This window comes from Castor canadensis, chromosome 7 (genome assembly GCF_047511655.1).
Source record: "Castor canadensis chromosome 7, mCasCan1.hap1v2, whole genome shotgun sequence".
NCBI lineage: Eukaryota > Metazoa > Chordata > Mammalia > Rodentia > Castoridae > Castor > Castor canadensis.
In genome coordinates this window covers 20600212-20672300 of record NC_133392.1, presented here as the reverse complement: position 1 = coordinate 20672300, position 72089 = coordinate 20600212, and the positions used below count along the sequence as shown (strand labels likewise).

The window sequence follows — 72089 nt, the reverse complement described above, 5'->3', positions numbered from 1 at the left end:
ACCAGAATATACAGGGAACTTAAAAAACTAAATTCTACCAAAACTAATGAACCAATAAAGAAATGGGCATGTGAACTAAACAGAATTTTCTCAAAAGAAGAAATTCAAATGGCCAGAAAACACATGAAAAAATGCTCACCATCTCTAGCAATAAAGGAAATGCAAATTAAAACCACACTAAGATTCCACCTCACCCCTGTTAGAATAGCCATCATCAGCAACACCACCAACAACAGGTGTTGGCGAGGATGCGGGGAAAAAGGAACCCTCTTACACTGTTGGTGGGAATGTAGACTAGTACAACCACTCTGGAAAAAAATTTGGAGGCTACTTAAAAAGCTGGACATCGATCTACCATTTGATCCAGCAATACCACTCTTGGGGATATACCCAAAAGACTGTTACTCCAGAGGCACCTGCACATCCATGTTTATTGCGGCACTATTCACAATAGCCAAGTTATGGAAACAGCCAAGATGCCCCACCACTGACGAATGGATTAAGAAAATGTGGTATCTATACACAATGGAATTCTATGCAGCCATGAAGAAGAACGAAATGTTATCATTCGCTGGTAAATGGATGGAACTGGAGAACATCATTCTGAGTGAGGTTAGCCTGGCCCAAAAGACCAAAAATCGTATGTTCTCCCTCATATGTGGACATTAGATCAAGGGCAAACACAACAAGGGGATTGGACTATGAGCACATGATAAAAGCGAGAGCACACAAGGGAGGGGTGAGGATAGGTAAGACACCTAAAAAACTAGCTAGCATTTGTTGCCCTTAATGCAGAGAAACTAAAGCAGATACCTTAAAGCAACTGAGGCCAATAGGAAAAGGGGAACAGGTACTAGAGAAAAGGTTAGATCAAAAAGAATTAACCTAGAAGGTAACACCCACGCACAGGAAATCAATGTGAGTCAATGCCCTGTATAGCTATCCTTATCTCAACCAGCAAAACCCCTTGTTCCTTCCTATTATTGCTTATACTCTCTCTACAACAAAATTAGAGATAAGGGCAAAATAGTTTCTGCTGGGTATTGGGGGGGGGAGCAGGAGGGGGTGGAGTGGGTGGTAAGGGAGGGGGTGGGGGCAGGGGGGAGAAATGAACCAATCCTTGTATGCACATATGAATAATAAAAGAAAAATGAAAAAAAAAAAAAAAAAAGAAAAGAACCCAAGACTCCTAAAACAGACGGGATGAATCAATTCAGTTTATAATACAAATATACATGGAAATGTCACAATGAAACATGCTGTAGCGCTCTCTTAAACAAGAATGTCATTTTTTTTTTAAAGACAGAGAACAGGAAGGCAAACAGGTCCTGTCTGGTGGTTTGGTACCAGTGGAAAGGGGAAAAACATAAGGAAAGAGTGTAGGATGGTAAATATAGTGGAAACATGTATATAAATGGAAAATAAGACCTGTTGAAACTATTCCAGGAAGGGGGGGAGAGGGGGATAATGGAGAATGATGGAGGGGGTGATTCAACTATGATATATTACAAGAACTTTTGTAGATGTCACAGTGTACTCCCAGTACAATAATAAAAAAGGAATAAATTTTTTAAATAATTTAAATAAATAAATAAAAGCTAAAGGCAAATACCCTTTAATAAGAATTAGGAGGCTTTGCTCAGCTGTAAAGAACTCAATGCCAACTTATGTCAGATCTTTTTCAACAGCTTAGAACAATGCTTGGGAGCTATGGGGCCAGGGTGGGGATGAAAGGTATTGAAATCATAATTTGAAGACTTGACACTTGCAGGCACCATAAAGGAAATATCTAGAGCACTGGGCATCAGTAGGCTGATTCAGAGCAGGCTTCTGAGCAGGCTCAGGATTTCTGAGATACCTCTGGTGTGGTAGCCACAAGGAGTGCTAACATGTTTCTATTCTTCCATTCTTTCCATTTTGCTAATATCTTTCCATTCTTCCTCCACTTTCTAAATATCTGTTGTGCACTGGCTAGAGAAAGGAAGGAAAGTGTCCAAGGTACTCTCACTGTGGCTTTTTTCATTTTCTCAGACTTAAAGTGATAAAGCAGGACAGAGACTTAACAATTTCTTATCCAACATTCTCACTTCACCAAATGAAGCTCAGAGGGTAAAGTGACTTGAGTAAGATGTCACAGCAGAAAGGAGTCAGTCTGCGGTCAAGACATCCACCTCCAGTTCTACAAAAGGGCATGCTTTTCCTGGCATCAGCACAGCATCACATTGGTTCACTGTCATTGTCATTGTCTTCAGGGGAAAAGAGCGGACCAAAAGTCAATCTCACATTGATCCACTGTGCAGCCAGATCAGTTAAGCCTATCAGCCTCAATGGCCACAACTGCAAAGGAGGTGGGGGACGTCTAACACAAAATGCTGCTGTGTACCCTGCATATAGGCCAGTGGTCAGGCAAAGGAGCTTTGAACCTGGAAGCACTCCACGCACACAAATCATTATTATTGGGAATGATAGAAGTACTAATGGCCATAGTGAATCATGAAAGACAAACTTCAGTAAGCTCATCAGAATTTCTGTCCCTTCAATGTGTGGCCGCCAAATCACCTTCATGGTGTCCACAAAAGTATGTTCAGTAAAAGAGTTCTGAAATACTCCAGAAATAATTGATGTAAAAACATGCGTACAAAACACAAATGAACATTGCAGATCAGCAGTTCACCATGGAAGGCATGCGCCACTACTTCCATCTCTAAAGTGACTACACTGTGGGCTCCCTCCCGTGCCGCAGTGGAGTTGTACTCTCCTGAGACTGTGCAATCTGTCTTTCCATGTTTAGATTTGTTGCTCTGGCACATTGGAGTTATTAGTAGTAAATAATAACTATTAGTATTGTTATTAGTATAGGGTTAGCATTAGCATTTTTGAGAGGGAGGATTGTGCTTCAAGTGCTTTTCTCCCCAGTATACTGCTGCCTCGTTCCATTTTGTGCTGCTACAACAAAATATCAAAGGTTGGTAATTGATAATGAACAGAAATGTACTGGCTCATTGTTCTGGAGGCTGAGAAGTCCAATGTCAAGGTAGCAGCACTTGGTGAGGGCCTCGTTGTTGTATCCTAATATGGTGAAAGGCCCCACATGGTGAAAAGAGTAAGTAAGAGTGGTGACCCCACTACAGCAATCATAGCAGTAGCCATCACTGACAAATACCTGACATAAACAACTTAAAAGGAGGAAGGGTTTAGTTTGACTCAGTTTCAGAGGACTCAGGCCATGGTTGACTCCGCTGCTTTTGGGCCTACAGTGAGGCAGAACATAATGGGTTCTGCCCATTATGAGTGAAATGGAACAAGTTACTCCCTTCATGACAGCTAAGAAGCTGAGAGAGAGAGAGAGGAGGGGCCAGGGTCTCACTATGCACTTCAAGGGAACGCCCCCAGTGACCACACTTTCTTCCATTAAATCCCACCTCCTAAACATTACACTGCCTCCCAATACTGCCAAAGGATGGTAGTCAAGACTTTAACACATGGCTTTGGGAGACATTTCATACCCAAACCTCAACAGCCCATTCTAGAAGGCAGAATCCTTATGACCTAAACTCCTCTTACAGGTCCCACCTCACAATATCATCACAACAGAAAATGGCAAAAGTACTCATTGGACCCTCCAGCCCCTGAGAAATGATGTACAGTGGAAGATGGTTTAGCCCCAGAATCAGAAAACTAGTTTCTGCTTTCTGTTTAGCATCTTCCAAACACTTGTCTGGCTTTCAGTTTTCTCCTTCAACACATGGAGCCAAGATCTTTTCTTTTCCTCCTCATAAAGGGTTTCTTTGAGAAGACAGTGACAAGTAAAATAAAAGCTATTATGAGCATGGAATTTCATAAGAAATATAACAGAGAAACTCAATATTTATGAAGTATTTTATGCTAGACACCCCTCTAAGGACTTTATATAAAACAAACTAACTAACTAATGTTAACAATAAAGAAAAGTAAATTGATTAGAAGTTTATCCACATGGATATTCACAATTTTCAAGCAAAATGACACCCCTTTTCACCTCTCCCTCAATCCCAAGATAAAATGGACAACTGTTGTTTCCTGGCAGCCTCATGTGATCTGTAGGAAAATCCCTGCAAACTGTTTTCCCCTTAAAGAGACTCAAATGAGTAGCTCCTGATTTTTGTTATCCTAAGCTCTTTCCAAGAGGAAAGGGGAATAAAATTGTATCCTCTCTTTCTGATATAATTCTTGATGTCATCAATAAGTTATCAATGGCAATTATAAATCCCATGTATGAAAACATAGATGTAAAATGCACATTTATTCCATTTGTGGACGGGATACAGGGAAAACTGTTGCTGGACTGATATATCATAAATAAAAGTTTAAAAATTGCCTGGAAATGTATCTCAGTGATTGAACATTTGCCTAGCTTGCACGGGGACCTGGGATCAATCCACAGTATGTCAAAACAAGCAAACAAAAAGAAGTTTTAAAATCTTGGCTCCCAACTGTGAGAAATAATGGACCCTGACTTTTTTGTTACTATTGTCTTTGTTTTCTTTTTACAGAATGATCTGAAATGTAATAGCTGGAAATTGCTCTAAGATAAACACCCATCAATATCTCCCACATGGGGATGCTATAGGGATGGAACTAAAGAATTGGCAGTCATGTTGATAATTGGTGGGAAATAAGAACTTCTGTAGGTGATGGACTGACTGATGTCACAATCATTCATTTTGTTAACTGAATGTAATTGAGTGTGTGTGCCAATTACTACATCAGGAACTAGGTGGGATTTTAAGAGGAATAATATACTTTCTTCCCTTGATAATACGAAGGTACTATTTTTAGAGTGCTGCTATGTGCTGTGTACCCTACAGGTAATAAATCCTCACAGCAGTTTAAGAGATAAATGCTATTATTATCATTACTATTTTAATATGAGGTAATTGACACCCAGAGAGGTTAAGTAACTTATTCAAGGTCACTGCCTAATGAGTAGAGTTGCTGAATTTGAACCTGAGAGCTTGCTGTGGGGCTTATGATATTCACCATGACACTTTACCCCCTCTCCTGTGGGATGGAGATGTGACAGGTATAGGCATGGTTACTTTGATTATTGCTATACAAATAGTTCACAAATAATACTTCAGAAGGTAAATAATCATTCACAGGACACTTCATTGAGGAGGAAGACCATAACAGAACTTTCTCTTTTTCTTTATTTCTTATTTCTTTATTTTATTTATCACATGCTACATAGCATGTGAAACGTCACAGACAGGGGCGGCTGGCAGCCACCTGCAGCTAATAGAAATGACATGAAAAAAGGTCTTCCTGGTACAAAGAATAGTAACAAAAAGCTGTTGACCCCAGTACTTCTGAAACATTACTATGAATACAAGTCACCTGTTTACCATTGAAGGAAGTCCAAGCCTTCTTAAGGCTGCACAAGGGTGTTAGTCAGAATCCAGCCAGATAAGGATTTTCCTCACAAATTCATTATCCACTCATTTTAAATAGACATGCAGGCCCATAAAACTAATTCTTATTAGGATCTCTTTATGCTTCTCCAACAAAACCTGGAACTTTCATTTGGTCTAGTAAAACTCTTAATAACTATTGCTTTACTTCCCTCTTTTAAAATCAATTTTATGTGTCCTAAGTAAAATTATTACCAACTAAACATATCACTAATTTCATAGTTTCTTTGATAAAATTGCTAACTGAAAAATGTTTAAAGTATGAGATTTGCCTAGGAAATAAATTATTCATTTAACACATATTATAACATTCCCTCACATTGTTTAGGAGTTAAAGAGAAAACAAATTGACCTGAAAAACTCTCATGTACAACTTTAAGCCCAGTCTCTCTCACAGAAGCTGGGAATTTGTCACTACAAAAACTATGAAATGAGGCAAGATTGATGAACCTCTGTGGGCATAGCCCTGGTTTCTTATGGAGGTTTTGTGTATGTGTGTGTGTTTGTGTTCATATACATGCATGTGTGTACACGTGCATATGTGTATACTTATGAATTATCATAAAAGGAAGTGTCTCTGAACAAGAAACCCATTTTCAGTCCCTGTGGGCAGAAGTTGGAATCAGTGCCTTGTGTAGCAAGCACCCTCCCCTCCCCCTAAAAGGTTCCCCTTCATATGTCTAGCGCAGCAACTGAAATGCATGTTTTGGAGCTAACTCCCTAGATAAGGATGGGATATTTAGTCAGCTACTAATGACTCAGCAGGAATGGAATGATCAAATTCTCTGTATCCTCCAAGAGAGAAGAGGACCCACAGGCAATGGGAACTTTGCTGGAAGGCAAGCACATAAGGAACAAATGTAGACACCTGAGCATCTTCTGTGCAGTCATAGCATTCTTCCTTGCATTATCAGAGTTCTTCTTTTATATTTTAATTTTATTTTCTTACTTGAGTCATAGAGAAGCCACTGGGGGCCATGATGATCCTTGAGATGGTGGAAAATAAAAGCTCTTATTACGCTGGGCAGCTAAGGAAGTTCAATTCCTCCACAAGACGGCTGCTAACACCTGAAGTGAGATGAAGAGGATATTTCTAGGGTGACAATACATATCGTTCTTGATATGAAAGCTGAACTGAGGCCTCTCCTTTGTACGAGAAACAGTCCTTATCGTATACTTTTGAAAAACTATTGTTATCAACCCAACGCCAAATAATGTCACAAATAAAACACATGCTAAATGGAGAATACTGGCCCCCAGCAATGCTTAGATTAAGAAGTCAGTTACAGTCTGCTGAGCGCTCTTTGAGTCCCAGACACTGTGAGTTTTGTGTAATTCCCACTAAGGCTGACACAAACCTTTCTCTCCCCAATGAGGAAAAAGGCTTAGAGAGCAAAGACAATGTGGTCAGTGCCACACTGCACAGTCCCAGGGAAGCTGGAAATGAAAACTCTGCCTCTGAGACTTCAAGTTCTTTCTACTGAACACCACTCTGCAACTTGACTAAACACGGTGTTTGGAGGAACTGTTGCCATGGAAATGGTTTTCAGGTGGATATAGAACTTTGATGTGTACTGACTGTAACCAGATTCCAGAGAACACAGGCCCAGAGAATTTTTAAGTCTTGGATTACATACCTGATATGAATGTGTCACTGTCATGACAGACAGCACAGATAGCTAATATGCTGCATAATGGGGTGTTTCTATCAGACTGGTGTTGTGTAGGAAATAATTCTTCTCTTGTTTTTCAAAGCTTTTCATCCATAGGGTCCTGAAATGTGCATCCAAGGGCCTGCTTCCCATGTGTTTAAGTCAAAAATGTTTAGAAGTAGAGAAATACTGTCAGAGAAACAAACCTGGTATGGGTAGAGGACCAAAATCCCACACAATGTGGGGAGAAAGTGTGCTATTCAAGAGGTCACTGCATTTCTTACCACACTTTAGTAAAAGAGACAATAAGAGCAGTTGGAGTACATCACAATAGAACAGACACTGGAACCGGCATCAAGGGGTTCAGGTCCTGATGGATTCTCTGCTGAATTCTATCAGACCTTTAAAGAAGAACTGATACCAATCCTCCTTAAATTGTTCCACAAAATAGAAAGGGAAGGAAAACTACCTAACACATTTTATGAAGCCAGTATTACACTTATCCCAAAACCAGGCAAAGACACCTCCAAAAAGGAGAACTATAGGCCAATCTCCTTAATGAACACTGAAGCAAAAATCCTCAACAAAATAATGGCAAACCAAATTCAACAACACATCAAAAAGATTATTCACCATGACCAAGTAGGCTTCATCCCAGGGATGCAGGGGTGGTTCAACATAAGAAAATCAAAAAACGTAATAAACCACATTAACAGAAGCAAAGACAAAAACCACTTGATCATCTCAACAGATGCAGAAAAAGCCTTTGATAAGATCCAACACCATTTCATGATAAAAGCTCTAAGAAAACTAGGAATAGAAGAAAAGTACCTCAACATTATAAAAGCTATATATGACAAACCCATAGCCAGCATTATACTTAACGAAGAAAAACTGAAACCATTCCCTCTAAAATCAGGAACTAGACAAGGATGCCCACTATTCAACATAGTACTGGAATTCCTAGCCAGAGCAATTAGGCAAGAAGAAGGAATAAAAAGAATACAAATAGGTAAAGAAACTGTCAAAATATCCCTATTTGCAGACAACATGATCCTATACCTTAAAGACCCAAAAAACTCTACTCAGAAGCTCCTAGACACCATCAATAGCTACAGCAAGGTAGCAGGATATAAAATCAACATAGAAAAATCATTAGCATTTCTATACACTAATAATGAACAAACTGAAAAAGAATATGTGAAAACAATTCCATTTACAATAGCCTCAAAAAACGTCAAATACCTAGGTGTAAACCTAACAAAGGATGTGAACGACCTTCACAAGGAAAACTATAAACTTCTGAAGAAAGAGATTGAGGAAGACTATAGAAAGTGGAGAGATCTCCCATGCTCATGGATTGGTAGAATCAACATAGTAAAAATGTGTATACTCCCAAAAGTAATCTACATGTTTAATGAAATTCCCATCAAAATTCCAATGAATTCCAATTCATTAAAGAGATTGAAAAATCTACTGTGAAATTTATATGGAAACACAAGAGGCCACGAATAGCCAAGGCAATACTCAGTCAAAAGAACAATGCTGGAGGTATCACGATACCTGACTTCGAACTATATTACAAAGCAATAACAATAAAAACAGCATGGTACCGGCACAAAAACAGACATGAAGACCAGTGGAACAGAATAGAGGACCCAGATATGAAGCCACACAACTATAACCAACTTATCTTTGACAAAGGAGCTAAAAATATACGATGGAGAAAGTACAGCCTTCAACAAAAACTGCTGGGAAAAACTGGTAAGCAGTCTGCAAAAAACTGAAACTAGATCCATGTAGATCACCCTATACCAATATTAACTCAAAATGGATCAAGGATCTTAATATCGGACCCCAAACTCTAAAGTTGATACAGGAAAGAGAAGGAAATACTCTGGCATTAGTAGATATAGGTAAGAACCTTCTCAATGGAACCCCAGCAGCACAGCAACTAAGAGATAGCATAGATAAATGGGACTTCATAAAACTAAAAAGCTTCTGCTCAACAAAAGAAATGGTTTCTAAACTGAAAAGAACACCCACAGAGTGGGAGAAAATATTTGCCAGCTACACATCAGACAAAGGACTGATAACCAGAATATACAGGGAACTTAAAAAACTAAATTCTCCCAAAACTAATGAACCAATAAAGAAATGGGCAAGTGAACTAAACAGAACTTTCTCAAAAGAAGAAATTCAAATGGCCAAAACACACATGAAAAAATGCTCACCATCTCTAACAATAAAGGAAATGCAAATTAAAACCACGCTAAGATTCCACCTCACCCCTGTTAGAATAGCCATCATTAGCAACACCACCAATAACAGGTGTTGGCGAGGATGCGGGGAAAAAGGAACCCTAATACACTGTTGGGGGGAATGTAAACTAGTACAACCACTCTGGAAAAAAATTTGGAGGCTACTTAGAAAGCTAGTCATTGATCTACCATTTGATGCAGCAATACCACTCTTGGGGATATACCCAAAAGACTGTGACACAGGTTACTCCAGAGGCACCTGCACACCCATGTTTATTGCGGCACTATTCACAATAGCCAAGTTATGGAAACAGCCAAGATGCCCCACTACTGATGAACGGATCAAGAAAATGTGGTATCTATACACAATGGAATTTTATGCAGCCATGAAGAAGAATGAAATGTTATCATTCGCTGGTAAATGGATGGAATTGGAGAACATCATTCTGAGTGAGGTTAGCCTGGCCCAAAAGACCAAAAATCGTATGTTCTCCCTCATATGTGGACATTAGATCAAGGGCAAACACAACAAGGGGATTGGACTTTGAGCACATGATAAAAGCGAGAGCACACAAGGGAGATATGAGGATAGGTAAGACACCTAAAAAATTAGTTAACATTTGTTGCCCTCAACACAGAGAAACTAAAGCAGATACCTTAAAATGAACTGAGGCCAATAGGAGAAGGGGACCAGGAACTAAGGCAAAGGTTAGATCAAGAAGAATTAACCTAGAAGGTAACACACACGCACAGGAAAGTAATGTGAGTCAACTCCCTGTATAGCTATCCTTATCTCAACCAGCAAAAACCCTTGTTCCTTCCTATTATTGCTTATACTCTCTCTTCAACAAAATTAGAGATAAGGGCAAAATAGTTTCTGCTGAGTATCGAGGGGATGGGGGGGAGGGGAGGGGGCGGAGTGGTTGGTAAGGGAGGGGGTGGAGGCAGCGGGGAGAAATGACCCAAGCATTGTATACACATATGAATAATAAAGAAATAAATAAAAAGGGGTCCAGGTCCGAGCCCTAGTTCTTTACTAGCTCTCTCTGTGACTTGGTGAGTCATTTCATCTCTCTGGTTCTTACTGAACTCATATGTAAAAGCAACAGTGTTGTTTAAGGAGAAAAATAGGTAGGGAGTGGTTACCCCAGGTATGGGAGATAGACTGCAATGTACATAACTGGGGTTGAAGTCCTGTTGATGTCCCGTTTGTTGCTCTGAACATTGTTACATGAGAGTTTTCACCTCATGAGACGTCATAGATCTAGATTCTGATTATTGGTGCACTTTTTGTATGAACTCTGTTCTTCCATTTACATTAGAAACAGGCAAAAAAGGAATTAACCACTTCAAGTCGTAACTGGTAAGAGGTCAAGTATATACATGTAGGCAAATGCTTTTAAATGTGTTTAATCCTTTTATAAATTCCATCCCATGTAAAGAGAAAGATAACTATTGAAAGGGGGAAATATGTCAGCTGCAAATCATGATGCACTGCTTTGCATAGCAAATGCGTATTGATAGGACTATCTAACACAGACTTCCCCTTTGAAATATGGTTTAAATATTGAATACCCTGTTTAATTTAATGCCCTCTGTTTTGGAGCATTACAGCATTTAATAATTGCAATTGAGAGGCATTAAGCTGAAATCTACTGTTACCAAACTCCAGGATCTTAGCAATAATACTGTCACCCTGTGGTGCTATGATCCCACAGCACAATGTAATGGGATTTAAGAATGTTAAAATACAGGAGAATCAGAGCACAGGAAAAGGATCACAATCAGTCCTGTAACACAGGTCACACTTTGCCATTAAAGGAAAGCTTCTACTTTGATAGACACTAGGTTTATGAATGGCCTATAGATAATTGAAGATCAGGAGGAAGAACTCCAATAGTCCAGATACTGCAGAAACACAGGGGATTCCATTCATGAAACACCAGTGGAGGAAGAGGAATCCACTCAGGCCACTGTGGGCCAGAACCTCAGCCTTTAAACAGACATCAGGATATCTCAGAGCCCTCAAGAAAGCTCAACAGCAAGGACTATCCTCTTGAAGAACTCAGCACTTAAGAGAGAAAATTAGTAATGTCAGAAAACTGAAGTTTTATAAATGCAGTCCATGGGAGTACAGCTGTACAACTGCATTAGATCACTACCTATCCGTCCTCATAAAGACGAGCATATAGATAGATAGATAGATAGATAGATAGATAGATAGATAGATAGATAGATATCCTACAAACCAGCAACTCAGCTCCTCAGGATGTGCCCTGTACATCCTTCCACAGGTGCCTTCCACAGGTGCTGGTGAAGATGTGAATAAGAATGCTCATAGCAGCATTGTCTATCATTTCATGAGTATCAGAATGGATAACTAAATTATGATACATTCATGCAACTAAGTCCCATCAACCAGAGATCCAGATGTGACTTAGTTCTAGAATGATGCATATCAACATGCATCTCACAAATATGCATTTGATTATAAATGAACGTTTCAGAAGAATAAGATATTTTGCCAATTTTAAAATAGGAATAACTACCAGTTTTGATAGGGATCCATACATATGTAGTAGAAATTTTAAGAGTAAAGACAGAAATGATAATCACCAAGTTCAGTATAGTGACTTTCCTGAGAAAAGCGAAGAGAGATATGAATAGAGAGGGGCGTAAGGCATTCCTAATGTGACCTAATGGTAAGGTCACAAGTTTTCATCATATTAGGCTTTATGTCTCTTTTTTTGTTTTGTTTTGTTTTGTTATTTGAGACAGGATCTTGCTATGTAGCCCTGGCTGGCTTCAAACTTGTGACTCCTGTCTCTACCTCCCAAGTGCTGGAATTATAGGCAGGCACCACTATACCCACCCTTTGTGCCTTTTCTATATCTGATATTTCATTGAATTTTGTAAACAAAGTTGAAATTTGCTCATTCATCCATTCACATGTTTGTTCACTCAATAAATATTGAATGAACATCTACTTTATATCAGGTGCCCTTCCCAGAGCTTAAGAGGGAAATGAGAGAAGTAAAAAAGGTAGTCAGTAACCTCAAAAGTTTACAGTCTATTTGGAATGAAGGGACAGGGAAATTTAGACAATAGAATATGTATGTAACAATGAAGGAATTTGTGTCTGATAGGAAGGCACCACTTGAGTGAATAGCACACATAGAATCTGTGTCCCAGGCTTATAGCTGAATCTGAGAGAGATCCTGGTGACGACACAAGCCCAACTCCACAAAACAGAGGACATAAATTGGATTCTTGGCTCTTCCCTCCAGAATGCAGTACAATCCATTAACTTGGCAAGTGCTTCTATTCTGGCCTGGGCTGTTTCAAACACTTTTCACAGTAGCTGGAATCCTGCACAAAGGACAATTTTATGCTGTGTTGTGCTTATTTTTCAATATACATGTCACAGTTCTCACGGAGGTGTAACAGTAGTAGGGCTATATTCATCCATCATTGTAATACCCTGGGTTTGAAGAGCACTTCGCAGAAGCTCTTGTTCCCCAAGAGTACTTAATATAAGAGCATATCACTTCAGAGCAAGAGACTGTGCTATCCCTCATAGAACAATCAAGAGGCATTGTAGGAGGTTTCGGTTCCTCTTGTTGGCAACCATTTGTGTAGGATTGGGTGAGGGTGTCATTGGATGATGATATCATTGGTCATTACATGATACCAAAACTTGTACAAGGGAAGAGGGTAGGGCAGGTTCCTTGAATTCTTTCATACTCAAGGGAAAGGAGTAATTTACAACATTTTTATAGTTTATATGAAGCTAGACAGCAACAACCAATAACATAGAGAGTTGCATGCATACTTATTATTTGAGTCATAATTCCAAACATGTCCACCATCAATAAGTGGCATGCAGAAAGCCCATATGTAGTTAGCTACACTCACAGTTTGAAATGCTTTACTAATAGGCACATATGCCTTAACTTACATGTTCTAGCTTCACAGCTTGTCTAAGAGAATTAAATCTAACCCTCACACTGTGCAGATGAGTAAACGCAGACACAGATGGGTTAAACAGAATATAACCATTTATGGAAGAGCAGGCATAAGGATGCAGATCTTTTTGTTCCCCAGCACTAAGTTTCCAGTCTTCTATGCATGTAGATAGCCATGCTGATTCTTGGCAATAACTCAGAGGCAGTGGCTCCCACTTAGACTCACATTTGGGTTTGAAATTTAGCACTGATTCTGAAATGAGCTGAGTTTTCATTCATGAGCTGCCAGGGCTCAGTGAAGCCTGAACACATGAGGACTGTTGCTTTTCTCCCTAGATAGGATGAAGTATATGGAGTAGTAGCCTACTGTAGGCAGGATTCACAACCATGCATCCCAAGCTTAGAAATATTTTATAGCCATCATGCCTATCCTTTGTCAGTGGTGGCATCTATGCTGCAAAGTCTCATGGCAGCAATTATAAGAAACATGAAGCTTATTAAGCTCAGAATAAAAGGGCAAGGGTTTCAACTTCTCTTGAAATGTACACTGGAATGAAGCACTTAGTGTTTGTTATTTGTTTGTCTATTTTTGTTTTGACTACAGAGAAAGAGAAATAAAAGCTTGCTCTTCAGCAGGTATAGATCATGCACCTATAGGCAGCCTTAATGCCACCATAAATGCTCCTGCATCCCATCACCCACCTTAAAAGCTGGTCTTTTATCCTTTCATTGTTTCCTTTAAGCCTAAGTGGTGCTGCTATGGTGGAATTGCTCTGGAGAGCACAACTCTCTGGAGTCCAAAAGACCTTCATTCAGTCACAGATATACTTGTCACATTCAGTCACAGATATACTTGTCACTTGCATATCTTCTCCATGTGAGGACCTTTTGGGGCCAGCCTTGTCCCAGTCAGGGATCAGGTCACCTACATGTTCTGACTGACTCTAAGGAACAGGCAGAATTTGTAGGCCTAATTCAACAGCCTCTCAGGATGCTCAGGGTTTCACCTGAGTGCTCTCTGTTGACAAGAAGTACTGGTTTTCCCAACACATTTATCCCCAGACTTTGGATCCTCCTGTTTGGATGTCTCAGAGCTGCATGTGTCATCTTCCTTTGTTGATCATGGTTCCATGGACCCAGTACCTTACTATCTATTATTTACCCTCTAAGAATTGGATCAGATTTGGTGTTTATTGTGTGCTTAATGGTTTTACCAGAGATCAGTCCTATCACAAGCCATCCAATTTGCAGTAAACTGGCTGGAAAGACTATCCCTTCCATGATCTGACATGCCATCAAACATCAAGAGAAGGGCCACTTGCTGTTAAAAAACAGATGGTTTCATAAGGAGATATCTCATGACCCCATAGGACATAAGGCTACCAGAATAGGAAGACAACCAGGTTGTAACACAGGTACTGATTGAAGGTTCATGCCTTCATGGCATTTGTCCTTTCTGCTCCTCCTTAACTGGGTGAATTTAGAATAGTTACTCAACTTATTTGAGCTTTAATTCCATCAATTGTAAATATGAGAATATAATTTCACCCCATCTGTTGATGATCATGCCCAATATATTGTTTGATGTAATACATAATGGGTTTTCAACAAATGGTGGTTCTTACCCTTATCATCATTAATATAATATAAAAGTTTCTGAAAGATAGTAGTTGTCAAACAATGTTTGTGGAAGAGTGCTACCTATTTCAAGTCTTTTTCTTCTTGCAAATTTATGGAAAAACAAATGCCATCAATATTTTCACCTACTACTACCTTTACTGTATATATTTTCTTACCTTACTGTATATATTTTCTTTCCTGTTTCATGGAATTATCCCTATGGTTATTCCAGAGTCACAGAGAGCCCCATAGCTTAATGTCATAGTGACACTTAGGTATTTGGAGGCACCAAACAGTGTTTGCACTCCTCATCTCTTATGCCCTTCCAATAGCCAAGTGAGGCATCTGAACAGGTGTTATTCCATTTTTTTAGAAGAGGTCATTGACGATCATCTGACCAATTAAGTGTCAGAGGAGGGACCAGAGTGTCCATTGTATTGTTTTTCACCCTATTCTCTGGTTCCATATTCTAGGCTAAATCCTTTATATGCTGTAGAACTCATCAAAGCCTGTGAATCAGATAATCAAGAGCAACTATGTCACTTACAACACCGCTCATCTGTTAGGATTCTGTATTGAACAATGCCATTCTGCAGGGCATCAAACATCAGTTATCAGTATACTCAACCCTATATAGGGGACCCTGATGCACCTTCCTATCAATGAAGTACCTATGGTCTCTTTGGGGACACAAGTATAACTCTAATGATTTAAAAAAAACAGAGTAAGAGCAGATATATTTGTATTCACAATGTAGACTAAAAAGCATTAGAAGATATATTAGAATTAAAGTCCATGTGGACTGAGTGCTTGATTTTGTTTAATTTGTTTGTCACCCTTGAGTTTCAAGTTACTCATAAAAGGTTGTTTTGGGTATTTCACTCACAGAAAAGACCTAGAAATAGGTGAAGCAATGGAACAGTTGGACAAACAAGAATAATAGAATTACCTACTTAAGACCAGCTACATAAAAGGTATCTTTTTTTTAAATGAAGATGATTGAGCTATATTGTCTAGTGATACCCAATTGTGTAAAAAAACAATTTTAAATAAACAGGAAATTGTTTTTTAAAAAAAATACCAGTTACAGGTTGGAAGAAAAGGTTCTCCATTACACACACACACCACAGGTATCAACCTGATAGAGCTACAAACAAATGGCAAAAGGCATTACATTGTTTTTAAAATCAGTCTAATCCTGGAATGCAACTTTTTACTTTCTATTACTGCCATTTGGTTTGTTAAGATCCTTGATTTCCTGATGAACATTTATATGTCTGTGATATTGTGTAAATCAAAAAGAAATAAACCTCTGGGGAAAATGGTTAAGACATGGAAGATGTCAGTCCATTAGAGAAAGCCAATCCAAATAAAGGGGAATGAACCTCAGGAAGAACAGTTGAAAGACACCATGTCACTGTATTTCTTCATAAAATATATGTCTGCATAGAACAGAGACATTTGGATACAAGAGCTTCTGGAAAGTGGGAAGTTCTAAATATATTCACAGCTGTCTCCCCTCAGGGTATAGGTCTTACACAAAAGCAGTTTCAGAGTCTTATTTCAGTTGAAAGCTTTTTCCCAATTTGAAATGCGCTGAGATTCCATCAGGTAGAATCCATTGAGGATATTACTTCCTGCAATGATATATGATTCATTCATTCACATCTCTGAGCTATTTAGAGGAAATTATCCATGGGATTTTATCATTAGTTTAAAAATGACTGCAGTTGTTTTTCTGTCAGTATAATTTGAAACCACATAGGATCATTAGTTGGGAAAACATCTTTGAAAAAAGGTATATAACTAGTTCCCTCACTGAAACAGTATGATTTATGTTGGAGAAACACAGTACTGGAATTTATATTTTTAAGCACATGTCATCCTGATATCTGAGCCCTTCCTCTTCCTTGATGTACCCTACTACCACTAAATGGGAATTTGTTGGTTGAGAGATGCACAAAAATGCAAAATTATTTCTAGGGTGCAAAAACAGTTAATAGCTGCAAGATTATGTTGATGATAAACAATGTTTCCCTTTGCCCATGCAAGGAAAAAAAAAAACAGGAACACATTGCTAAGCTTCATTATTTGTTTCCATTATTCAACTGGCCATAAGCAGAGTTAGCTTGCTTTCTTGGTTTAGTGGCCTCTTTGAGGATAGTCAGTGTCTGACCGCTGACTGCTAGACCATGAATTAGATGGTAGATATAACAGTTACATCTGTGCCCAAATTATTGATGCTACTATCTTATTTTAAATCCTGTTCTTGACTTTTAGGTCACCTCTTCCTCTCTCCTCTACATGATAGTGAAATTCAATAGGAGATAAAATTCAGTGTGAGAGCTATAAATGTCATACTGTGATTTTTAGCATCTAGAAAATCAGGGCTAATGTGTGTTCAGAATCTCATCTTTTGTTCTCAGAGTATTTCTTACCACCTACCACCAGCTGAGTCATTCAAATCTTTCTCAAGAATGGAATAGCATCTTAAATAATTCCATAAACAAAGCAGAGATGGAAAATCAAGGGTAAGTGGAGCCAAACAAATTTAATAGAAGGAAAAGATGAGGGTTGGCTTGTCCATTCTTCGTGCCACTGTCAGACTTTGATTTTATGACTTGCACATATTAAGAGTTACACAGAGGTATTCAATTGCATTGATTCTTGGGGAACTGTGGCATCTATTCCACAGCTTTCCCTGATCCACCTGTGACAAGAGGGCTGGGAGCTCAGTCTCAGCTTTGTCAAGTTGTGAGTAAATCATTCACCCACTCTAAGCTTTAAAATCTTCACACATAAGTTTAAAGATATAAAAACTAATAGAATATTAAGAGCTAAATAAGACAAGATGTGCCTGTATACTAATCAAGCAGAGTCACCTTATATTATTAGGATTTTTTTCCTGTGAGCTTAATGGCTCACTTTTTAAATCAGTTTCTCTCCCTGATGTATAAATAAAGGAAAACACGTATCCCTGAACCCTTATTTGTATAATTACATAATAACCAAAGTGACATTTTAAACAGCCTATGTGTCCCAAAACTATGTGTTTATCAGAGTTAAACCAATAAATACCAGTGTAACACTGGGGAGATCTGGGAACTTGTATTTTCTCTCTACTATCAGAAAGTAAGTATGTGTACTTGTCCCCAGATTAATAACTAATATCTTTTAGAGATCGGTACACAAACTAAGGTCATGTGTGGAATTTAGATGTCATGTCCCTGTGGTCTCTTGGTGTTTAATAGGTCATTAGTTGTTCCTTTTTCATGAGTCTGACTTTTTTTTTTTTTAGTATAAGTTAGTTACTTCATAGAAGTTCTTTTGTTTTGGGTGCTTCTAGTGTTTTGTCATGATTTTGCCTTTTTTGTCAAGAATTCCACTGAACCTACTCTGTGTTCTTCTCAGGGCTTTACATCAAGAAGGCATTTATATCAATGATACCCATGCAAAAATTAATAAACTTGTGTCACTTCACATGGTGCCACTTAATTCTACACTGTAGAATTAATTGATAAAAACTATTCTATTTATTAGTGGACATGTCTCATAAATTTTTGGTTCATAGCAAGAAACGTCTTCCTGCTCAGAAGAGGAAAAAACAAAAAAAAAAGATTTCTATACTGTCAGGAGATAGGTGACTATAATCATATTGAACAAAGATTGAAGATTATTTAAATAATTTTAAAAGAATATAGAATATGACACCTCTTCATCTTGTTGTCAAAACCAGCAGGTAGATCTTTATCCTCATCTTGACAGTTTAGTGGCATTGGCCATTTTGGTCTTCCTCATGTGAAACACTCCCCTCATTTTTGTGGTACCATTCTCTAATGCTTCTCTTCCTAAATAGCTGTCCAGACTCCTCCTTCATCTTTTCTTGGACTTTTCTATATGTAAAGATATGTAATAATAAATGTGATGGTTAATTGTATATGTCATTTTGACTGAACAAAAGAACGCCTAGATAGCTGGTACAGCATTCTTTCTGGGAGGGGGTGAAGGGGTTTTCAGAAAAGATTGGAATTTGAATCAGTGGATTGAGTAAAGGTCACTTTCACCTATGTGGGTGATATCAACCAATCATCAGTTGAGGGCTCAAACAGAACAAAAAGGCAGAGGAAAGATAAATTCTCTCTCTCTCTTCTCTCTCTCTCTCTCTCTCTCTCTCTCTCTCTCTCTCTGTCTCTCTCTCTCTCTCTTTCTGTCTCTCTCTCTCTCTCTCTCCTCCCCCTCTTCGGTCATCTCCTGCCCCTTCCATATCAGCGTTCCCAGTTCTCAGGACTTTGGACTCCAGGACTTAAGGAGAACAGCTCCCTGTGTTCTCAGGCCTTCAAACCAGGACTGACTTACACCACCAGCTTTCACAGTGTTCCAGCTTTCAGATAGAATATCCTGGGACTTCTTAGCCTCCAAAATCATGTGAGCCAATTCCCATCATTTGTGCGTGTGCACAAGTGTGTTTGTGTGTGTGTGTGCATGTGTGTATGTCCCCTATGGGTTCCATTTGTCTTGAAAATCCTGACCTGTACAAATTAATACCTTTTCAACAAAAATAACAAGCTTATTCTGACTTCATGATTTCATGTAAACTTTTCGCTAAGTAAAATGTTCGGGAAATGTCCTGTACCTTTAAATGTGCACATAAATAATTTTATTGGTAGCTTGGCATTCCATGGTAGAAATGTACCATTATTTACCTAGGCTGTTTACTTTTAAAAGAAATGTAGTAAGGGGGACTATGGAGAAGGGCAAAAAAACAGCAGGAAGAGGAAGGGGACAAGAGAGAGTGATGGCATAAATATGTTCAAAGCACAGTGTGTACATGTATGAAAATGTCATAATGAAGCCCAGGATCTTGTAAAATAAATTACTCATAAAGCAATAATAAAAATAAAAGTAGTGATTCTATAACATATGCCTAGAAATTATTTCTCCTTCTAACGAAATTAGCATATACACACACATGTATATGTCTGATATAGTTTAGAAGAATATACACCAAAATATCTATGACTGTCTCTGGGTTTAGAGTGGATCTTATTTGTAAAGTTTAAAAATACTAAGAGGCATTTTATGTTACTGGCCTTTGAGGAACTAAGATTGGGAAATGTGGATAGGAAAATGGCCTGAAAAAAACTATTCTTATTTTTAATAACTTTTATTACCAGATTATAATTAGTAAGATAATATATTAGAAACTCAGAATACTCAGAAACTACATGGGAAGAAAAGCACTTGGGTGAAAATAAAAATGTACCATAATCTTGCCATGAAAGGATAAATAAATTTTCTTATAAATCCTTTTGGTTCCTTATGTATGTGTATGTTTCAATAGATAATATATTATGACACACACATACAGTAATATTTTTCCAACTAACTGGTCAGTTGCTTTTTTGGGGGGTGGGGCAGGACTAGAGTTTGAACTCAGGGCCTCATGCTTGCTAGGCAGGCACTCTACCACTTGAGCCACTCCACCAGCCCTTTTTTGTGTTGGGTATTTTTGAGACAGGGTCTCTAAAACTATTTGCCTTTGCTGACCTCACGCCATGATCCTCCTAATCGCTGCCTCCTCAGTATCTAGAATTGCAAGCATGAGCCACCAGTGCCCAGCTAGTCAGATGCTTTTTAATAAAATATTTAGAGTTTATTATACTTCCATAATATATTTAGACTTTTTACTAATTTATGTTTTGGCAAGTTTTTCCTATAATAGCTTTAAATAGTTACATAAATAATATTAATAATTTCTTAGTATCCTGTAATAGGAATGCTTCATTATTTACTGAACCAGTTCTGGAAATGTTAAATTGTTTGTTTTATAAATGCAAACATTGCTTCAATTAAAGTTACATATCTACTGTATATGTATTTATTTGTGGAGTAGAAAGAAAGGGATGGAGTCATTTTTCATATAATAAATATTCCTAATGAGAAAATTTTAGGTTTACATTCTGATGTGAAGCACAGAATCGCAGAAAGGTTTCCAGGGAATAGCACATTTTGCATTTGATTATTCGTCTTAAGCAGGTTCACCTGTCTCACCACTTACGTTCCCTCTGCCCAGCATTTAAGGAGGTAGGTGTTCTTTCAGATTATGCAATAAATCTACAGCAGAGAGCCTATAAAGTCTCATTCAAGATGCTTAATGTGAGAGACTTTGGTGGAAATGGAAAATTTCATCTATATTGTCACTAAGCTGTTGAGAAATAGGCAATCGAGTCTTGATTAACGAGCATTTCCCACATCATTTATGTCCACTCTCTCTGCTGCTTACTTCTGGAAACACTACTATATGGTCCCAGAAGAAATACCACTTGCCCTGGTTGTGAGATCTCATTACCACTTATGGCCAATGCTATTTTCTAGGCCACCCAGATGGCAGCCAGGTAGATCAAAAGAAAAAAAAAGAGTTGTCACACTTAAACAAAGAAGACAAAGAAAAACAGCTCCAAAATATAAAGCATCTACTTTCTTTTGGCGGGGGGGGGGTGGGAGGTAGGCATGGGGGTGGCACTGGGGTTTGAACTCAGAGTCTCACTCTAGCTAGGCAAGTGCTCTACCACTTGAGCCACTCCACCAGCCCTTTTTAATGTTGAGTATTTTCATGACAGGGTCTCGTGAACTATTTGCCCCGGCGGACCTCAAACCGTGATCCTCCTGATCTCTGCCTCCTGAGTAGATAGGATTATAGGTGTGAGCCACCAGCACTGGCTGAAACATCTACTTTAAATCATAGCCTATGGCTATCCTGAAACCAGAGTTAGTGAAGCAAAAAGGTAGACAGAAAATGTGTGTCTTTAAGGTTAAGATCAAATATATTCTTTTACAATAGTATTTATCAACCTGTTTTTTATTGTCCTTCTGTGCATGGCCCCACTAGATATCTTTTCCTGATAACCACCCTCATGAAATTGTAATATTTCAGTACTCTGTTTATTGGCTTATGTATTAATGTATTTAATGTATATGTATACATTGATAGTTGGTTTTTTTTTTGCCACACCCCAAAAGATCCAATTTCTGCCCTATGGAGGTAATATCATGTTTATTGAGAATGGATGGCCTGCAATATTTCATAACTCATCTTTAGAATCACAAAAAAGGAACTTGTAATTCTACTAATTGAATTAACCTTACCACTGGTTTGCAGTAGCCTTATTTGAGAAATTTCTTTTTTCCAAAATACTGTGCCCAAGATACTCTATTTGGGGCATACGTAATTTATTTTAGTGCCAAATACTTTAAGTATACACACTATGCTTTCAACCACTTGTCAGCTCCAATCTTTACATACTAATAGCTTTTTAAAAGCTTATATTTATTGAATGCTAACGATGTGCGAGGCTCTGTCTACTTCTTTATTTAATGGATTTCTCATCGTACCAGTTAGGTTCTGGGATTATTCCTTTTTTGCAGATGGAGAAACAGGCATAGAGTAATTAAGAAACTTTCCCATTAATACACTAGTTTAAGTAGTCTCAAGCCAAAATTATCACTCTTAGCCATTAGTCCACAAAGACACACAATGATCTTTTTGCATCAGTCACCTTTTTAGCCTAAATTTCTCATAAAAGAAACACACACACACACACCCCTATGTAATCTCTTTCACTTCTGAATGAAAGCATGTTTTAAAAAAATCAGGTAAATTCAGGCTGAATTTTAAATTCTCCATTTTCTCAATCTTTTGCCTAGAGTTTCTTTTTTTTTTTTTTATTCATATGTGCATACAATGCTTGGGTGCCTAGAGTTTCTTAACCAACCCAAACTTTGTAAAATGAGACTAATGGTACTTTGTAAATAATGTTGTTTGGGGGATAAAATGTAGTAACAAATGAAAGTCCCACCTTCGTGAGCATATGCAAAATGTCCAGTAAGTGTTAAGTTCTCTTTTCCCTTCCTTCTTTTTCTTTCTCTGCTTTCACATGCCCAATGACAAGACCAACGTGTAGTCCACAACACATCGTAATGGTATGTTCTTAACATGGTATGTAGTTCCTAGTGGAGCATAGTAAGTCATTTGCATTCTTCACAGATACACAACCAAAGTTATACCGATATGTGTACTTTATTTTTGCAACAATTTTGAGTTGATGAGATGGAATGTGCAATCATAAAAAACTTAGCAGCAAACAACATACCATGCATAAGAAGTAAAAGGTGAGCTTAAAAGCAAGCTGAAGAAAAAAATAGTTGGGCTTTGAAGGAACATTTCCCTTTGAGAATATGAGAAAATGATATCAGGGCAGTCAACAGTTCTTACCAAAAAGTAGCAGAGTACCTAAGGGTGATCATGCAATTTTGTGGATCTCTGGGATGCTGTAATAGGAATAATGTATCACAGGTTGATTTTTTTCCCCCATGAAATAGTCCCTAAGATGGATATTGGCGTGTAGGAAATTTATTGGAAAATGTTATCTTTATCAACACCCACAAAAGAAAAAACAGAGCTGTGAAGAATAAGGAATTGAACTGTAACCATGTCATTTCAAAGTTCTCAGATGATTCCCACAGGGAGAGACTATGAGCTAGGATGAAGCAGCTCTCTTTACCTGAGGGAAATTTTCAGAGAGTGATTTGACTGAGAGCTGTCAGTGCTGACAATCTGAGAAACTGAGAAAATGGATGTCTCAGACCCAAAGGGGAGAGGGATACACCACAGCATTCCCCACAGTCTACCCCTTGGAGCTGATGGAATTCACTTGCTTTTTATAATAAATTCTAGGAACATTTCCCTCAAGATTCTGGTTGATCTCTTTCTTAATAAAAGAGTCATACTCATCTAGAGCCTGTGGTAAATTAAATCTTTATCCTTAGGACCATTTCCTTATCAGCATCCTAGTTTTGGTTGCAGTGTTGTATACATAACTGCTGTGTAAAAAAAATTCATTTACCTGTAGAATAAGACTAATAAAATATATGTCAATGGAAAGAGAGAATAATACAGCCCACATAGAATATGACCACTTTCGTGGTTTGTGCAGTTGAATAAAGTTGATGAGGCTTGAGTCATGGAAAAAAAAACACAGAAACCAATAGTAAAAGAATAGAGAAAGTGGCTTCTGTGGAGGATGCAAATTGGAATAATGAGAGAAGAACTGATGGGCTCCAAGGAGTTGAGCTGGAAAAATGTAGAAGTATGCACAAATGTGATGCCTGGTTATTCATTTCTGGGAGATTTGAAGTCAAACTACTAAGTTTGAGTATCTATACATCCTTTGTCTGAAATCTAAACTGGTCCAGCAGGGAAAACATAGGCCAGAGATGGTATAAGGACCTTCTTAGTCTTTCTCTTCCATGGTCCCTTCTCTTTCCAGGCAATGGTAGAATGTTTCCTGTTCTGTGCTTTTGATCAACCTATATACTGAGTACCAATACTATGCTTACTCTATGTCTAAAATGAACTACTTCTGAAAGAATAGGAAAATGTAAAGTGTAGCCTGTCCTGATGAAGCTTGTCATATGTGTTTGAGGACTAGAAATAGTGACAGAATGTGACTCATGTGAAGTGCAGTTACAGAAGCTCTTCTACATCAGCATTGTGCAGAACTGGAGAAGGTTTCAGTCAAGAAGTAGGCAATGAAAGATGGGGAAGATTTGGCTGGATGAAGAGGAATGAAGAGAAAATTTTTAAGGTGAAGAGAGAGAGCATAAATGAAAGTGTAATCTGTGGGGGGAAAAGTCAAGCACACAGAGCCTCGCCTGACAGGGCAAAATATTCACACAGGTGCCTGCTCTAATTTTCTGAGCCCTTTAGCCCCCTCTCTTTTCTCTACACTCTGACCCCTCTCAAATTCTATCATTTATACTTTTGTTGTTCATATCCTATTTCACTAAGTAGACTGCAAACATTGTATGTTGTGGAATTGTGTTTTGTATTCTAGAGTCTAAACCAATGCCCTTGAGACGGTGGACTCCCAAAATTTGAGTCTTTAAAATCCTTCTTGACCATTGGTAGTTTTCCTCCTGATTTAAAAGAAAAATAACTAATTGCCCTAATGAAAAACTGGATGCATCCAAAATATACCAGATTCATTTGAAATAAATAATACATGTTGCAACTTATTGCCAAAGTCCTTTCTCTAAGACCCACATAGAACAGGGAGAGGAGGCAAGAGTGATAGGAACTTTACTTAGGTAGTAGAGCCCTCTAGCCATAGCCTAAACAGTTGTTGGATTCAGTGGTCTTCTTCTTTGTCTGTAAACAGGAGAACTTCCTCAGGAAAAAGCATGCATCCCGTGAGGGACAAGTCTGGGGGCCTTCTCTGTCATCCCTAAATGGTTGAGTAGGAAGAAGTGGAGAATAGTCATCTCAGGTACTATTTTTATAAAATTATTTTACAACCAATATAATCTGAATGTTTCACACCTTAATACTACTCCCATCTGACATATACTTCAAATGCCAGTTAAGTACACTTATCACTGGACATTCTTATATCATCTATCCCAGGGGTAAGTACCTTTGGGGGCCATATGGTCTCTGTCACAACTATGCAACTACTCAGATACTCATCTCTGCTGTGTGGTGTTCAAAGCAGCCATAGATAGTTGACACATAAGTGAATGATGAATCTCTGCCATTAAATTTTATTTATGCGACAGGTGGCAGACTGGATTTGACCTAAGGACAATAGTTTGACAATCTCTTCCTTAGACAACTCTAAAATAGAGCTTTTCAACCTATAAAATTAGGGCATTGAGACCTCCTAGATCCTTCCTTGAAAATCTGACTCTCTGCAGTACTGTCTCCCAATATGCAGATGAGGCTTTGTCAGAGTTCACAGATGAACCAGAGACACAGAGCTCACTCAGCCCTTACACCAGCACCACTGGGGAGACCAGGCCTGGACAAAGGGGCAAAGGCCTTGAGTTGAGAATGAACTTGGCATACAAAAGGATGTGGAGTATGGTGACCTCCTGGGCAGATAATTGGAGGGGAGGTCAGAGGCTGGACAAGGCAAGATTGTGAGGACTTACAGAGCTTAAAGGTGCTGCATTTACCTGTGTACAGTGAGGAAGGAGGATAGATGTTTTAAGCAAGGAGTTGGCCTAAACTGAAATCATGATCTTAGTATTGTAAATAATCCCAGTAGCTAATAACAATGACATTAAATACTAGATTTGGAAGGTGCCTAAAAGATCTCATCCTCCAAATAAGGCATGAGAAATTAGAAACATAGAAAGGAGGACTATGCCCAAAGTCACCCATGAGATTAAAAGAAGCACCAGATCCAGGAAACAATCACTGATCACTTGGCCTCTAGGATCCCAGCGGCTGCCTATTGCACCAAGCCCTTCATATTGCATTGGTTATCACAGTATAACAGCAAATGTGTCCTGGGCTGCTGAGTCTCTTTTCCTCTCCTATGCTCATGAAAACTCCAGGGTCTCTACCTGAGAAATTACTACCTAAGATGCCACTACTAGAAGTGCTGGAGGGGTTCCCTGCAGAAATAGGGAAAATGATCTATTTTCAATTCCACTGCATTTGTTCTCTCAGATCCCAAAGGGAAACTGCTAAATCTCATAGCCTCACAGCAGCTAGCCCTTTTTCCTAGGGACCAAAACCAGTCTGGGAAGGGAAGGGAGGAAAGGAGGAATGAAGGGAGGGGTCCTTCCTTCTGCTTCTCTCTCTCTCTCTTTCTCTCTGCCATCCTTCTGCATCAGCCCATAAATAATACTCTTTTGACAAAAATACTAACAACAAACCCAAGCTTCAGTGCATGCAGGTCATTCAAATTCAAGTTTGCTCTGCTCACAGCCAGGCCTCCATGCTAACTGATAGCTGAGGGAAGCAAGACTGCCCAGACTAAAATTGCAGATCCTTCCCCAAAGCCTTCCCTGCTGAGGCTTTAACAAGTGAAATTTAGAAAGTGTCAAAATTACCATAAGAAGGGGACAAAGTTAGAAAGGAAAAAACTAGAGGGGATGAACCAATTTGGGTTATAATACATATCTACATGAAATTCCCTGTATAGTTATCTTATATAAACGAAATGTCTTTTTTTTTTCAAGAACAGTGAACAGAAAGATAAAACATATCCTGTCTGAGAGAAAGAGCTCTATACTGTATCAGGTCTGTCTGAAAGTTATTCCTGCAGGAGGTGGCACCAGTGGAAGTGGGGAAGATGTAGGGAAAGGGGATAAGGGGGTGAATATGGTGGAGATATTATGTACTCATGTATGAAAATGGAAAAATGAGACCTGCTGAAACTATTCCAGGAATGGGGGCAGGAGGATAAAGGAGAATGATGGAGGGGTGATTTTTAACTATGATATATTGTAAGAACTTTGGTAAATGTCACAATGTACTCCCAGTACAATAATAATAACTAAAAAAAATTTAAACTAAAAATTAAAATAATAACTAAAAAATAAAATAATAAAATTAAAATTAAAATAATAATAACTAAAAAATTAAAATTAAACTAAAATTAAAACAAAGGACAGGATTTCTCTGGATCTTGAGTAATGTCAGTATTGCCCAGAGAATGTGAGAGAGAGGGGATTTTCTGCTTAAATGGCTTCTCAATAACTCATTGGCCTCAGCAGAGATGCATATCCATAATTTATAGAGGAAGTGATCAATCACTAGAAAATAAATCCTACCTACTAAAGTGAGTCATTGTCATCCTGTCAGCCCATCCTACTGAATGGAGGTTCTAGATCAACTGTACCTAGGACAGCTTCTTTCTGCCATCATATACTTTCACTGTGACAAATCATTTCAGGGCACAGACAGGAATTTTGTTATTAGAACAGAGGCTCTAAGACCTATAAAGGAGCTGGGTTGGGGAAATAGGTTCATATAGAGGAAAATAAGAAATAGAAAGAGCTCTATATTGTATCAGGTCTATCTGAAAGTTATTCCTGCAGGAGGTGGGGAAGCATGCATGAATCAAAAAGACTGATGTGTCTCTGGCCAAAAATAAGATTTGGAGATGGAATGCTGGTGGTCAAACTAGGAATAAAAGGGATATACAAAAAGCAATTGCTTAGCTAACCCACCTACAAAATAAGAGGAAAGGGCAGGAGCCAGACTGAAGGGAAAACAGAACAAGTGGGGGACAGAAGCAAACAAAAAGAAAAAAAAGTGTTTACTAATCAAAGAAACAAAAGGAAACAGCAGAAGTTGAAACCTAAAATACAATGTATCTGCAATTGTTCAGCAGCCAACTACTTGGCCAAAATTTAATGCCATTTTCATTTTCAAAAGCTCAAGCGCTGTTAAGAGTTATCTGTCTCCTGACTTCTGTAAATTATGGAAATAGAAAAACTCACAGGTTCTATGTTGCACTGGCCTGAGTGCCTACTGGCTCTTCTGACCACAGAGAGGCAGCTCTACGGCCACTGCGTTCTGACTCATGGGCGCCATCCTTGCCTCCAGAGAGGAGGAAGGCTTTGGCCTGTAGGAGCAGCTAGAAGATATTTGGCTCTCCAGCTACCAAGGAGGCATTGCCATAAAGGCCTCTATGAACCCAAGTGAGAAGTGGGCCCCTATATTTTGTTTCTTTCATCCAGGGTTCTCCTAAAAAAAAAAAAAAAAAATCTATCCACCCCTCCCCCAATTCAACCTGCTTACAGAGACATCATTTAACCAAGATATTAGTAGAATGTCCTCCCTTGATTATATTGTAATTGTGATCAAAGTCAAGTATAAAAGAATGAATTGTGAAGAATGGAATTTTAGTTAATAGCCAGTCACATGAGTAGGCCCAGTGAAATCAATGGTACGGCCTTTAATACCCTAAAAGAACTGGACTCTGCCCAAATCTCCAACCTAGGTCCTCCTACTTGTGGCACTCATCTCATCCCTCCACCCTACCAGACACAGGGTCTTTTCTTTCTATTTAGAACTCGCTTTGGAGGCTCTTCACAGTTAGTCCAGCTTAACCATCACATCTCAGCTTCCCTCCCTCCCAGACAAGATCACACCTCCCTATGAGAGGCTCCTCAGCATTAAGCACCACTCCTCCATGGCTTGCAAGATTCACCCTACTTTGTCCTAAAGGTCCTTTACAGTTTCCAGCTACCTAAGGAGGATGACTATGGTGGGGATATAGTAGGAAATAGGGATAAGGAGGACAGAATGGCAAAGAGGCCAGATATGTTATGTTCATGAAAACTTAATTTAGGATTTTATTCTAAGCACAATCAGAAAACACTGGAAACTTTTAAGCAGTGAGATAACATGATCTATATTGATCTATGTTGGAAATGATTATTGGAGTTACTGTGTAGAAATATATGGAGGTAGGGAACAACTTTAGAAGCTTTTGGAAGGTGTTTGTTGTACAGGGATATTTAGTGGGATGTGGAGGTGCCGAGAAGTTAATGGGCTCAGTGTTCAGAAAGAAAACACCAGACAATACACTGATTAAATGTACTGTTTGAGGGAGAGAAGAACTCACTTTTGGCTTGCCTCACTAGTAAATGCAGCATAGTTTAGTGACACAAGAAAGACTGAAAGAGTAAGGAAGGAGAAGAAGTCAATATTGTTTTGTAAGTAAAATTTGAGGCATCTTTTAGATTCAACTAGAAATGTCAAGACAGCAGATGGAAATGTTAGGGATGGAATTGTCAGAGTTGTAAAAGTATATTGGACAATTAATTGACCTATAAATAGGTTTACCAGAGTCTGGGCTGTTCCTTGAATACAAAGAAGGAAGTGGTTGACATTAGTGATGTTTGCAAGTGAACACAACCATGGAGCCTAACCAGATGAAAGAAGAAGAAGAACCTGAGAACAGTAAGAATAGGAAAAAAGTAAGAGGGGAGAAGATTGAAAGTCGCTATGAGGGTGTACAGTTTCTGAAGTGTAAGATCTGGAGTAGGTGAAATGGAAGGATGGGAGATGGGGTCAGGGGGGACTTAAGAAGGGAGAGACCTCCACTGCAGACCCACCTAGTCAGGCTAGCTTACACATTTCAGATCCCTCACCTTTGCCACAATGCTATTATGGGTCTGCTCCAAAATATCTCCTGTTCCTTTAGGCACCAATCCATCCGTGGATGTTGTTTAATGCTCTGCAACTTTAAACCAGCTTAATGTGCCTGTGGGTTGCCCACTACAGGGCGACAGAAACAGCTACTGTGAACACCTTTCCAAGGCACTTCCTGTTGTTTCAGCCTGATTTCTGACCTGTTTCCACTCTTCTTGGCTCTTGTACTCTGCTCCAGTCTAGATTCCTGACTCCATTGATCATGCCTCCTGCTCTGGACAGCAATCACTGCTGCAGGCAGCTTCTTAGAACTAAACCTCTGTCTGATGTAGAGCTCATCTGGCTCTGCCTACATTTCATGAAGGAGAGTATTAAGAAATAGCCATGACTGCCTTTGAGATCCCCTCCACAGACACCTCTCTAGCAGATGCATCTCCACACATCTGAATTCCTCTCTTTCTTCTCTTGAGAATATGTTCCCATCAGCTTTGTAAGCATGTTCTTTCTGGCATGCTTTAATTGTTTGTAGAAATGTTATGCACCTTATTTTTTCTTTATTTCTGACATCTTTTGGCAGAATCTGATCTTAATCTTTTCATTGTTCATTTTTTATATGAAATTTGGTTATTTTCCATGGTTCTAGAGCTCCCTCTTCTGCTGTTTCTGTGGAGTGTTGTCTTCCTTTCTGAAAGTCTAGCTCTGGTCACCTCCCCTACTTTCATCAGGGCTTTCTTTTTTCTTTGTCTCTGTTGACCTCGTGCTGCTCACTTTGGATCTTATTCCCTGCAGTTCCTACTCTGTGGGGCTTTGTCTTAGAAGACAGTTTTTTCTTGTGGGTTTTGAACATTTGTGGGGCCCAGACTTCCAAGCCCCTTCAGATCTAGACACTTGCACTCACCACTAGTAGAGTATGAGACACTCCTCCCCATTGAACAATTGCTTGCAGTTGGCTTCCAGCATTTGCAGTGAACACCTGCCTGCTTCTCTGGGGGCGGGGGGGTGGTGGGGGAGACACACATTGAAGCCCATTGTGTTCCTTTGCTTTCTCCAGCACAGCTGCTGATACAATTCAGGGCTTGAAGTGGTGGTAGTTGGTACCCATCTACTTACAGTTAGAGTTTGTGATGATACCTTGTCAATTAGTTTTATTGTGAATATTGACCACAGATTTGGAGTGGGGAGACTTTGGGCTTTTTTCTATCCAATGGCTCCATTTAACTTCCTGGGAGTGCTTCAAGAAATTTAAAACTTAGGCATTGTAGCCACTGTACCATTACCACCACCACCACCACCACTACCACCACTTCCTGCCTCCAGGGGATTATCTGTTAAGCCTTTTAACAACCGTTATCTTGATCATTTCAATTAAATAGATAAAGAAATATAAGCCTGGAAAGAGTAAGCCAATTTCCCAAGGTCAAACACTGAAAGTGGCACAAGTCAGATACAAATCCAGACCTTTTTGCCTATGAAGAGCATACTACCAACCTTTCTGCAAAGCTGCATCTCAGTGTTGTTAAGCCATTAGAAGGATGGGTAGATAAAGAACAAAAAAATAAGAAGAAGAAACTTGCTCCAGGTTGAGAGAATAATTTAGACAAAGGTCCTGGGGTTTCCATGCTTTAGAGGACTAGAAAGAACCCAGAGTAGTTACAGACTTGTAAGACATGGGAGGAAATCATGAAATGATACATGAGAAGAAAGCCAAAGTAGTGTTCAGGACTCTGCAAGTCATGGATGGGATTTTGGACTTTATTCTTTATGCAATGCCAAGCTCATCAAAAAGCTGTGATGTGTAAGCAGCATTCCAAAAGATCTCAAAACATTTTGCTCCATTTAAAGGACCAAATTGGGTATCTTTTGACATGAAGAATGATTTGGCCACAGAGAAGATGGATGAATAACACAGTGTATGAATTCAGAGTCCATTAGGAAATGAACCAAAACAGGCATGAGGAGGATACCCAGGTACAGGGGACGGGAGGTCATGAGGTACAAGGCGGGAAAGCTGCATTAGCAGGGGCCAGATGGAGAAGGCCCTGGGCAGTCCTTGTTCTGACACTTCCTAGGAGCAATGGCCTTTCTCCATGCCAATTGCTACTGGGAGAAAAGCAGTGCCTATGGCATTGTCAGTATTTTAAAAAGTGTCTGCTTTAGACTGAATAGGGCTGCACATTTGTTCAGGAGGCTGCACCCCCCTTTCACAGTTTTCAGAGCTCTGTCTCAGAAGGTCAGCCACATTCACCTGTCAAGATATTTGGGGCAGTAATGACTCCCCTTTCTTGCTATTCTTATCAGTTCCCTTTTGTTACAGTCACCGAGGCTGTGCAGCTGGCTTTGAAGTAAGGCGTCTGCATAATGCAATATTCAGTAATCTCATTCAAACCTCAGCAAAAATATCAGGGGAAATGGGAGAAATCTGATGCCTGCAACTTGGGTGTTATTTTTATGTATATCCCAGGGAGTAAAGTTGCTTAGATGCTATGGAACTGTCTTACTAGGATTTCATATATTTGATAAACATAAACAGAGCCACTTTTCCACATGTCACTGGCCATTTAACATTAAGACCTGCTTTAGGTTTCCTTGTCAAACTCTGCCCTCTTAACATAATTTTGAAACCACTGAGAATTATTTATGGAAAGGTCACTAGATGATAGGGCACGGACTGAAGGTAGGTCAGGACCAGCTTAGTCAGCTAAGGACAAGCTGGAAGAAAATACAGGTGAGAGCCATTCAGCGCCAACACCTGCAGCAAGAGTACCTGCGTCCGGTCAAGGGGATGGGGTGGACACCGGTGTTGTCTGCTCCGTGAACTTAGGTGGGACCACGTCCTTATCATTTCTAGCAATGATTTTGTCTAGCTAAAAGTGTTCACTCCATTATCCCTCAGACCTTTCAGAAGCATTAGCGAAAGCTATGGTTTTTATTTGCTCTGACACACTGAGTCCTGGTGGTACTGCTCTGAATTTGGCTTCAGCTAAGACTGTGGTTTAAGGGCCACAATTTTGAATGGATAAAAGCATTTTCACCTTCTAACCCTACAGATCCCAGAATTTCTGGGATCTCTAGATCCACCCAAGATGGTTTGTAAATTTCCTTTCTTAGAACAGACTTCTTTCTTGTACTACTTTATCAAAAGCAGCTGTTAGCAACCAGCTCACACTTTTAGGTTCTGCTGGAAAATTGACTAACCCAATACTAAAGCTCATTGGGAACACTTTCTAAAACTAGGCACGGTGGTACATGCCTATAATCCCAGCACTCAGGAACACTCAGGAGTCTTAGGCAAGAGGATTGTGAGTTTGAGGCCAGCCTGAGCTATATAGTAAGACCCTGACTCAAAACATACAAAAAGAACACTTTTGGTTTTCCAGATGCCATAGGCAATAGTTTTATAAAATGTTTGTCAGTAGATAAAAATGAGTTACTATTCTCCCAAACTCCCATAAAATTTTCCTGTTCTGCCACCTATTTACCAAGAGGCCATGAAAAGATTGTGAATGTATAATTCTTTGAAATTGCAGCAAAGAATCAGGACTGATATTATAATTAACACACATGACCCACACTGGAACAACAAGAATCCTTTTCATGGACCTGGATCTGATATAGGTAACTGTAGTACAACATTTTCTACCTTGAAGATGAGCAATTCATTAAGCTTTGGGTGAATCTTTTCTCTGGACCCATAAATATATTGACATATTTATGTAAAAAGACAAGAATTTATAGGTCTAAGTGAGCCTTGCAAATAGCATTGAATGTTCATGAACAGACACTAAGCTAGAACCAGAAAACTGTATCTTTATAATATTTATATATACAAAAGACAAAGCAAATTCAGTTTAACAAGTACACAATGAGAAAGGTTCCCAACTTTGGGGGGTAAGAGGTAAAATTTCTGTATCCTACAAGTAGGACTGGTCAACCAGCCAACTTTCGTCACTCTCATCTTCCTCCAGTAGTTTAGACCCCAGGTAGGAGGTGGGCTAAGAATGAAAGTAGGGGCCTTATAGCAATGCCCAGGCATGTGCAGAGACACTCTGCTTTGCACATAGGCTCTCCATGAGTGAAACTCCTTTCTTTGGGGAGAAAATAAGGGGCATTGCTCTGTTGTTACTCTAACTTCTCATGATCTTTGTATTAATTGTGTACAAATCCCTTACTGGATTAGAGCAGTTCCATTCCTCTGTAAACCTTTGAGGTTTATGTACTATGTCTTGCTAGAATGTTACAGCCAGAAAACCATGGAGTTGGTCTCCACAGTATAATTCTTTCATTTTATACATGAGAAAACAATGAGCACAAAAGTTGAGGTGACTGGTTGAAGGTCTTTTGGCTAGGTAGCAGCAAAGAACAGATTAAATTCTATTTCAGTCCATCTCCCACTCTGTTATACTACCCAATGGCTGAAATTAAAGATGCACAACATTTCACTTGGTTGGCTTCCTGCCACATGCTTAGATTAAAAACAAGGGAAAAAATATTTCTTTTCCAGCTTCATCTTGGCTCTAAATTATGCATCTGAGTTTTTAAATCAGAACATAATAGATCAGGCATGATTATGGATTTCTCAGACAGCAGTAAGAACTAAACAATTCCATGAGACACAAAGGTCTTTAAAAATCAATAATCTTTGCAGAGTCCCAAAAAGAAACACAAGAGCCATCTGTGACCACCCATATTCTCCAGCATCCAGGAACACCCAGCAGGAGGCCAAAAATATGTCCCAGACAGGAGACTAATTAAAGCACACAGCAGGAAATGAAACTGAATGGTATGGTTTGGGTATGTCCCCCAAAGTTCATGGGCTGGAAACTTAATCCCCAAAGCAATAGCTTTAAGAAATGGCATCTTTGAGAGGTGACTAGATCATGAGGACTCTGCCCTCGGGAAAGGATTAATACTGTTATCTCAGAAGTGCGTTTGTTATAAAAGTATATGCAGGAGTTGGTGGTATAGCTCAGTGATAGGACACTTGCCTAGTATGTAAGAGGCCCCAGGTTCAATCTCTAGCACCAAGAAGAAAAAAAAAAGGAAAGAGAAGGGGAGAGGAGGGGAGAGGAGGGAATGGGAGGGGGGTGGAAGAAGGAAAGAAGGGAAGGAGGGAGGGAGGAAGGAGGAAGGAAGAATGGAGTGAAGGAGGGAAGGAAGGGAAGGACAGAAGTAAAGATAAATACATTCAGCTCCCTATCTCCCTTGCTTCCTCTCACCCTCTACCTTCCAACATGAATGATGTAGCAAGAAAACCCTTACCATATGCCAGGACTTTCATATTGGGCTTCCCAACCTCTGAAACTGAGAAATAAATTTCTTTTTTCATAAATTACCCAGTCTGTATAACAACATGAAGCAGACTAAGACACTGAGACACCTGCACCAGTAATCAGTTTTTGTTCAAATAACTGTAGCATCATTTGAACACTGAGAGGAGAAGAAAAGGTAAAGAAAATTCCACAATTGCAATTGATTCCAAGAGAGGCATACCATGGTTTCTGAGGCTTATGACAAGTGGCCAGGTGTGAAATATAGAACTGCTCAGCTGGAAGGTCAGCATTAGGACCAAATGATACCAGGAGAGATGGGTAAGATGGGCCCAATGGTTTCTACAGGTGCAATCTGAGTGCAGAGCAAGACCATTTTCAAATGTAAGATGGGAGCCATCTCTGTACTACAAGGTGGCCAAGAAAGTGGCAGGAGGTGGAGCACAATTTCCTTAATCTAACTGCAGATTACACACTCACGACATTGTCCACCAGAAGCAGCGAAGCTCAGTACTGGGTGAGTGAAACACACAGTGAGAGCAGGTGGAGTCCAGCCAAGAAGAATCCCTGAAGTGAGGTGAGGTCCTGGGAAGTAGGGAACATGAGCCACAGTTTCCATGCCACCTCATGTCTCTAGTGCCAGCACAGCTGTGTGGGAAGCTCCTCACCACTCAAGCTTAGCACCGTATAATGGTAAAGGTATCATAGTCCTGCTTAGATACTTCCCAAGCCCCATGTCTTCCTCTCAGGGTCCTGGACATAGAATGCTCCCATTTCTCCATATCTTCATGACCTCTTTTCCTAACAAGGCCTTTGGAACTAATTTCCAAAATTAGTAGCTTATTCTGGAAAACACTGGATTTTCTATTTACCAGTTCCCTTTGCTCGTGTCTTTGGATGGGACAGCTTCTAGATAACTAATGATTTGTATTTATCTATGTGACACCACTGAGGGTCTTCACTTTTCTTACCCATATTTAACTTGGGCTTAAATATCTCAGTGAGCTCCCCATTATATAAGAAAAATAAAAAGGTTCTCTAAGAGTCTCTTAATTTTCCCAAGACATATGTTACAGCTGTTATCCTTAAGTATTATTATAAGCATTATTTAACAGCACCCCAGCTGCTGTGAAGAAACAAAGATGTGTTCACTTCTTAATGAGTTAACAATTTAAATAAGGGAAAATATATGTCCTAAGCAGTTAGGGCAAGCACATAAAATACTCAGGAGGAAATTGGTAGATATTTTGCAAGGATGTTTTGACTACACAAAGGGGTGTGTGTTTCTGATAATGTGCTTAATAAACCCAGGAACTCACCAGAACGTACTGTGAGACCTTTGGGGTGTTGTTTTGATGACTTAAACTGGCAACAAACTCAGTTTAAACAGCAGCTGTTAGTTGTTCTTATCATTTGGAACAACTACTACTTGCCTCTGCATCCTGAGGTTGATCTCTGGTTATTCCCAAAAGGGCCAAACTCTGCTATAAACAAGCCTGTTTCAGAGCATAGGCTGTAACCTACACAATCATTTTTCCTGCCAAAAGGGGTTAGTTTCCAGTGTACACAAGGCACTAGCAGATCCTGTGTCACCATGATGAAGTTAGCAAACAAGGTCCCTGTTCTCATGGAGTTCACAGTCCAAAGGAGAGAAGACACCTTGGCAGGTGGTATTATGTGATTATGCTTTTATACCTGCTCTGGAGGCAAAGCTCTCATAACAGTAAGTAGCCTGACCTGATCTGGGAGCAAATATGGTCAGAAAAGCTCTCCCTGAAAAATGTGATAATTAAGCAATGATAAAGGAGGTAAGTGGGGCTTTAAAAAAGGGGAGAGAGTGGCAGGCTGGCAGCATATGGAGGTCCCAAAGCAAGGAGAGGGTGATACACTTAAGCAAATGGGTGGGGTTGTCAGACTACAAGCATGCCAGATGTGGAGAAAGCCAATCAAGGGACAGATCAGGCAGGGTCTTGTGGCTTATATGGACAATTTTAAGTTTAATTCCAAGGTCAATAGGAAACCACAGAGGTGGTGTTAAACAGTTGGCTTTGGGGTCTGGTAACAATGAAATGTGAAGCAAGGCTAAAAAGTTTAAAGCTGATAATGAGGAAATCATTGTTTGGATGTCTTTTCAAATCGTGGATGTCATTTTACAAGGGAGCCCTAAGGCTGGTATGTGATATCTTTACTCTTTGAACATTCGTCTGGGATCTCAGTGCTTGACTGCTCAGACAAGAGGAAAAGTTCCCTTTGAGCTCTGGGGACAGTACAACCCTCTTGTGTGCTACATGTCTGCCCTCTTGTGTCTCCTTCAGAAATCCCTAACTTTGCAAGCCAGAGTTCAATAGTGGAGAACCATAAAGTGTGAACTAGGAAGAAGATAGATAGGTCTGTGGGGAAAGCAATAGTTAAGTCACAACACAAAGAGTATTGAAGAGAGATGGTACCTTCTTTACCATCACTCCCCAGGACTGACATTCAAACTTGGTTTATGCAGATCAACATGGGTAGCTATAGAGTTTTAAAATCAGTTTGAAGTTAGCAATCTGAGCATTGACCAAATTGCCAGTCCTCGTTTAGCATACCCTGGTGCAACCTGCTTCCTCTCCCTCCTCCCACCAGCCACCAACTATTCCTTCCTTCCCAGTCTATCTCCTAACTACTTTCCCTTCTCTTTTTTATTCTTACTGATTTCTTTATGGAAGTTCAACCAAATAAAGAGAAATCTATGAAGAAATTGTGCACTATAATATTATCTCAAGAACATACTAGGAGTCAGCTCCATTACATGGTAGAATGAATTCCCAAGAGAAATAAGAAGAGGACAATCACCCAAATTATTTAAAAATCAACTGAACAAAGTCACCAAGAATGTTTTGGAAGGAACACTCCAGACTCAGACATATTGGAATGAAAAAAATGATTCTAACAGAATTTTTCTCTCCTCATCTCACTTTTTCTCTAGACTGAATTCTTTAAAGTTGTGCTGAAATCAGCGATGTTCATAGACAGCAAGATTCACTGCTGTCTGTGGCCAAATTCACCAGAAAGAAGAACAAAAGGAAGGAGCAGAATATTAAAGAATCCCTCCTTCACTTATCAAGAAGCACCCTGGTTCCATGGAAGTACATCAATATAGGTAGGGCTCTCAAATTTTATTCTAAACCTGCTCTTCATTCTGTAATCAAAGGAAATTTCTCTATAAATTGGAAATTCTATGAACATTTCATGATAGTAAACATTGCCATGTTATACATAGCTTTCTGCAATACTGCATACAATTTTTATCTACTAGCAAGTGACGTTTTATCTCCCCAAACAGCACCTGTTTTGCCATTACAAGTTTATGGCAATTTCCCTTAGGTCTATTTATTAATATTCAGCTGTGTAGAACATTGTAGAAATGTTACCAAACTTAAAATACATGAAACACAAGCATTACTACATTGGGGTAAATCTATGTCCTTAGTGCCTTGTACTCTAGAGTTCAAGGAAAAGCCTTGTGGTATTCTATATTGATGTTATCAGGCAAAAAATATAACTTGACTTTATCCAAAATGTTAATGAAAAAATCTACCATGATTTCATAACCCAATTTCATAATTTCATTCATAGAGCACTTGTACTTTACAAGCTCTTTCACAAATACCTACTGTTTCAATCTTCAACTTAGGCATTATTGAGTCCATTTTACAAATAAAAAATCTGAAGCTCAAAAATGGGAGAATAATTTTCTCAGTGACACAGCATTGTAAGATGGCAGGCTAGAATGCAATCCCAGATTTGTCTCTAAAGCCGTGGATTTTTCCTATTCTACCCACCCTTCTCTTCTCCAGGCTTTTGAAAGCCTCAACTAAGAAACATACTGAATACATTCTGATGATGACTTTTGCATGTAAATGTATGTACATCCCAGGCCAAAAACTACACACCCTATCTAGAGGAGATATATTAATAATAATAATGATGAGTGGCCCAGATGAAACAGCTGCCTGTTTACTTCAAGCATTTTTCACTCAAAGGGAAGCAATCATGCAAATTAATTTGGATTTTTGGCTCTGGATTGAAGGAATTCACTTGATCACCCAAAAATTGGATCCATTCTTCCTGCTCTTTTTACAGAATCCTCTTTCCTCACCCTTCTTATCTAACCCCCTTAACTCCACCAACTCAGAGTACCTAAGAGTACTTACCTGAACTTTCAGGAAACAATGAATTAGAATATCAATACCTTACTGTTGAATGGGTTTAACAGGAAGATCAAGCATGTAAGCCCTCAAAGTGTCTTGAACAAGAGCTCTCTGCTTTCTGCAGCTGACTAGTTATCTTTTCCAATTCCAAGAGACCATCAAAATCTGAAGAAAATAATTGTCCTTAAGTGTGACAAGGAGCACAGGAAGCAACACTGTGAACATCACAGAATCGATGCCCTACCAAGAGGTCCCAATAAAGAATTTAGTAAGACCCTACCACCACTCCTTTGGAACATAAAGGAGTCAATTCTCCATAAGGGTGTGTGACTAAAAGTTAAACACTGAAAAGTAATAAGAATACTAATGTAAAAATAATGGTAAGAATGTTAATGTTAACAATAGGTCTTAATTATAAGCACTCTTAAAAGTTTACTTTTCCTTCAAACATGCTAAATTGTGAGCCAGGCTGATTTGACCCTTTCATTGACAGCTGCCAGACCTTCCCCTTTTAGTGACTGGCCAGACTGTCATTATGGTACCCCAGCTCCTTTGAACTCTTCGCAGACGCCTTGATGAAACTATAAGTGCAAAGAACACTGCAACCGCTGTTCAGGAGACCTTTTTCCAGTAACAACTGCTCTACCCTGCACCAGTGCTGGAATACCTAACTACAGCCAGCACTTCCTGAAACTGTTGCAGAAGGCCTTGCCCCTGGCTGCTTTGGAACTTGTAACAGCAGTCCTAAACAAGGTTTGGGAGGAGGAAAAGCACCTCCTTTACTCATTCAGCAAAAACCTCCTGATTGACAAAAAAAAAAAAAGAAAAAGAGGCTGTTACCTATACGAGTCTTGTGATTGGTCCTTGGGCAAAGCTTGTGATTTGTGGAAGCCATGCATATGCAAGGCTGTGATTGGTGGAATGACACCTAAACACAAGAATTCCACACCCATCTCTGCCTATATAAGCAGGCTGTTTGCTACTCTTTTCAGGTTAGCCTGGGCAACTTCTTTCTTGTGCACTGATTTATACACACACACACACAAGCACGCACACACAGGACACAAATGTTGCAACATTAGGCCCCAATAAAGATTTCTCCCAAATGATCTCTTTGCCTACTGGGTAGAACAGGCTGAACTGGTTATACAAAGAGCAGACAAGACCCCAGGGCTTCTAGTCCTGGCAACAGCAGCAGCAAGGAGCAGGATGAAGAGTTCCAGAGAGCTACCAAGAGCTGAGGGCCCTACCCAATACCCAAAGCTTTGAGTTATAGCACTAAGAAGTAAATGAAGAGTTCCAGAGAGCAACCAAGGGCAGAAACTGTATGAAGCTAAGACTATGGAAGATGATAGGGTGTGGAGAGCTGAAGGTGGAAACCCAGACTATGAGGACTGCAGGCTTCAGTTGCTAGAAGAGTTCAAGAGAGCACCCAAGAGTTAAAGAGCCAAAGGCCCAACTCAAAGCTCAAGAGCTACAGTTGTAGCCACTGGATGTTAACACTCCAAGTGCAGAGCAACAAACCTCTACCTTCAGCATCTACAGCAGTCAGACTGGCTTTGAAAGCCTGGAATCATAAACCTCTAGTTTATGATGGCTGGGACCCAGCCATCCGTACTCTGGGAGCTGCCCCTTTGCCTATCCATGATTTTTATCCAGATAGAGCAAAAGACTCCCCAGCCAGCTGTCTGTGACAGCTTGAGAGTTGTCAAGACCTGGCATTTGCTTCTAACCATTAGAATATTGCACAGGTGATAGAACATCACTCCCATGACTGGGCTGCACAGAAAGACTCCACCTTTCCAGCAGATGCTCCTGGCTGACTTGATGAAGTAAGCAGTGACATTACAGTAGTCCACATGTCAAGAAACTGCAAGTGGCCTCCCCACTAGGTTTCTTTGCTTCTTTCCTTTAGGTTTTTAGGGTAGTTTGTCCCCTATGATGGTTGATCTTAATTGTCAACTGGACAATTAAGAGGTAGGAGATAGGGCTTAGTTGGAAAAAGTAGGTCACCGAAGGTATGTCCTTGGCTATATCTTGCCTTGCCTTGCCTTGGCCTCTTTCTGTATTCTCTTTTCTGCTTCCTGATCACCATGATAGGAACTGCTCTTTTCCACCATACCCTCCCACCATGATGGACTCACACCTCTGAAACTGAACCAAAATAAATCTTCCCTCCCTTAATTTGTTGTCTCAAGTATTTTGGTCACAGCAATAAGAAAAGTAAGTAAACACATCTCCAAAAGTCAGTAATCATCAGATGTCTAAGAAATATCTTTGTTAACTAAGTTTGTGCTGAATGGACCTCCAAATTACCTGCCTCAGACACAAGAGATAGCAAAATATTGGAAAATAGCCAGACACCAGTAGCTCACACATGTAATCCTAGCTACTCAGGAGGTAAAGATCAGGAGGATTGCTGTTTAAAGCCAGCCCAGGCAAAAAGTTCATGAGACCCTATCTTGAAAATACCTAACACAAAAAGGGCTGGTGGAGTGGCTTAAGGGGAAGGCCCTGAGTACAAGCCCCAGTACTGAAAAAAAAAAAATATATATATATATGAAAATACCAGCACTATACCCATCCTTACCCCCACCCAAAATTAAATTTACCCTATAGCATATCATCTCCAGGGGAGGAGGGGATTTGTTAGTTTTCTATTGCCGTGTAACAAACTAAACCAACTTTTATCTTGCCATTTCTGTGGGCAGGAGTCCAGACATGGTTTACTTGGATCCTACACCCTGCATCTCACAAGACTACAATCAAGGTCAAGCCACACTGAGGAAAGATCTTCCAAGCTCTTTGGGTTATGAATTGTTATAACAATTCATTGTCTTGTGGTTATAGAACTTATGCGGGCTCCCTTCTTCAACACAAGCAGGAGACAGAGTCTATCCTTCTGGAGAAACTCCAGTCCCTCTTCTAAGGGCTTATACCTGACTAAGTCAAGTCCCTTTGGAATAATCTCCCTTTTGATTAAATTGACATCATCAGATTTGGGATGTTAATTACATTTTCAAAGATTCCTTCATTTTTGCCATAGTCTATTGATTAGAAACAAGTTACAGGTCTTCACACAAGAGGAAAGAGTAGAAATATGTCACTTACTGTGTTCACCTTATGAAGTTTCCAATACTGGCAGAGTATAATCCAAACTTTCTGATCAATATTGATAAGTACTGTACTTTCATTTAGACATATTATTTTATCAATTTTCATTAACTTTAAGTACTTTCATTTAGTCATTATTTTACCAATTTTTATTATCTTTATGACAAGAATCTATATCTCATACATATTGCCAGATAATTCTCTACTAGATGTCAGCATCTTAATTAGGTTACATTTGGTCCCATTCTGATTTCCATTCTTATTTAATACAGACTCCAATTTATATGTGAATCAAAAGGCACTTACAGTCCTCTGTCTGCTACATTTCATGGCATTTAAGTGTTACTTGATCTTGCAAGAGGCAAGTCTGCCACCACTGTATCTAGGAATGACTTGAGTCTCCTATAATAGACCACACCGATGAGATTATGGAGCAAATGCTTTTTCCACAGTTCTTCCTACCAGACTCTTCTCCAGTCCTGAGCATAGGCAAAGATCAATGGTCATGGGGTCTGGAGACCAGAACTAACCACAGAATTTTCTAAAGATTCTTTCCTCACTTTTACTTTTAATTTTGAATCTGAGTAGTTAATTGTTCTAGACATAACCTCAAAGTTATAATTCCCCATCTTCCTAATACAGAGTAGGAAGAAAAATCTATCCTGCATCTAAAACTACTCAATAACACACAATATTTGATGAATTTATGATTTGGAAGATAATAAAGGAGATGGGCCAAATCAATTTTGCTGTAAGTTACTATTATCATGTAATTCTAAAATTCAAATCTTTTTCAAGCACCTACTGTATCTCTTGTTCCATTAGACTTTATAGGAAGTGAATGTCCCTGGTTTGCAGTCACTCTGGTGAGGTCTCTTACCCCCTGGATAAGCTCTAATGATAAGCCCTTGCATAAGCAACCTGGGAGAAGGACAAAAGAAGTTCCAGTTTGAGAAGCCCCTCATCATCTCCTACCTTGACAGCAAGCCCTGGTGAGTGCATGGATATATCTACAAGCTAGAAGAAATACAGGCATGTCTGCAGTCTTGAGAACTAACCAAGGAGAAACTGAAACCTCTTTCCCAAGCTAAAAATACCGGTACCACACACACACATTCAATGTGTATGTGCTGAACAGCCACTCTGGACCAGGAAATGGACAAAATTCAGGGTTTTCCAGTGTTCAACACATAGGCACTGCTCTCAGTGACCATCGTGGTCCTCCTGGGAAGGAAAATCATATTCTTAGGAAGGTTAATGTGCTGATCTTGATATGTTGGGAAAACCTTAGACCAAATCTTGGTTTTGTGGTTTACAAGCTGTATGGCTTCTGAACAATTAAGTTGATTTTAAAGAGATTGAGTATATCTAAGTCTTCTTAAATTTACACAAGGGCACTTATAATCCCCGCCTCCTCCTTGGAATGTTTCGAGGAGAAGATATGCAAAGCATCTCACACAGTCTCTAGCATAGATAAGTTTATTTTCCTAATCACATCTCTTTATCTCTGAAGATTCCTATAGAGAGCAGGACAATGACAGGACAGAACCTAAGGTGGGTAAAATTAGAGATGGTACCGCACCTGGGAGGCCAGGCCAGGTGTAGTTTCAGGTATAAGGATTTATTTGGTTGTATCTTTGAAGTGAGGACTGAGGACCATTAAATTCAACTTCATGAAGCATCACTGAAAGACTCTTTAGAACTGATGGCAGCTGGGGATATTCTGAGATCTTGAATGAATTCTACCAGGCCTTGGAGAGTCCTCACCTCCTAGAAAATGAAGTCAGCATTCTGGGGGTTAAATCACATTCTTAGTTTTCTTAGTGCTTTATATTTCTTCCATATGCTTTACTGCTTGAGAATATGGCCAACTTATGAATATAGGAGTTAATGTCCTATATTTCCATAAAGATGGGAATATATTTTCCTTGGGGAAAACAAGTTGACTTGCCATGAAACATATTATATTTCAAGAGAAAAGAGTAATGATATGAATTCTAGTGATGGAATTCACATGCAAGGATGTCTATAGGAGAAGGCAAGTTCTCAGTGACCCTTTCCCCACCCCATCCCCAAAAAAGGCCCATACTTCATCCTCTGGTGACTTGTATAGGATTGTCACTTCTTGAAACAAAAGAAAGATGTGACTTCTCAATTGGTTCTCAAACCTGGGTCAAATCATCTGGTGAGTGTTTAGAAAATACTAATGCTTGCATCTCATCCCCAGATACGCTATTGTAATTCTAGGGTGTGGTCCCAACATAAATATTTTTTTTTCCTTTTTCTTTTATTATTCATATGTGCATACAAGGCTTGGTTCATTTCTCCCCCCTGCCCCCACCCCCTCCCTTACCACCCACTCCGCCTCCTCCCTCTCCCCCCCGCCTCAATACCCAGCAGAAACTATTTTGCCCTTATTTCTAATTTTGTTGTAGAGAGAGTATAAGCAATAATAGGAAGGAACAAGGGTTTTTGCTGGTTGAGATAAGGATAGCTATACAGGGAGTTGACTCACATTGATTTCCTGTGTGTGGGTGTTACCTTCTAGGTTAATTCTTTTGGATCTAACCTTTTCTCTATACCTGTTCCCCTTTTCCTATTGGCCTCAGTTGCTTTAAGGTATCTGCTTTAGTTTCTCTGCGTTAAGGGCAACAAATGCTAGCTAATTTTTTAGGTGTCTTACCTATCCTCACCCCTTCCTTGTGTGCTCTCGCTTTTATCATGTGCTCATATTCCAATCCCCTTGTTGTGTTTGCCCTTGATCTAATGTCCACATATGAGGGAGAACATACGATTTTTGGTCTTTTGGGCCAGGCTAACCTCACTCAGAATGATGTTCTCCAATTCCATCCATTTACCAGCAAATGATAACATTTCGTTCTTCTTCATGGTTGCATAAAATTCCATTGTGTATAGATACCACATTTTCTTAATCCATTCGTCAGTGGTGGGGCATCTTGGCTGTTTCCATAACTTGGCTATTGTGAATAGTGCCGCAATAAACATGGGTGTGCAGGTGCCTCTGGAGTAACCTGTGTCACTGTCTTTTGGGTATATCCCCAAGAGTGGTATTGCTGGATCAAATGGTAGATCAATGTCTAGCTTTTTAAGTAGCCTCCAAATTTTTTTCCAGAGTGGTTGTACTAGTCTACATTCCCACCAACAGTGTAAGAGGGTTCCTTTTTCCCCGCATCCTCGTCAACACCTGTTGTTGGTGGTGTTGCTGATGATGGCTATTCTAACAGGGGTGAGGTGGAATCTTAGTGTGGTTTTAATTTGCATTTCCTTTATTGCTAGAGATGGTGAGCATTTTTTCATGTGATTTTTGGCCATTTGAATTTCTTCTTTTGAGAAAGTTCTGTTTAGTTCACTTGCCCATTTCTTTATTGGTTCATTAGTTTTGGGAGAATTTAGTTTTTTAAGTTCCCTATATATTCTGGTTATCAGTCCTTTGTCTGATGTATAGTTGGCAAATATTTTCTCCCACTCTGTGAGTGTTCTCTTCAGTTTAGAGACCATTTCTTTTAATGAACCGAAGCTTTTTAGCTTTACCAACATAAATATTTTTTAACAATTCTTGGGTGACAATACTGTGAAGCCAGAATGCAGTCGACCTCATCAGCATGTTCCAGCCTCCTGATTATAGTGATTTCTTCAGCGATAAGAACTCAGTATTATCTAATTGAAACTATAACCCCAAACATTTGTTTATTTGGAAGAGAAGGTAAAGGAAACAAAGTTCTCTCTGGCTGAAGGTGATATTAAAATGATATAAAGCTTAGAGTACGATGACTCTGAGGACCATGAGCATAAAGCCAGCAACTGAGGAGCAAGTACTGAGCAGAGAGAGGGAGAAAGATGGGTGCTGGTGACAATGTTCTAAGTCACACCAGAAGCCAACACCAACCCTGGACTTTGAGTTCTATTAGCCAATACGTTGTCTTGGGGCTTGGAATGATCAGGAGTGGCAGTAGGGATTGTCTTTTGTTTTCTGTCACTTGCAATGGGAATTGTTCTAATGCACTATCACTGCAAATTCAAGTCAAAAGTCTAGTTGCCCAGGTTGGTCTTCACAGCACCATAGATCAGACTTATAAATATCTTTAGGGCTAGAAAAGAATCCATTGAATATCTAGTCCAACACACTTATTTTATTAATTGGATGACTTAAGGTCTACAGAGGTTTGGGAAATGGCCCATCAATGGGAGTAAGCTATATATCAAGATCATATTTCTTGACTTGAACTACAAGTGGTTTTTCCACTACTCCATACTTCTTCAGTAATAAATTAAGAATCTGTCAGATAAAGAGTTTTGAGAACCAACTATGTGTTCCACTTTAGGGCTTCTTTCCTCCAAATGAATAGTCACTATCCAATTAATCCATTTCCCTAAAGAACATTTCTAAGACCTTTCTATGTGGAAGAAACTATAAGACAGAAGTAGAAGGTGTTGGTCTATTCTCAGAGTTTACATTCAGTACGTAAATGTGACAGAAATCTACCATGGGGAATGTCTATTATGTATTCTCCAGTATAGTTGAAGACAAAAAAAAATGAGCATGGGTTTGTGGTAAACCATACAGTCCTGGAGTCAAGCACAGTCCTAGATTTAAGTCCTGCTTCTTCTACCTATTACCATTTACTAATTTTGACCTTGAATGAGCTTAATTTCTCCACTTCTCCATCTTAAAATTTAGTTATTATGTGCTTTCATATGGCAAAGTTCAGTTTAATGCCTTAGGTTTACGTGTTTAACATGATGTCTGGTTAGTATCATTCACTGAAATATTAATATTAGTGTCATTATGTATATGACAAGCTGTATAATGCATGGTTTAAATATTGTACATAGCATCCTGAAATACTGCAGATAGCACAAAGCACTGTGGTAAGTGATAGATGAGTTGCCTTCAGAGTTTGCAAATTGTCAGCCTGTGGGCTGAATCCAGTTGGCAACCATGTTCTGTGTGATACACACAGTGTTTTTTAAAACATTAAAATTATTTTCCAACACCTAAAACTTATGGCATTTCATATAAAAATCTACATTTCTCCCTTTTCCTGACAAATCAGAATGTCTGACAGTGTAAGGACTGCATCTCAGCACAGCAGGAATTACTTGGAGCCAAGTAGTATCTGACCAGTTCAGAACGACCCCCATACTGTATCTCTGGCCTTACTCATTCAGATTTTTGTTCAACCCTTGTAGGTTTTGGAGTTTTGAAACTTAAATCAATGCTTAACAAAGATATTCTTAGAATCCCCATTTCCACTCCAGGGAACACATTTCATACATACACACACACACACACACACACACACACACGATGTCTGCTTAGTCCACGCCCGTTCAGTTATGGTTCTAGAAACACTACAAGGAAGAAACCTGTTCAAACTGCTTTTAACTTAGTTTTTCTCAAATATATTTGACTGTAGAAAATTTTCTTCCAAACAAGATCTGGTAACACCATCTACACAAGTGGTTTGGGAAAGCAACTAGAGATTCTGGGACTAGATTTTAAAGAATCTGTGTGTTCATAAGAGAAGGCTCATAAGATGTAGTGGACGTGTGTCCAATATGTGGATATATTCTACAAACTCGGACTTCAGAGTGAAGTTAATAGACAATCTGGGAGTGAAGAGAAAGTGGGGAATGGTATGCATGACAGAGACATGGCAAAGAAATAAATTCTGATCTCTCAACGACAAAAAAAAAATTAGCTTTTTATAAAAAAAGGGACTAGGCTGTTAGAATGGCTACCATCAAGAACACCAACAACAACAAATGTTGGCAAGAATGTTGGGAAAAAGGAACCCTCATACACTGCTGGTGGGAATGTAAGCTAGTACAACCACTTTGGAAAACAATATGGAGGCTCCTTAAAAAACTAAACATAAATCTGCCACACGATTCAACAATGCCACTCTTGGGGATATACCCAAAGGAATGTGTCTCGGGTTATTCCAAAGGCACCTGCACACCCATGTTTATTGCAGCACTATTCACAATAGCCAAGTTATGGAAACAGCCAACATGCCCCACAACCAACAAATGGATGAAGAAAATGTGGCATTTATACAGAATGGAATTTTACTGAGCCACAAAGAAGAATGAAATTTTGTCATCCACAAGTAAATGGATGGAACTGGAGAACATCATCTTAAGCAAAGTTAGCCAGGCTCAGAAGGCCAAAAGTCATGTTCTCCCTCATGTGTGGATTATAGACCTAAAATAAATGCAGTAATATTATTGGACATGGGTCACACACTAAGGGGAGGACAAGCATGGGAGGAATAGGGAATGGAAAGGAAACCTGAAACTTGAAAGTGGTTGATGTACTTGCTGTAGAGGAGTGAGTAAAGTAATCTTAAACCGGCAGAGGCCATTATGGGAAGGGAATCAGGAAGTAGTGAAAAGGTCAGGTAGAGATGAACTAATGTGGGTTGTAATACACTTGTGCATGGAAGCAACACTAGGACTCTCTCTGTATAGCTATCCTATCTCAAACTAGCCAAAACGCTGTGTCCTTCCTATTATCTCTTATGTTTTCTCTTCAACAAAATTGGAGAAGAAGAGGGTGGAACAGGTTTTGCTTAATGTAAAAATGATAAAATAAAAGGAGAAAAGAAAAAAAAGTGGGGGTAATTGGGAAATTAAACCAAGTAAATTTCTGCTGCCGTTTCTTGAAATGAAGCAATTATATGATAATGCTACCCAGAAAAAACAAAAGTTGCTGCCAGCACTGGAATAGAATCTTCTCAGCTTTGATTTCTTATCTGTTTGGTGTCTTTGCTTTCTCCATATGCTACATTATGATAAGTGAATAACAGATTTTCCTCTTTGTAATAAATAGACAGGAGGACTGATGATCAACTTTCTTTGGCAAATCCAACTCAGATTAAACAGCAAACTTTGAGTCACATGGGCCAGGAGATGTCATTTGTTTCCTAGCTTATGTCACTAAGAGAAGTTCTACTCTGTGCCATGGGCTTGGCTTAGTAAGTCATCAAGTGTTTATAAGTGCCAATAACTTTTGGCTGCATTAATTGGGCAAAGCTTACATCTTCATTTTGTGGGGTGGAAAGAAAATTGGAAAGGTAATGTTTTAAAAATAGAGTAGAAGTAGAATTAAGGGCTAATATTTTGATATATTCCCTATAAACTTTTCCCAAAGAATTTGAAACAAACATGTAGATAGATAGAAAGATAGATAAAATATATATAATACACATATATTTTATTTAACATTATTTTATAACCCTAAATTTGAAAGATTCTATAAAACGTATCTTTAAGATTTATTCAAATTATTCAAATGTGCATTCAGTAGTAGAATGGATAGATTGGTTTGTTATACTCATATGATGAATACTAGCACAAAGAAAATGAAATATCTGAAATGACACACTATGGACAAATTCCACAGAAACATAAACAAGGGAAGCCAAACACAAAATTCTACAAACTACGTGCCTCCCATAATTTAAAGGGCACAAAGAGATAAAACTAATTTCTACTGTTAGAAGTCAGGACAGTGTTTTCTCCTTGAGGGGTGACTCCTGGTTGTGGGGGTGGGGATGCAAGAGGATTCCTGGGAGCCGAGCACCGTGGTTACACAGGTGTCCAACGAAGAAGTCATTGATCTGACACTAATGTAATATACCTAGATACGAAATATTTTCATTTAAAAAGCTTAATTTTTAAACTTTCCACAACCCATTTCTCAGAACCTGTACAGGACATCTGTAGCTGGCTTCCATCATTTGTTTGTGTTCCCCCTTCCAGAAAGACTGGACTGCTTTTCATGCTCTCTGACTCATCTTCTTCCTTCTTTTTTCTCAGCCACCATTACCATCATTGTCATTTAATGCACAATATATTTTACTTAGTCAAATTAAATGACAATTCTTTTTTGCAGTACTGGGGTTTGAACTCAGGGCCTTCACCTTGAGCAATCTACCAGTCCTTTTTTTGTGACAGGTTTTTTCAAGATAGGCTCTCATGAACTATTTGCCCAGGCTGGCTTTGAACCGCAATTCACCTGATCTCTGTCTCCTGAGTAGCTAGGATTATAGGCATGAGCCACTGGCACCTGGGTAATTGACAAGTTTTCAAAGCTTATTTTAGTTGAGTTGTTTTTAAATAAGATTCTGAACTACAGATGAAGGTAAGAAGGTAGCTTATTATATAATGAATAGTTTTCTTTCTTTCTTTCTTTCTTTCTTTCTTTCTGTCTGTCTTTCTTTCTTTCTTTCTTTGTTGTTGTAATCTTGTTATATAACCTCAAACTCAATCTCCTGCTTCAGCCTCCAGAATGCTAGGATTACAGGCATGAGCTATCATGCCCAGCTTAAAGAATCAGCAATGGGGTTAGGGGATTCCAGTGCTAGGGATCAAACCCAGGGCCTCATGCATACTAGGCCAACACTCTACCACTGAGCTACATTCCCAGGGTCCATTGATTTTTGAATTTAGCTATGAATAAAATTAAATTCTCTATCCATGTAAGTAATATTATTTTAATGTTACAGATTTTTCTCTTGTCATTTTTAAGCAAAAACACTTCTACATGGTATTAGAGACAAAGCCAAGTAATTTGGACATCTCATCTTACTTGCTTTCAGTGGCCAAAATAATCTTGATACATAGAAGTCATTCTTTTTAGCAAGGAATGGGTTGGAGTCACTGGGTCAGCAACAATGTCTAAATATAGATTAGTGTCACATTTGATTCAACCTGGCTTGGAACCTGTTTCAATCTAGTTTAATTATAGCATGTACTGTCAAATATAAATTAAGGAAATTTTGCTTCTAGTCATAATAAAATAGGTATAACTTATCCTCCTAATCTCTTTCCATAGCCAACTTGACCTCATATACATTGCTAGAACATTCCACCCCAAACTAGAGTGTACGTTATTTTCAATTTCATGCTTAACAATCAGCCAGATGTTAAGCCCTAAAACAAGTATCAACAAATTTTAAAAGACTGAAATAAAAAAGAGCATGTTCTCTGACCACAATAAAATTAAATTAGAAGTAACAAAAATGAACATCTCCACATATTTAAAATTAAATAGCACATTCCTATATAACCTATGTGTTAGAAATCACAAAAGAAATAAGAAAAATGTTCAAGTGAATAAAAATAAAAACTCAGCTTATTGGGTGCAGTGGCTCATCCCTGTATTCCCAGCTACTTAGGAAGCAGAGATAAGGAGGATCAAAGTTCAAAGTCAGCCTGGGCAAAAAAAAATTAGTGAAACTTCATCTCAACGAACAAGCCATGCATTGTAGTACATGCCTGCAATCCTAACTATGAGGAAAGTATAGGCAGGAGGATCATGATCCAGGGCCAGCCCAGGCAAAAGCATCAGACTATCTGAAAATAACTAAAAACAAAAAGAATTAGGGGCATAGCTCAAGTGGTAGATTATTTAGAAAGTACAGGCCCTGATTTCAAACCCCAATCCCACAAAAAAAAAAAAGCTTACCTAAATATTTATGATGCCAGGAAGTTGTGTAGCTCAATGGTAGAGCACCTGCCTAGTATGTGTGAGTCCCGCAGCACAAAAAAAATAGAGAGAGATATAAATATAAATACAGATATACAGATATAGATAATTAAAGAAACATGTATAGAAAACATAACTATAAATATTCATTCATTTTATAAAAGAATAAAGATATAAAAGTCAATGATCTAAGTTTCTGTCTTAAGAACATTAAAAAGTGAAACAAATGACATCCACAGTAAATAAAATTAAGAAAGAGATAGACACACACATACATATATTTACAAATATACTCACTCTACAAAGAAAAAGTACTTCTGCAATACGCAACAACACAGATGAACCTTGGAGATGTTAAGTGAAATAAGCCAGCCACAGAAAGACAAGTACTACACAATTTCACTTATGATATATTTAAAATAGTAAAATAGAATCAAAGAATAGAGTACTGGATGGTTGCTGGGGACCGATGGCTGGGGAAACAGTGAGTTACCAATCAACAGTCACAAAGTTTCAATGAAGCAAGATTAGTAAGTTCCAGAGATCTGCTATACAACATTAGTTGTCCAGTCAACAATACTGCACTGTACAATTAATATCTGTTGAGAGAGTAGAACTCATGTTAAGTGTTCTTCCTTCAATAAAATGAATTTTTAAAAAAAATTAAAAGTGAAATTAAATTTAATAAAAGCAGAAATAAATGGATGGAAAAGGGCCAAAGAATAGAGAAATACAATACAATCAAAATTAGCTCACTGAATGGCTCAGTATCACTGAGAAAACTTTAAGTATATCAAGAAAACAAAACGAAGAGAAAAAATTACTGAAACCAAGAATGAAAGGGAAAATTATTGCAGATAATTAATTCATACGATCAATGAATAGAATGCTGAGTGGTCTCCAGGGACTGATGGGAGAGGGAAATGAAAAGCTATTACAGACATAAAGGGTAGAAAGGAAACACTATGAAAATTTATATGCGTTAAATTCAACAACTCAAAGTGAATGAGCAAATCCCTAAAAAGACAAATATGTGTAGAAAGACAAAAGTGTCACAAAAAGAAATAAAAATGTGAAAACGCCTATTATATATTAAGGAAATTAAATTCATTTTTTAAAATATTTCCATAAAGGAAACTCAAGCTCCAAATAGTTTCAAACATTTAAGCAAAATATAACATATTATTAAACAAACTCTTCCATAAAATAAAGGAGAAAGGAATACCTAAATTATCTTATGAAGTTAATATTACTCTGGTAACAAAAACAGATATAACAGAGATATTATAAGAAAACTATAAAGCAACATTCCTGCACATATGAATAAAAGAAAAATTTTTTTAAAAAGCAACATTCCTTGTGAAGATAGATTTTTAAATATATGTTTTAAAAATTTAGAAAGTGAATCCAGTGATCGATACAAAAAACAATAAATTATCACCTAGTCAGAGTTTTCTCAGGAATACAAGATTAGGGTAACATTCAAAGATCAAGTATTTTAATATATTTATTAATAATAAGTCCATTTTATATACTATTACTCATATTAGCAGAATAAGCAAGAAAAGTCATATAACTTGCTTAGATGCATAAAATGTGTTTGACCAAAACAGCACTAATTTATAATAATAACCCTCAACAAACTGGGAATAGAGGAGAATTTTCTCAGCCTGATTAGAAGGTTTCTACGAAAATCCTTTTGCTAACATTGTACTAAAGAAAAAATGCTTTATACCTGAGATTAAGAACATGACAAGGATGTCCATACATACTGCTCTTCAGCTTTTAAAGACCCTAGCAAATGAAATAAGGCAAGAAAAAGAAACAAAAGTCATACAGACAGAAAATGCAGAAGAAAAATTCTATTCACAGATGACATAACTATGTGTGTACGAATTCCTAAGTATTCCCCAAATAAGTTTCTATAACTGATGAGTCTAACAAGTTTGTAGGATACATATCAATACCCATAACTTAATTTTATATCTATATGGAAGTAAAAACAAAACAATACTACATACTAGCATCAAAAATTATGGAATACTTAGAGAAAAATATATCAACATATGTGTGAGATCTGTAAGATGATAACTATAAAATATCACTGAAAAATGAAAGGAACCTTACATAAACGGAAGACATGACTACACTAAGTTCTAGACTTAATATAATCCTAGTTAAAACCTAAAGATCCTTTTTTATATTACAAAAAGTAAGCCGATTCCAAAATTGGTGTGGAAATGCAAAAGACTGGTATAGTCAACACAATTTTGAAAAAGAAAGAATAAATGCAGAAGGCTTATACTACCTGATTTCAAAATCTCCAAAGCTACAGTAATTAACATGTTGTAGTGTTGACAGAAACATAAACATAAATTAATGTAACAGAACAGAAAGTTTAGAAATAGATTCATATATTTATAGTCAGATTTTGGCACAACGAAATGGAGAAATTTTAATTTTTTTCAACATTGGTATATGAACATCTAAATATAAACATGAGAGAAAGAAACTTCCCTCTTTCCTCACACCATATATAAAAAACTAACTTGAAATGGATCAGGACTTTTATGGTGAAGTTAAAACTTGAAAACTTCTACAGAAAGAAAAACAGAAGAAAAGATCTTTGTGATTCCTGATGGGACAATGAGTTCACAAGTAGGATACAAAAAAGCATGTGTCATAAAAGGAAAATTTGACTTAATTAAAATTTAAAACTTCTCATAGAAAAACATCATTAAAAATAAAAATGTACATCACAGAAAAGTATTTGTACTACATATAACTGGCAAAGGACTTTTAGCTAAAATTTTTTAAACTAACAAAAAATAATAAGACAAATAATAAAAAGTAGCCAAATATTTGAACAGACCCTTCACAAAAGATGTAGGAATGCTCAAAAAGTACATGAAAAGATGCTTAACATAAACAGAAATGATTTACCTACTGCTCCACACACACTAAAATGACTAAAATTTAAAAGACTGACAATACCATGTGTGGTACTGACATGGATTGTTATGATTTGAAGACGAAATGTTCCCACAGGCTCATGTATTAAAGAAAAGGAATTTTTCCTGAATGATTTACAACTGGATTTATCAGGGATGTTAAGAAGCAGAGTGGCCAAGAAGGAATAAGTCAAACAATGAAGGATACCTCACTGAATTCAAGAACTTATTAATGAATTCCAAACAAGTTGGCTGTGCTCTTGACTTTTCGTCACAGAGCAGCATTCTGATCATCAAGGAAAGGGAATGTGGGTCTTTTAGGGGTGGGGGAGGAGCCAGCTGCTTTACCTGTGTTTAAAAATCATGAGGTCTCACATCCCTGGCCATAAAAGAAATGCAAATCAAAACCACATTAAGATTCCACCTCGCTGCTGATAGAAAGACTACTATCTAAGGGACTGATAACCAGAATATACAGGGAGCTCAAAAAACTAAACCCCCCAAAAAAATCAATGACCCAATGAAGAAATGGGCAAAAGAACTAAACAGAGCTTTTTCAAAGGAAGAAATCAAATGGCTAAAAAACACATGAAAAAAATGCTCATTATCCCTGGCCATAAAAGAAATGCAAATCAAAACCACAAAAGATTCCACCTAGCTCCTGTTAGAATGACTCCCACCAAGAAACAACCAACCACAAATGTTGGCAAGGATGTGGGGGAAAAGCCACCCTCATACACTGCTGGTGGGAATGTAAATTAGTGCAACCTTTATGGAAAACAGTATGGAAGATTCTCAAAAACTAAAAATAGAACTGCCATATGATCCAGCAATTCCACTCCTAGGGAATTACCCAAAGGAATTGAAGTCAGGATACAACAAAGGCACCTGCCCACTCATCTTTGCTGCAGCACTATTCACAATAGCCAAGCTATGGAAACAGCTCAGATGCCCCACTACTGATGAATGGATTAAGAAAACATGGTACATATGTACAAGGGAATAGTACTCAGCTGTAAAGAAGAATAAAATTTTTTCTTCACTGGTAAATGTATAGAACCAGAGAACACGATGTTAAGTAAAGTATGCCAGGTTCAGAAAGACAAAGATCACATGTTTTCTCATATGTGGAAGACAGAAACAAACACAAGCATATATAAATATATATACTGAACATGTTTCCCAAAGTGTTAGAGGAAATTAAGGAGGAGGAAAGAAGAAAAGAATAATACAGACTGAATAATATTGAAATACATCACATCTGTGTAGGAACAAGACACAGCTGTTAAACAATATAGGGTAGTGGAAAGAGTAAGAAAGTATAATAGAGAGGTTAGACTGCTGAAAGTGTAATATATCCACAGGTAAAATACCAAGGCAAAACCCCAGTGAACAATGAACAGACACTGAAACAATGAAGACAGGAAAGCTAAGGGGAGGGTAACAGCAGGAGGGGAGAGGGTAACAGCAGGAGGGGGGAGGGTAACAGCAGGAGGGGGGAGGGTAACAGCAGGAGGGAGCAGGTAAATGAAGAGGTAAAGGGGGCGAATGGGGGCGAGGTGCTTTCTACACATGGATGAATATGGAACATTGAGACCTATCAAAGTCATTTTAAGAAGGTGAGTGGGGAAGAGGGAGAATAATGGAAAAGATAAACCAAACTGGAGTACAATCTATGAAAATGTCACAAAAAAGCCCCTTGTTTGACTATCATATACTAATAAACACATTTAAAAAAAAAATCATGAGGTTTTAGAGCCAGTGGGGACAAGAAATCAAGGGCAGACATGACTCAAGTGCCACAATAATTCTGTCCTCTTAGAACATTCTGTACATAAACATTATTATTTGTTAAAAATAAACACAAGTACATGATTAAGCAAAATTAGCAATTTGACTGAAATTTGAAAAATGGCACTGTCAAAAGAGTCTTGATGGCAGTAGTGACTTGTGTCTATGCTCCTGTTACTGAACCAGGCCTGTGTGGCCTGTCGCAGAATCTCAAACAGTGAAACAAGTTTTGCAAAAGAGAAAAAGTTAATTCATGAGATGATGAAGTTTGAGGACACAGGAGCCCCAAGTCTCAAATGGGCCTCTTTATGGAGAGGGCTTAGGAGTTTTTATAGGATAAAGCAACAGGGTAACTTAAGGCATGAGGGAAGGTGTTAGAGGGGAAGTAGCCAATCTTCACGGCCCCTCAGATGACTCACATTCCAGAAATGGTGGTGTTAGCATGATTCAAGCATGGAGTTTTTGCCTCCTGAAATCAAAAGACAACCTTCACGGGCCCAAGAGTCAGTGGCTCAACAAAAGTGGCCTCGAGTTCCTAAAAAGTAATCCAGACGACCATGATCTTCAAGATTCATGTGCCACCAGTGTTACTACTACAAAGCTAGTAGGAGACTAATACCATATTAGTGACCTTTTATTAATATAAATTAATTGTACAAAAGGGTTTCGCTGTGATATTTACCACATATAATATACTTTGATCAAATTCATTCTGTCTACACTACCTCCAGAAGTAGTGATTTTTAAAGCCAACTAAAAGCAAGTAACTAAAAGTGAGTGAAGCTAGCAGTTTCATTCAAGTTTTCCCTCATTTCACTCCGAACCCACAAGCATTCTTTTCTCTCTGCCACCAGATAATTGGTAGATGTGTCAGAGCAGCACTAAGTGGATGGCCTCCCTATGGTCATGAAAGGGGACTCAGGAAAGGAAAGAGATTTGTCCAGGCTATCCTGTGTCCTTGGGCAGAGCCAGAACTGAGTTTTACTTTGTCCCCCTCAGTGGGGAGAGAGCTTCACCACACATTCCTGTGCAGGACCTGGTGAAGCGAACCTGCTGACCCCACTTGCTCCAGACTAGCCCCTTGGGGTAGAAACAGATCCTCTGGCTGCTGTTTGGAAGGAATCAGCACCTGGGCTACCAGGCCCCAGCCTCCCGTAGGAGTCAGGTCTCATCCACCCCATGCCTGACTCACCCAGCTGCAACACAAAAATAAAGCCAGTTTGTCTGGCTTTAGGAGAGGTCACTCCTTCATTCCCTCATTCATTCATTCACTTTTATTTTGTGCATGTTGTTGAAAATGCGGAGCTAAGTGAGCTGCACATCACCTCCGCCTGCAGGGAGCAGAGGGTCCAGTCTAGCAGGAAGAAACAGCCTAAGTCCTGCTTCCTGGCCTCACCCAGTGGGAGGGTTAATGACAATGAAAATAGTTCCTCCTGTGCACACCCAGCGACTGGCCTTGCTCTTTCCTGTTTCCCTGGCCAGAACAAGTAACTTCCCCTATCTGGCCTTGCCTTCACTCCCATAACATATATACAAAACAGAAAAGGACCTGAAGTTCTAAAACAGAGTGATTTGGGTAAATACTTGTCTGTTGATAGTGACTCCTCAGGCAAACTTCAGGAGAAAAACTTCTGGAGCTAAAGCAGAGACTTGTGTGTCCTGAAGCCGTGTGTCCCCTTGTTTCTTGGCAGCATGCTCTGGCCTTGCCTCCCACCTGGGTCCATGTGAGGACAGGATGGAGGTTAAGGCTGACTAACCATCCCCATCAGCAGTGACAGATGGTGAACCGGGTGTCCTCACCAAGCCACTTCCTCTCCCTGGCTCCCTCCAATGAGCCAAACCCCTTTCTCTGGTCTTCCTGAAGCTTCCTGCTTCCCTAATCTTGCTGAAGGAAAAGCACCACACAGCAAGGTTCCCGGACCTTCTAAGAGGGGAGGACACTGGGTTGCAGAGGATGAACTGCTATATATAGTACAAGTGTAGCAGAATCAATGCTTGCAAATAAATTTTTAGAAAAGTAGATTTAAAAAAAAAAAAAGCATCACTCCATCTTACAATTCCTTATCTCTTCCCAGATTATACTTAAAAAAGTGTCAACAACTACCAAGCACCAGTGGTTCACACCTACCTATAATCCTAGCTATGTGGGAGGCTGAGATTGGGGCAATCGTAGTTCCAGGCCAGCCAGAGCAAAGTTTCTGAAATCCCATCTCAATGGAAAAAAAAGCTGGACATGGTGGTGTATGCCTGTTATCCCAGTTTTGGTGGGAAGCCTAAAGTAGGAGGCCCATGGTCCAGGCCAGCCTGGGCAAAAAGGGCGACCCTATCTCAAAAATAACAGAGCAGAAAAGTGCTGCAGGTGTGACTCAAGCAGTAGAGCACCTGTCTTGCAAGTGTGAAGGCCTGAGTTCAAGCCCCAAGAACAACCCCCCCAAAAAAAATCGTCAGCCACTACGCCTTTTGACTCATAATAAGATGGGATTTTTCTTTTTCCCACAAACAGCTGAGGTAGGAGATTTAGATTCTTAGACACTTAGGTGGAGAAACACCAGCTGCATTTATTAAAAACTAGTGATTCCTTACCCACATTCCCTTTGTCCCCTGGGAGATTACAAAAAGATTTGTTATGTGTGCTGTCATTACCAGATACTTTAATATTTATCATTTTACTCGCTCTGTGCCACAGTTCTGTGACAATTTTTCTTCAAATACTGACAAAAAGACTTATTCAACCAACATTTGCTAAATGTCTACCAAGTGCCCTCACTGTGCTGTGGGCAGAGAGTTGAACCGCTTATTTTTAAAACACTTATAGTCCAATGTGGTAATCAGCAAGTAGACAAGAATTATACCATATGACAAATGAACCCTTTCTTATATGCATAATATACCGATTGTTTATGGTTGTTTTTAGTCTTCTTGAGGCAATATTAACTGTATTCTGTACATGGAGACATAGTGGGGAAGATGTTATTTGTTTGTTTGTTTTGCTTCCTTTTTCTTTTTTGTTGCTAGGGTAATTAATGAAATATTCTACCCAAAATGTAAAAGAAGACAATTAACAAAGGAGACCTTTGATGAAAGGGGAGAAAGGTATTCCCCACAAAAAGGAACACAGTATGCAAATTCTGAAAGAGTTAGTTTGTGGTATAGGGTGTTTGGGGAACTCTATCATGGAAGCTGGGGTGAAGTGACTTGTCCAAGGTCCTATAACTATTTAGTGCCGATGTGTGGGATCTGTTAGAAATGGTTGGACTTTCCCTAACACGCTGAGCTTCCTGAACAGAATGGTGCCTGACCACTTGCCTTCAAATGGGTGCTCTCAGTAAATCATCTCTGTTATTCTTGATTTTGAGCTGTATCTCTTTGGACAGCCAGTTCTATACAATGGCAAATTGCAATAGCTCTGATCATCATAACATCACAGGAATAATCAAATGCTATTGAAACAAAAATGCACCAATTTAGGCTAGGCTTCAGCTACTATAATGTGTTTTGAGTTTATGCACATTTATGATTTATGATAAAGTTTATGGCCTTTATGATTCCCAGAAAGATATGACAGACTGCCCTCTGCAATCTGGTTTTGTTTAGCAATTTATCTCCCTTTTTTCCTCTCCTCAATTTGGAAGAGAAGGAACCAACCTACTCACTGCAATATGAGCCCATGCCAACTAAGCCAGGGCTAAAGTCATAATGAACTACTAATTGATAATTCCATTCAATCTACTTTTTACTGGCAGGACCAGACTGGGCTTTTATAAATTATTTCTATGCAGCAATTGGTTCAGCTCCTCAGTTCCTTTATCATTTTCCTGAGGCTAGCTGAATACTCCCACATCAGTTGGTCTCATTCTGGCTGCTCTGGTAGCTTTCAGACAGGGTCCACCACTGACTTTCTCTAAAAAAGAAGCAATCTGGTTAGAAGGGGAGGCCAGAAGACTGTTGATGCTATAATATTTGCATATCAAGGACATTGTGTTTATTCAATTATATGTTTGCCTTGGGGAGAGTTGACAGCAAGGTGTGATCAGAATTCCTCCTGCTTTGCTCTTCCATACCCATTTTAAATCCTATATTGCCCAGGTGGAATTCTATCTCTCCATCTCCATCTCTTACCTTGCCATTCTTCCTCTATGCTTGAGTACTTTTTATAGCCTGCCAGGTACCAGAATTACTTAGGTTTTCATATCTTTACTCCATTATACTGTGAGCTTTTACAGAAGAGAATACTATGTTCTCTCTGCCTGACACATATATGTTTGAGGTTAAATAAAACTTGGGGGCCTTGTCAAAGACAAAAAATAGGCAAGATTGATTTTTTTTATTTTTCAGATGCTACATAGGAATGTATCCCGATCTAAAACTCAGAATGTCTCAGCAAGATTGTTTTGCCTTAAACTTTTATGGAAGGTGAAGAAGGATAAGTAAGCTATAACTAAGGTACTTTACGGTTGGGGTTGTTTCACAAGCAGGGCAAGTCTTGGTCAGTAACCAAACCAAGAAATATTTTGCTCTATGGTTAGCTAGATTCAGAGGGACAAAGAGGTCTAATCTCAGCTAATCAATCATGAGACAAAGAACCCAAAACTGGAGAAATGTCCAGCCTTGTCAGCAGGTTCAGAAAAAAGGGAAAAGCCTTTGTCCTTATCACAGGTGAATGAAGAAACCACCCATGTGCTTTATGTGTCATGAGAAAGTCTTATCCTAAGGGAAGGGTGGTTCTTTGTAGGAAGCTATTTGCTGAAACACAAAAGTTTGAAGGAGGAGGTGATTTCTTAACTTGGGATGTTTTCCAGGAGCACAACACCAACAGGCTGAATGAAAGCAAATGCATCATATTCCTCTCAGGTGTCCATGTGCTGCTTTAGCTCTGCCCTCCCACCCCCCACTACACACATATATGAGGCCAGTGGTCTCTTCAAAGAAAGATTATTCCACAAAATGGACTGGAGATGTGGTCAAGTGGTAGAGTGCCTGCTTTGCAAACATGAAACCCTGAGTCCATAAACCCCAGTACCACCAAAAAAAACAGAGAAAATGATAAAAAGAAGGAAAGATTATTCCTGCTGTCTCCATGTCTCAGCTCTCTATTCAAAAGAAGGACTAGAAACTTCCAAAAGAATATCCATTAAAGTTATGGACTTTAAAATTTGCTGTATAAATAAAAACACTGGCAACTCTTCCACCAGAACTGAAAATGTGAAAACCAACGAAAATAAAGAGTGCTTCTGTATGTATACTGGGTGAAGACAGTGGTCGAAAGGGCTGTTAGTGGAAGAGCTGCAGTCAGGAAAATGATAGATTTAGTTCATTCCCAGTTTGCACTAGAGTGCCACCCCTTAATATAACTAGGGTTTGGTGGAGCTGAATCCCATATCCAGAATGTGTCTGCAACTACAAGCCTACTCTGAGGCTTACTAGGTGTTCGTGTCCCTGGGAGAAAGAATGATGCTTTTGCAAATCTATCTTGCTCAAGAATTGAACTTACTTTCTCTCCACATAGAGAAACATAGCATTTGTGTCTGTGTTCTAGCCCAGAATGGATAGGAGAGAATTAGCAGCTTTGGTTTAAATAAAAGACTTGTAAGATGAGGAAGCTCTTTGAAAAACAAGCTTTGCTCTACCACTTGAGTCACTTCCCCAATCTTTTGTTTGTTTGTTTTGAGATAGGATCTCATTAACTTTGCCTAGGCTGGCCTAGAACTCACCATCCTTCTGCGTCTGCTACTCAAGTAGCTGAGATTACAGTTGTGTACCAGCACACCCAGCTCCCCTTTTATTTTTAGCCAATTTGTTTATGACTAACAGCAAATGAGCAGATCTGGGAATAATTATTTGAAAAGAAAAGAGCTGTATATAAAGAAATTCTTAGCTTGTTATATTTGATAGGGTGATGTGTTTTGCTATATTTTAATATCCTATTACCTAGTACAGTTGTTGGCATGTAATAGGTAATCAATAAATATTATTAGTTGACTGGCTAAATGCATTAGTTGCTTTTTAATGGTATTTATTTTTCTTCTCTCATTCGGGGATACAGCAGGCCACTCAAAATTTTTCTGTGGCTTGTCAAAACAGCCAGGTTTGAATTGGTCATCCTGGTTTTTCCATTTCTGGTATTTTTAAGATGCTATCTTTGTCATCAGTTTGGCAGTGAAAGACTTTACTCACAGATACAAGGGATGCAGGCCAAACTTACCCAAAGATAGCGCACATGGGCACCCAGACAGGAATCTTGGTCAAGAAGAAGAAATGTTCTCATGCCTACCTGATGAAGCGTGGCATTTCCTTCACAGAGAATGAAGCTTTTCACACCATGATTCATTTTGGCCTTGCCAAAATCCTCATCCTCTTGTATGATCCCAGCCCTTTGTCATAGTTCACTGTTGCTGAGCAAAATTGAGCATAAGACTGTCTTGGAATCAGGACTTTGTAAACAAATGTTGGGAATAGCCAAAACAGGCCCAGGCTTGTGCCAGAAGCCACAAGGTATGTGAAGCTAACATAACAGAATTTCCTATTCTAAGAACAAATTGAAAAGTCCAAGCACCACTGGAGGCAGCATCCTGAAGTGTAACTGACATTAGGAGCCTTTCTCTTAAAAGAGGGTTGAGGTCTGACTGGTGTCTGGACACTTCGTTTGTGACAGAGTATGAATTCACAAGGAAAGGAAAAACTGGGCTGAAACAAGAAGCTTTGAGCTAACATCTAGTCCTCCCCAAGTACAGTTTCCAGGAGCTACCAAGGCCAGGCAGAGCATCTCTGCCAGCCAGTCACCCTGGGAAATTTCAACGTATTGCTTTGCTTCTTGGCCTGGTGGAATGCCCATTTTCTAGCTTTCCCTGCATAACTTAGAGAGGTGTTTTGGTTCAGAGGACCCTTCATGCAATGTGAGCTGATTAACCCACTGGTTATTAGCAGGGTCTGTAAAGATCTACTAAGGATGACAATGAAGTTCAGGTAATTTACACTAAGGCACCCAGTGTAAATCAAGACATACTATTTATGTGAAAAAGAATGAAAATCTGAATAATTAATCAATAGAAACAGACACAGAAATAAAAGGGATGATAGATTTAGCATGAAGGCCATTATCAAAGATAAAATAACATACTGAAAATGGTTAACTGTGAAAAAAAAAATGCAGGAAAGGAGGAGAAAAGGAACAGATGACCCAAATAGAAAGCAAACAATAAGAGGGTAGACTCACCCCAATTAAAGGCAAATAGACTAAACATTCTAATTAAAGGATGAAAGTTATCTGATTGGATAAAAACTAAATTGAAAATAATCACACAGGGAATGGAAAGTGTCCAGTTTGATCAAGTTATTGGGTTTGGAAAGATAAGTATCAGAAGATAGAGTGGAAGATCTCCTTGGAGCCAAATTATGTTGGGTCACAAGTGTCAGCCTATACTTACTGCGGGCACTTGTGCCTTCTGGATGCAAATAAATAGCCCAGCCTGTGAAATGAGATGCACTCTAGAGGAGCAAGCATAAAGCTGACCTACTTTCCAGAATGTTTCATGTCATAAGAAAAACAAATCTTTCTCTCATCTCCTGATTTTTACCTTCCTCAGGAGTAACAGGGTAGTGCTACAGCCAAATATTTTGGCTGCCCAGGCTCCCAATGCATAAATAAGCCAGGTGACAAACAAAACATTAACCTTCAAGCCACATACTATGAATCTTTCTTTTACAAGTGAAAAATTACTTGAAAACTGAAGACAGTAATAAGTATAATCTTCTGTTGTTATTAAATCAATAAAGAAATTAAAGATGACAATACTTAAGAGTATGGCTCTTGGAACATATCTCCCTTTTTATTGTTGTCATTATTATTATTGTTATTTCATTTTTTAGTGGCCACAGAATATGAAGGTTCCTGGAGTAAAAGGCATAGCAAGATATAGAAAAGATATTGCTTTTGCCTGAGTTTCATGAAGCTGATATCAATCTTTTATTTCATAAACTACATGCTGGTTATTGCTTTAAACACAGGCTTTGGTTCATTAAATGTGTCACTGACAGGAATACAAATAAGAAAACTCCCAGTGACACTAACCAGTGAGGCTGGGAAAGGACTGGCTTCCCTCCCATGCCTGGGGAATGGAACACAGGAGAGGTCATAAGGCAGCCAGACTTGGAGATGCAGCTGAGCTCAGTTGACTCAAGGAATGACTCTAAGAAACAGTTTTTGTTGTTGTTTATCTCCAACTAGAGGAAGAAAGAACAGAAGATTTGACTGAGCCTCAGGACATGGTCTGGCTGAGGTGAGATTGAATGGCCCAGACCTCAAAGTCAGATCTCAGATCTGTGAGATGACAGCATTTTGCAATAGTTTATCTCAAAAATTACCTCTGGCCTAAGACTGTAAGGTCTGAGTACATACTAATCAAGAGCAATCATCAATATTTGAAAAATGATTTCCAAAACACCAATTGACTTGATGCTAATTAGAGCCTTGAGATGAAAAGGAGGCACAGTTGAACAAATGGAGGCTTGTCTAATTTGAAGAATGCAGTTACCCAGCCAAATAATAGATCTTGTCCTATGCGGCCCAGTCTTCTGGGTTCTAATTGTATATCCATTATCCTATCCCATAACACCCCTCAAAAAAGAGAATGTGAAACTCATTTAAAGGAAATATTCAAGCAAAGGGGGGAAACAGTGCTTTTGAATTTCTTGGGGAGGATTTAGGACCAAACTGTAAACACAGAATGGACTTGTCCATAAGGCCAAGATGAACAATGGAATTTGCCTGCTCCCAGGTCTAGTTTATACCCAAAAGAATTAAAAACAAGTACTGAAACAAACCACAGTACATGAATGTCATTAGTGTCAAGGATAAGAATAAGTCTTTATGTTGCTTAACATCTGGATCATTTGTCCATGGACTACAGAAGAAAGGGCAAAATCCTTGACTTCCTAAATCCCCAATAATCTAGCCTTCTCTTGCCTTCCATGTAATGCTTACCACACCCCTTCATGTGCTACATGCTCTAACCAGACCATGGACAGTCCTTCCCTGACCTGCCTCATGCTTTCCTGCCATGTCTCTGCTTAACCTTTTCATCTCAGTACACATTTGTGTTTTCTCCCTTCCTGTCCACACATCTCCACAATTCCAAGAAACTTCCTCTTGTACTTTTAGCTGGGAATACGCCTCTCTCTTTCTCCTCTGTATTCTCTACTTCTCTGTTATCATTATTGATGAATTTGCCTTATCTCTCCTCTTAAATAGTTCCTTCCTTTAGAGAAATGTGGACTTTCATGGGACATGGATTTGAACCTTCAATGTTCTCTTGACCTCTATGGTGCTGGGAAGCCCTACCTAGCATCTCAAACTAGGTACTAAATAGCTCATTACATAATACACAGTAATATTTGTTGAACGTTTGTTCATTTGTTTTCGAGGCCATTTCTGCATTAAAACTCATTTTCACTCTTTATTTACTTTTGGAGTAATATTATCTAATACCAGAACAACTTTGTGAAAAAACTGAGAATTCCTATGAGCATTTTTAGGGAATGTTTCTTCTAACAAATGGAAACACTAAAGACCAAGACTCAGGATCCAATTGCTCAATTCTGAAATCACCAGAAAAGCTCTGATCTTAGAGATGGGGTTTCCTCTGTGATATTCAGAATTTCTGTTGTGATGTATTTTTAAAGTTCCCAGATGAAAACATGCTGAACTGAAAAGAAATATTTCCATTTCATTGCCTTAAACCCGTATTCAAACCCTTAGTTGGCTACTAACACCTAATCATGGCACATATTTAAAGCCTGGAAATATTTATAATACAAATACTGAGAGATGATGTATTGTATATTGACTCTACAATTCAGTAAATTCTGGACACAAAGACTCAAACTGATGTTCTCAAATTATCATGTCAGCACAAATTTTCCTTCAAAAGCAGTTCATTGTCTCCAGAATTTAGAATTCCATTTTGAAAGATAATGTTCTCAAGATACATCTTAGTTGGCATAAATAAATCAAGGCTGCAACTCTTTAAAGTACATTCTGGTTTATGGCTGAGACACTTCTGAACAGGTGAGGCTGTTCCTGCTGCTCCTGACCTTTCAGAGCTGCCCCATAAAAGACTACGTCTAAGTACAAATTTGCCAAATGAAATAAAAATTCTCAGTTGATTCCCCAGGGTTCTGAAAAGCTCCCCACTACTGTCTTGATGTCTTTTAGGAAGTCTGGGCTACATCAGTAACCTGGTAATCCTTGGGAAACTACAGTACTTAATAGTAGAGGTGAGTTAAAGAGGGGCATGACAAGAGCCTTTTTTTTTGGTCAGAAATCAGAAACTAGAGCTATTTCTCCACTTTCTTTTTTTTTTATTTGCCTCTTTAAATCATATCACCTCTAAGACTTCTTTTCCTCCAGTGATTGCACCATTATCTTTTGTTTTACATTCCTTTCACTTTATGAACCAGTCACTAGAATCAGTTAGCAGACACTAAATAAATATTTGTTGAATGAATAGAAAATAATTAATGAAACTTTGCTACCATGTGCCAGGTATTCTGCTAGATGTGAAAATGTGGGAAGAACAAATACAATCTCTTACACTGTGAAGTTAAAAACCCAGGAGGATCAGAGCCTAAGGAGTGGAGGGAGGGGGAAATGGGAATATAATGAAGGGGGTGAACTTGTTCAAAGTGCCACTGTAAAAATGCATGGAATTATCGCAATGAATCCCCCTCCATTATTAATGTATATTAATTCAAAAGTAAAATAATTTTTTTAAGTAGCCTAAGGTTTCTGGTCAGGCTTCTGAGCTGACAGGGAAGATCAGGAAATACTTCCCTGAGAAAGTGAAGCCCCAGTGAGATCTGAAGTGAGTGAGAGGTGACAGGAGATAGAGAAGATGAGCACACCCGACAGAGCAAGTGGCATGGTAAAACATCAATGGGAAGGAATCCAGAAGTTATCATGGGCTAAAAGAAGGGTGTAGGGCCGGAGCAAAGAGAGCCAAGGAGAGGGTGTTGACAGAGAAGTCTAGAAAGGAAGGCTGACATCAGATCAGGTCGTTCTCTAACTCTGTGTTCCAAGAGCTTTATTTTGAAAGACAAAGAAGTGTTGGGGGATTTTAAGCAGAGGATTGGCATAATTGGATTGGGGTTTCAAAACCAGTATGAAAATTATTGATGCAAAGGAAGGAAAAAGGCTACAGAACTGCCTGGTGAGAGGAGGGAAACACTAGCCAGAGGTTAATAATAACAATGTACTTTCATTATTGAGCTCACTCTGTGTTCCCTTCTCGATGCTAAGTTGGCACATGTGTTTCTGGAGGAATAGTGTTTCAAACCATCTCCAAGTGGCTCCTTGGCAACCGACCTCCAGTACTGGCTTTGGGCCTGCAGAGATACTATAGATATGAGAAAGATGCAGGGAAAGCTTACCAGTCTGTGGCCTGGCCTTTGAACATATTTCTCATGTTTGAGCTGCTATTTCTATTAGCTGGACTATGCATTCCTGCTGCCAAGATAACAGTAAGCATGAGTGGAGAGGACATGAGAAGGAAAGAGCAGGCCAGGAATCTTTGGGTGCAGAGAGAGTACAACAGAAGGAAATTGGTTCTGTTGGTGGGGTCCAGATGGGGGGAGCTTGAAAGGCAAGACTAGGGATTTGATCTAAAGTCTATGAACAATGGGAAACCTTAGGAGATTTTAGAGCAAAGGAGTGGCATGATTTTTAGAAAAATTAAGTTGCTATTCACGTAGAAAATGGGTCAGAAATGGAAAAGATTTGTAGCAGAGATGCTGGTATGAGATTGTTTCCACAGATAAGAAAAAAGGAACAAAGATTTGAAATAGCCAGGGTAGTAGCAGAGGGAAGAGAGAAAAGGGTTGTGAGGGCCCCACAAAGGCAGCATGGACACAACTCCAACAAGGGAATGTGGGGGAGAAAGGAATGGATGAAGAACACCTGGGGAGCAGGGACTAGTAACATGTAGCAGGTGCTTACTGGGTACTAGGCACTGTCCAGAGCACCTGATGCCCATCTTAGCTCGCAAGTCTCAGAAGTGCCCTATGAAGGCACTGTCCCTAATTTACAGGTATGATCACTGGGACACCAAGAAGTCAAATAACTTACCCAAGTGTACTCAACTGGTAAGTGACAGCACTGGTCACCATAGTGCTTTGAACCAGGGCACCTATCTCCATAGCCCACCCTCTCTATCACAAAGCTAGGCTGAATCCCAAGAACCAGAAATGAAAGGTTCTCAGCAGAGTCCCAGTAGGTTCAGGTGGGAAAAAGCTGGTAAATGGAGAAGGAACTTAAAAAGCATCAAAAGCAAGGCAGTAACAATGGGAAGCCCAGCAATCCAGAGAGAAGCAAGCTACCCAGAGGGAGCAACAGCAGGAACAGCTCCACTTAGCGCTCCTCTGCGCTTGGAGCAGAGCCAAACACTCTAAATGCTTCCCTGAGCTCAGTGACCACCCTGGGAGGGATCTAGAGAACTTTTACTCCTTGGTTTACAAATACAGAAACTGAAACCCAGAGCTTTTGCATAGATGAGGGGCTAGGATTTGAATTCAGCCTCTGCTTGATGTCAAAGGTCTGAGCTCTTTTTTAAAGATTTTTTTTAAGTTAGCATAAGGTAATTATACAGAGAGGTTTCATTGTGATATGTGTACATAATGTACAGTTGGATACTTTGCCAAAATTGACACAAGGATCAGCACAATTGAGAAAAAGAAAGGGCCACTGTACATGAGGAAGGTGGCCATAGAGCTTAAAATCCAAAGCAGAATACTTGAGTGAAATAGGGTGCTATTACTGAGGCCAATAGGAAAAAGGGACCAGGAACTAGAGAAAAGGTCAGATCAAAAAGAATCAACCTAGAAGGTAACACACACGCACAGGAAATTAATGTGAGTCAGCTCCCTGTATAGCTATCCTTATCTCAACCAGGAATACTTGTTCCTTCCTATTATTGCTTATACTCTCTCTTCAACAAAATTAGAGATAAGGGCAAAATAGTTTCTGCTGGGTATTGAGGGAGTGGGGGGGAGAGGGAGGGGGCAGAGAGGGTGGTAAGGGAGGGGGTGGGGGCAGGGGGGAGAAATGAACCAAGCCTTGTATGCACATATGAATAATAAAACAATAAAAAAAAAAGAAATAGGGTGCTATTAATAACTACACTGGAGAACTGGTATAAGATGAGACTGTCCCAAGTCACCTAGTACATGTGTTCATCCTACTAAGAGGACATTGGAAAGTAAAATAAAATCATAAGATAAAATAAAATGGCAGTGGTGATGGGAGCCAGATTAGGTGAAGGAGGAAGCCAGGTGCCATGGCTCATGCCTATAATCCTAGCTAGTTGGGAAGCTGGGATGGGTGATCATGGTTTCAAGTCAGCCCAGGCCAAAAAAAAAAAAAAAAGTTTGCAAGACTCCCTCTCAATGGAAAAAGATTTGATGTGGTGGCAAGCACCTCTCATCCCAGAGATAGCAGGAAACTTAAAATAGGAGGATCTCAGTTCAGACCAGCCTGAGCAAAAAATCGAGACCCTCTCTCCAAAATAACTAGAGCCTAAAGGGCTAGACGCATGGCTCAAGCATCAAGCACCTGCCTAGCAAGGGTGAAGCCCTGACTTCAAACTCCAGTACCACCAAAAAAAACAGTGGGTAGAACAAATGAAGATGGACTCTGGTTCATGGAAAAATCTAAAGACATTAACAACTCAGGGGGCAAACCTGCTAGGCTGTGAGCAGGGACAGTGCCTTATAGTGGCCAGCGTAGGCACTTCTCAAATATCTGCTATCTCATTAATCAGGACTAGGGAAGGGATTTGTTTTTTGCGTTTTTTTTTTAGAAAGGAAAAATATATTGAGTATATTTGTAGTCAGAAGGAGAGGATCCTTTGGAAAGGAAAAAGGATTAAAGATGCAAATGCAAGAAGAATTCATAGACTAAGGAGGCTTGGATAGACTCAAAGGAGCAAGGGGAGAAGAGTGTGCCTTGGAAAGGCGAGGAATTTTCTTCTCCAAATAGTAAATGAAGCGATCACAAGCAAAGGACTTACAGGTGGGAAGTAGACAGCTCTTCCGCAGAGGGAATGAGGGCCTCAGGCTGAGGACAGGATATCAACAACACTAATTCCACGCATCTCCCGACAATATGCATTGAACCTCCTCTCCATGAACTCTCCCAAGGCAGCCAGGAGGGACCTCTCCTGCCAGAGCAGCCTCCAACCACGTGATTACCAAAGGACTAGGAATCCCCAAGCAGCAAAGAGTCCCTGAGCTAAGCCACAGACCCGGGGGACCTATGTCCAGTTCTGCCGCTGACTTGCTCTGTAGCCTGGAATGAGGCACTTCCACTCTCAGAGGCTCAGTGCCTCCTCAATGAGATACGAAGATCAAACTTCTTCACTGAGCCCCAGACAACTAACTGCTCTCGTTAGTAGTGTGTGTGGGTTAACAATTCGAGTGTGATAAAGATAGAAAAGTACAGGTCTCTGGATTGTCACAAACCAAACATACAGTGACACATACTTAACTAGTAGCTCAGAAGCCTTCTCTTTCTGCCTTCCTTTTTACTAACCCCCACCCATGGAATGGCTAACCACATAGATTTGCTTCACCTGTGTTTATCCTGGGCCCCATTTTGTGTCTGTTTCTTCCACTTGGCGTCATTTGTATGTTGTATGTAGTAAGGAAGTTTGCAACAACACCTTCCCCAAAATGAAGACAATATTGTGAATTACTTAACAGTTAAATGACTATCCTTTATTGTGACATGATGTTCTCCCATCTATTTTGTAATAAAATATCTCTTTCAACAATCTTCCCATAGACTGAAACTTTGGTGTTTTGTTTTGCCTTATTGTTGATATGTTTGTTTTTGTCCTTGATTAGCAAAATCAATCTCTAAATTATACTGTCTTGAAATATGGATGAGCCAAACAATTCCCAAATGTGGACATGCAGCTCTGAGTGGGCTTTAGGGCTCTGAACACTGGTGTTTACTAGGCTGTGCCTGAGACCTGGAGTGTCCTCAGAGCCACCCTCTGGTGGCTGACTGGGAAAGAAGAGAAGCCCACATACTTTTCTTTCTGCAATCCTGCCTGCAGAAGCCACATAAATAAAAGTTCTTGAGAGAAGAGAGAGTAGATACAGGGGAGGCTTGGAGCCCTCACATACTGTCCATACAGTTGAACAGCAGTTTCAAATGCCCATGAAAACAGACCAGATGAGGTTTTGTCACACAGAAAAGCAGTCTGGGCTGGGAGTGGTGGAGGGAGTACACAGAGGGAAACATGTAATCCATACTGAACTCAAGTCTAACTGTCCTCAACACAGGTCCCTGGTGCAATCCTGGAGA

At 39.2% G+C, this 72089-nt stretch overlaps 1 long non-coding RNA gene across 2 annotated transcripts; it reads left to right on the top strand.

Moving 5' to 3' along the window:
• Positions 1 to 19255: 19255 nt before the first annotated feature.
• LOC141424614 (uncharacterized) lies at positions 19256 to 44645 on the top strand. 2 transcript variants are annotated; one of them, XR_012449488.1, is made up of 4 exons: positions 19256 to 19373; positions 25166 to 25273; positions 38134 to 38307; positions 42070 to 44645. It is a non-coding gene; the product is annotated as an uncharacterized lncRNA (long non-coding RNA). The 2 variants fall into 2 exon arrangements; XR_012449487.1 differs by lacking the exons at positions 19256 to 19373; positions 25166 to 25273 and adding an exon at positions 36621 to 36891 and having other exon boundaries at positions 42070 to 44643.
• The last annotated feature ends 27444 nt before the right edge of the window (positions 44646 to 72089 follow it).